The sequence below is a fragment of the Cololabis saira genome, chromosome 15, assembly GCF_033807715.1.
Source record: "Cololabis saira isolate AMF1-May2022 chromosome 15, fColSai1.1, whole genome shotgun sequence".
Classification (NCBI taxonomy): Eukaryota; Metazoa; Chordata; class Actinopteri; order Beloniformes; family Belonidae; genus Cololabis; species Cololabis saira.
The window spans coordinates 25,310,126-25,382,128 of NC_084601.1; the positions used below are offsets into that span (position 1 = coordinate 25,310,126).

General features: G+C 40.5%; 1 protein-coding gene across 1 annotated transcript; it reads right to left on the reverse strand.

The window, feature by feature from the left end:
• Nucleotides 1-2,539: 2,539 nt before the first annotated feature.
• col28a1a (collagen, type XXVIII, alpha 1a) lies at nucleotides 2,540-59,937 on the reverse strand. The gene is made up of 34 exons (XM_061742057.1): nucleotides 59,884-59,937; nucleotides 56,886-57,032; nucleotides 53,355-53,932; nucleotides 52,149-52,208; nucleotides 49,743-49,796; nucleotides 49,575-49,619; nucleotides 46,804-46,830; nucleotides 46,542-46,586; nucleotides 46,391-46,435; nucleotides 42,206-42,259; nucleotides 42,013-42,081; nucleotides 41,826-41,894; nucleotides 40,282-40,350; nucleotides 38,580-38,648; nucleotides 38,408-38,476; nucleotides 38,262-38,330; nucleotides 36,847-36,915; nucleotides 36,667-36,738; nucleotides 34,857-34,925; nucleotides 30,004-30,075; nucleotides 29,453-29,521; nucleotides 28,016-28,084; nucleotides 22,590-22,658; nucleotides 22,429-22,497; nucleotides 19,817-19,885; nucleotides 19,643-19,711; nucleotides 18,025-18,093; nucleotides 14,920-15,000; nucleotides 14,054-14,089; nucleotides 13,941-13,977; nucleotides 12,568-13,122; nucleotides 11,916-12,031; nucleotides 9,161-9,431; nucleotides 2,540-2,985 (listed from the first exon to the last, which is right to left on the reverse strand). Exons 2-34 carry the CDS (start codon nucleotides 57,010-57,012, stop codon nucleotides 2,813-2,815), a joined length of 3,483 nt encoding a protein of 1,160 aa, XP_061598041.1. The 5' UTR covers nucleotides 57,013-57,032; nucleotides 59,884-59,937; the 3' UTR covers nucleotides 2,540-2,812.
• Nucleotides 59,938-72,003: the final 12,066 nt, after the last annotated feature.

Genomic DNA, 72,003 nt, shown 5'->3' on the forward strand with positions numbered 1-72,003 from the left:
ATACAAGAACTTTTGGCTATTGAAACAATCAACTTGCATTCTTGAAGCAATGAATTAATCAATTGAATGAAAAGAGTGTGAAACAGAAAGTGATCATAACAGGGGACTGAGCCTCTTTCTGGTGAATGTTAACACATTTATTTAGAAATTTAAAAAAATCAGATTATACAACAATATGAAGTGAACAATGATAAACAGGTTAAAATACATGCTTACAGGTCAAGGCATAGTTTAAATCTAAAACTTTGGACACATCTCCACACACGCGCACGCACGCACGCACGCACGCACGCACGCACGCACGCACGCACGCACGCACGCACGCACGCACGCACGCACGCACGCACGCACGCACGCACGCACGCACGCACGCACGCACACACACACACACACACACACACACACACACACACACACACACACACACACACACACACACACACTCTCCACTCTACTTTCCTCTCTAGCTTCTTTCAAAATAAAAGCCACTAGCGCAACAAAAATCTTTAAAAAATACAAAAAAAATCACATGTTAGTTTTATATGTTAAATTAGTGCACAATCTACTAAATTAACAGCAATATCAACCATCTCCAAGACATATGCGCATATGCCCAAACACATTCAGAGGGGACAATACTGATATGTGCAGTTAAAAAAATATCTGCACTCAGGGGATACCATTTGCCAACATGTCAAAGCTCATTTCCATTTTTAGATAACTTGTCATCTAACTAGTGAAGATATAAAACATATAAAACATAAAACAAACCTATTTAAAGTAAAGCAAAAGTAAAAAAAAAATGCATTTAAATGTGCCTGGATTTTCCTGTAAGACAAATGTCTTAGCTGTGGACAGTGGAGGATGGTGTTGACATTCATTGATCACACAGACAGGGAAGAAAAACAACAATTGACACTTTTGTCAATTTTTTATCAGTTTCATGTGCGATAACATTAGGTCAAATAAAAGCTTAGAAAAATTAAAGTTTTTACAGTTCTCTTTCAAAATTATGCTTATTAGTTAGCACATTTTCCAACTACAGTATATAGTAATGTCACCCCTCATTCAAGTGAATAAAGTATTTTTCAAATGTTTGACGCTGTGAAAGTATCACTATGTTTTAGAAAATAACTTTCTCTATGTTTATCTATTTGTTTTTAAATTAGAATTAGGTAAACTTGCAAAAAGAAAACAAATACTACTTCCTTTCCAACATTTTGCCTTTTTGTTCAATTTGTGTCTATACAATATCTTGCTGTTTTTTAAGAAATTGTATCTTTTTAACATACCTTTTTCCATTTTGTCTGATGTTCAGTACGAAAGAGTATTAGGGCCATGGAGGAGAAAAAATATTTGAAAGGGGAAGATTTTATTTTATTGTGCACTTCGAGAAAAAAGCCGAAATGTCGAGAAAAAAGTCGAGATTAATGTTGAAATACAATTTCAAGAATAAAGTTGAAATTTCGTGAATAAAGTCGAAATATCGCCTTTTTTCTCAACATTTCAACATTATTCTCGACATTTTGACTTTTTTCTCGACATTTCGACTTTTTTCTTGAAGTATTTTGTATTTTTGTATTTTGTATCATTTTAGTCCTGCTCCATTTGACACGGATATACTGTTTGCATGGAAATATTATGATCTTGGGTAATTGAGTTGCAGAAATTTTAATTATTTAATTACTTTTACATACTACAAATAGATTACTAAAAATGTTGAGGATATCATCCACATTTTTAAACGTTTATGGCTTCATATTATACTTTTATATTTCATATTTTAATTTGGGCCTATTTTCTCTTTACTACTTTTCAGGCTTCACTCTTTTATTGTAGCCCTTTATTCAAAACCTTATAATAAAATCCCATATTAAAAGATATTTTCATTTTATGGCCCTGGAACCTGGGTTTTTTTGAGAACAATGGAGCCAGCCTTGAGGAGACTGAGGCCCCGTTTACACGTAGCAAAAAGGGTAGTGTTTTCATGGTTTCGACCGTTCGTTTACATGAAAACGAAGCTCAAAGTCACGAAAAACGATCATTTCTGAACACTCCGGCCAAAGTGGAGATTTGCAAAAACTCCGTCTTAATGTTTGCTTGTAAACAGAGGGAAACGGACATTTAGGCTTCAGAACGTCACATTATGCGACAGAAACGTCCCCAGCATCAGGTGTGTGACCTGTGTTTACAATTTGTTTGGCCCTCGTCAATATTTTCTTGTATTTTACTTGTTTTATATTCTAACATCACACTTAAAAGTAACTCCACTTCTCTGTCACTCCGAAAGAAAGACTCTCATTCCATATTGGAAGTAACTGGAAGTTACTCGTGTCATTTGTTGGCTGTTTTTCTCCAGGATTCCGATTGGCTAGCAAGACTTTATGCTTCTCGTTACACTGCCCCCTGTAGGTTTGGCTGCTCATAGCACCATAACAACCTATTTATGCAGATTTGTGTAAATTATGGTATTTTTCAAAACTTTGTCAGTTTCAGGAATCCAAAGAGGGATAGTTTACATTGTACAGACTGTTGCTATATGACTTTTTACAGAGGCATTTTTCCCCCCTCAAAATGATTACCCAGCTTTTACATGTGTAGCAGGAGAAAATGCAGTATGAATGTAGTCCCAGAACCAGCAAAAAGGTCCACATCGTCTTTCCATCATCTTCTTTACCTCCAGTAGTCTAGTTTATGCTGCTGAAGACACAGGCCAAGGCTCGGGTGAAGATCTTGAGTCCTTTTAGTTCATCGTGGTGTTTCTTGAACCTGTCAGCTTTGCGCACACACACACTTCTCTAAAAACAATCTGTTATCTGTAGATACAAGTATTCATGCAAATGGCTTCAGTCTTAAAGTTGTTTGCGCTTCCATCGCAGCCTCCATACCAGTACTGGGCGCAGGCATTGGCCTCAGGGTCGTAGTACCACCTGATGATGTACTGTCGACAGGGACCGGGGTCCAAAGGGTGACTGCACGCGTCACCTGAAAGGATGAAATGCGCAGGGAAAAACTGACATTACTTTTCGATTCCTTTAAAATTTGCATAAAATGCCTATCCAAGGCATACCCAAAGTAAATTGAAAGCTGTCCTTGAACCGATGGATGGGTTTGTCTCTTTTGAAAGGTAACACTCTGAGGTTTTTCCCCCAACTCTCAGAATCATTGTAAATGCTACTAGCATTGAGTAATCTAAGTCTGAACACACTGAAATAGAAGGTTTTTATTTCCGCCAGAAATTTATTTTGTAATTAGATGTTTGCAGATGAGTGAATCTGTGACTTATTAGCTGGAAAACACAATGGCACCACAGCATGAAGCCCTATCTAGTGCAAGTTCAAATTTGATAACAATACCACAAAAAATTAGTATTTTACACATGTTTTTGTAAGATTGTGTCTAGGCGTTTCCAAAAATGGCCATTTGGAGATGCCAAAAGGACACTTGGTCACATACCTAGGATAAAAGGGCATGACTCTTGAACCTTTCGACGTACAGTCATAATTTTGGCCTCTAATGAAAGCTCACACTTAGAGGTATCCTATCATATATCAGATTCACTATCAATATTGCTGAAAAAAGTTACTGAAACATTAAGCTAAACTTTGCATATAAAAGAGTCAAAACATGGATGCACCTTTCATTCACTGCAAGTAAATTCACTTACACATGTACTTCCTTGTTGGGGCTTTATTACCACCCCCTGAAGCGGCACATTGTTGTTTCCAGAATTTCATTGCCTATACAATACATAATATAAATTATCTTCTAGCAGTTGTCTGTACGACCTGGAATTCCAAATTACAGTTCTCAAATCTCAGCTCATTAAAATCTATTTAGGATTGTAAATAGTATTCAGAGATATTATAGCAGTAGCAGGAGAAAAAAAAGTTAAAGTTTGTAGTAAAAAAAAAAACATTTTAGTAAACTAAAATGTGATTTAGGCATCCATTTGTTGTCACACTAGTTAAAGTATATTGGAAAAATTGTCAACCAAAATTACATAGATTAGTATCTGACATGGATGTACAGTACCACCAGCAATGTGTCCCTGGATATCAGGAAAGCAAGAAAAAAGTAAGTATACTGAAAAATCGGACACTGACCTAATTAAACACCTAATTCAGTTGTGGCAAATATTTTAGATAATCACTTACTACAACAAGCCCTCCGTCTGCAAATATGCCAAAGGGACACAGCTCTACCCGAATGATTAGATACATTTTATGCACATATTAAAGCTCTCAGGCAGTATCTCCTCCATCCACTCCAGCATCAACTCACAGACGGCTCTAGGCGGGACAGACAACATTCCTGGGTATGTTCAAAAGGGCCATGCAGAACAACTGAAAAATGTTTCCGCAGACATTTTTTTTTATATCTTACTCTCTCAAGCAATAGTGCACTCAAGAATACCATTATCTTTCCTCTCTAAAAGATGCCAAATCCAACCTGCTCATTTCATTATCAATAATAATGAAATATGTTCAGCAACTAATCTGGTAGCACATTAAAAATTGCCTCCCTATAACCTTGGACCCACTAGGATTCGTTTATAAAGCCCATCAATCCATGGACGGTCCAAATCGACTGCACTATATCTCTCACTGTCCCACCTAGGGACATTGTACACATATGCCAGGATCCTCTTTGTTTGTCTACAGTTCAGCTTTTAATAATATCGTCCCACAGCAGACAGTGACTACGTTTACATGCAGTCAATAACCCTTTTCTAACCGGAATATTAGCAATAACCCGGTTGCACGCGGCCATGTAAACACCAATAACCCCTTTGAATAACTGGAATTTGCTCATATTCCGGTTTTTAAAAACCTGAATATGACCCCTGGGTTACTCCTTTTCTAACCCGAATATTTGGTCATGTAAACGCCTAACGGGATTTCCCCATCAAAAGGAACAGGAATTTGTTTTCTGCGCATGTTCTTTTCACAAGGAATCTTGGTCTTTTGAGTCCAGGAAGTTCTTATAAACATGGAGAAACGCAAGACCAGGAGGAGACTAATCACTTCATAAATGTAATGAAAGATATGAACATTTTGGCATTTGTAGACGGTAGAAAGTACCGGGATAGTGACATTTACAAAAAGGTGAGCAAAAAGTTGCCTGAAGCAGGATTTGTACGAACGCCAGACCAGATCAAGCACAGCTGGAAGACGCTGAAAAAGGCGAACTACAGGGCCAAGAAACAAAACGCTACCAGCGGGTCCGATTATCCGCCGTGCTGCTGTTATTGTTGTTGTTTTGGATTTGGATACAGGAAGAAGAAGCGGAAATTAGGGGAAATGCGTCATGACGTTCTCCGTGCGTTGCTGGTTTGATCCAGATATCCCAAATGATTAATTACCATGTATACAGGGATAGCCCTGTTTGCTCACGCATGTAAACAGATTATTCCCAATGTTTCAGTAACCGGAATATTGACCTTAACCCCAATTTTGACTGCATGTAAAAGTATGATGATATAGATAAGAGGTTGGTGTAGGTCCCATAATCATGCCTTCAATGTGGATAAAACAAGAGACATATTCGTTGACTTTAGGAGGATGTCAGTCATCCACACCCACCACTGATCACTGACACTGATGCTGTTACCACAAAGCTGTTAACATCACACTGTCAGGAGTAATATTGAAGAATTGATCGACAAGCAGACGGAACCATTGTTTTTTTTTTTTTAATTCGTAGGGAGACAGAATAATGGTCATATATATATATATATATATATATATATATATATATATATATATATATATATATATATATACATATATATATATATATATATATATATACATATATACACATATATACATGTGTCTGTGTTTCCATTGAAAAACGTTTTCTTTTTATGAGCCTAATGGCGCTTTTACACTAGTTCCTACTCAGCGCGACTTGACTTGCCTCCTCCCAGTTTTGCGCTTCTCCACTAGGGGTCGAGATACTTTTTCTGTAACTATTCTGCTGAGGTTCTAAGCGGCTGAGTCGGCTGTATCTGACATCATCACACTACAGGCCACCGATTGGTCGGGGGGGTTGGAGTCAGACGTCTGAGTCAGGATGTGGGAATCAGCGCAAGAGTGTCTCGCGGCTTCTTGTTAATTTTATTCGACCAACAATGGAAGCGCTAAAGTCTGTTTCATGATCCAACTCTGAGGTGCAGATGTTCATAAACCTGGTGGCTGAGGAGAGAATTAAAAAGGGATCTAGACGGGCGATAAGGAACGACCAGATCTACCAGGAGCTCTGTCACTTCATAGCTGCTCACGGCTCCAGCTGACTTTTCAGCAGCGCTAGAACAAACAAACAAAAAAAAAGCGTTGCCGCTTGAAGTTTCTCTCACTCTCATTTTTTAACTTGATATTGAACACAAGCCACAGACCCAGCAGCACATATATCATCTCCTCCAGGTTCTACATCTTTAGTGTTGTTGTCTTCTCCGTTTAGACACATAATCAAGTACGTCACAGCAGCTTCGCTCCAACCTCCTACTTCTCACCTGGGTGTCTAAAAACAAACTAAGGCAAGGCGAGTGGAGGCGAGTCGAGTCGAGTCGCATTGAGTAGGTACTAGTATAAAAGTGCCATAACTCTCCTAGTTCTGTCTTCGTATGTCTAACTCTCTGTATCTCCTGCTGCAAGACTTGTATTCAAATAAAGAAAAGAGGAAGGTCAAATTATAGTGACTGTTGTAACCACTGTTGTGAGAATAGTAAAAAGAAGAAGACAGCAGATGATCATTCAAATTATTATTCAAAAGGCAAAACCCTTATTTAATGCAGCAATTTGTAGTAATTAAGTAGCGTTATAGCACAAGTAGATCATATAAATGAGGCCAAAAACGACGTAGAAAGTAGATTCTGGTGACTTTACATTGACCAACTACTCCACATCCAGTGATGCTGGAGATGTACAAATATGCAACAAGTGTTTCTGTTACACTTTCGCAATAAACAAGATAATCAGCAGATCTGAAACACCACTTTGAGGAAGTGTTGACAGTCGCTTGTGAAATGACAGTTTTTCTCAATTCTAGGTGTTTCCATTAGTTTTTTTCTTTGCACTATTCAAGGTTTTGCACAAATCTAGTGGTAATGGAAAAGCAACTTATCCCCCGCCTTCTCTACAGTCACACACAAACAAACAAACATCCTCTCCTATTGACACACAATGCTGCAGCTAACTACCTCTTATTCAGCACTTGATACGGATACGTTTCGTACTTTAATAGTGATGATGCAAGAATACTGAGCCACTATGGCTACTGCTAAGAGTTTTAATACTTCTTTTGAGCATTTAAAAAGATATTTTTCAATCTATTCCCATTGTTATCCTCCATGGAGCAAACTGAAATTCAATGTTAGGCCTATTTCCAAGTTTCCTTTTCCGTCATAAAATTGTAGAAAATGTTTTGCAGCCAACTGAAAGTTGTTTGTTTCAGTTTAGCTGTACACCAAAAAAAAGCTATATAGCAAATAATCTACCCTGCTGAGGGTTTTTAATCAAATCAAACTTTATTTATATTCCACATTTTGTGCAATAAAATGCAGCACAAAGTGCTCAACAGTAAAACAAAGTTGATCCCACCCATCTACCCTCTTCCCGATCAACCTAATCATGTTAAAACTTTATCAAAGACATAAAGGAATAATAACATGGAAACCATTATTGGGCACATAACATTCAAATTATTAGTTAAGCAACATATTTTTGAATCAGTATAAGTAACAATTATAGAAGATTGAAATAGAGATCACTTAAACAAGCAGCTTGCTGAGACTGATTGTCTGACATGCTGGAAATTGAAACATAGTTGGTTATGACTTTTGTTGAATGTATTTTTTTCTTTCTTTTTTTCTGTATTAGATCAGTTGTGAAGTTCTAGACTACAGATAAAATGAAATTGTGGACTGCTTTTCAGATTTTTTGACGACCTCAGATGAACTCTTAACTGTGCACTGTTTTGGTTTTGTTTTGTGTTATGTTCTCATTTTGCTGTCTTCATTTTGTGGAATATCTCTGCTTTTTTTGAGTATATTTAATTTGATATTCTCTTTATCTAGTGGAAATTTATTTGGTTTGCTTTTATTATGTTATGAATATATATAAGGTTGTATATACTTATGGCAAGTAACTATTGTTGTCAGATAAAGGGAGATGCAGAATCCATCCAATTACCCAGCCATCCATTTTTTATACCCATTTCATCTTTTACAGGTGGCCAACTTCAAGTTCTTCTTGGACAGGTCACCAATCCATAAAAAGGACCAATATGGACACAAATGAGACCATGCATACTCACACCTACAGTCACTTTGGAATCAAAAATTTAGCTAACATAACTGTTTTTGGATTTTGAACGCCTGAGTATATAAGGATATCCCATGTGAAAAAAGGGACGGCATGCAAACTCCACAAAAACAGCCTGAGCTCAGATTTGAACCAGGAACTCTCTTGCTCTCTAGTGATAATTACAGCTAGGGTTGCCAACTGTCCCTTGAAATACGGAATTGTTACGTAATTGGGAATTAAAAGTTGCGTTACGTATTGAACCAATACAGACACATATTTTGCTCTTATTTATTGATGTCATAATATACAGGTGAAGGTTGGAAAATTAGAATATATTGCAAAACTTCATCCGTAGTAAATTCAACTAAAGGTGAAACAAATATATTATTTCCTACTATATTCAAAGTGAGATATTTCAAGCCTTTATTTGTTATAATTTTAGTGATTATGGCTCAGTTTATGAAGAAATTTGAATATTTTATGAAATAAACATTGATTTCAGTTGCTAGTATGCTTGGCCGTCTCTACAGTCATGCAAGTTCAAAACTATTAAAGCACTTTAAATCAAAGCATTTTGTTTTTTCATATAAAATAAATACATTTCTATGCATTAGAGAAGTTTTGGAGATGTCCATTTTTTTTTTGGCGCCTGCGCTGCTGAAATCGGGGTGTCCCTTATTTCTATTTCTGAAAGGTGGCAACCCTAATTACAGCACTGCTGTGCAGTACCAAACTCAAGAGGAAATATATATTGCCCATAAACATTAAATAAAAAGATATTCAAGTTATGTACAGTAATACAGTTGGGCAAACCACTTTGGATTTCACCCGTTGCTATTCTTCCAACTTACCTGTTACTGGGAACTCTGTCAGCGGTGGTGAAGGAGGGATGAAGGGAGAGGTTTTGATCTTCACCTGCTGTAGCCATTCAGCTGGACCTAGTGGGTCGACCACAGAGGTCAGCCCTTGCCTTGCCTCGCCATCAGGAGAGGAAAATGTGACATTCAATAGCTTGCTCCATGGCTCCACCAGCGATTCAACGTAAACCTGGATATCATCAGACCATCCTGACTCAGGCGACAGTGGAAGCTGGACGGCTGCTGTCTCCACTGGGAGTTCAAGCTAGGAAGTAGATGCGCATTGATCAGTTTAAAGATATTAACATTTCATTTTTTTAATAACTCTCATCCATCAGACATGGAGCTTGGTGGATTATTAAGTATAAAGGAAAAATCAACTTCTTTTTTCTTCCTTTTCTCGGTGAAGACAGACACTTTTATTCCCTCTCTATCTGCCCTGCTGCTCTCTGTCCTGTGCTGTCTTTGTCAATCTATTTTCGAGCCTTTCTCTGCATATCTTCAGAATTTTAAAACGATGGATCTGGTCAGCTGGGGCCTCATCTATAAAGCTTGCTTGCGCAGAAAAAGCGCCTGAAAGTTGCGGAAGCCACCTTCTACGCAAATCCTCGGATCTAAAAAGAAAAAACTAACTGAAAAATCTGCGTATCTTTACGGCAACCCTGACCCTCCCGTAAGAATTTACTTAAGACACGGGGAACTGGTGACGCAGGGATTGAGGTGGTGAAATGAAGCCAGATTCATGTCATACTCTTAATAATGTCATCACACATCACAATATCAGACTTAAAATAATAAGATAATAAAATAAAATAAAATAGCGCTGATCGTGTCCTCTGTGTGAAGCTCAGTCAGTCAGGACTCTGGTGCTGCTGGAGCTGCAGCCTCTTCTTCACCCGCTTTAGGACAGAACAAATGAGGGGCTGCGTTTAGGGAGCCCCACAGAGCCCCTAAAGGGACTCAGATTTTTTTTCATATGAGTTTTACGCGCGCGTGAAACCTTTACGTGCAGGTGTATGGTGCCTAAATTAGGGTCCCGCGTTAAAACGCCGCAGAGCCTACGGCGTAGGGTACGCTGCGACGCGCACCTACGCCGCGCACCTACGCCGTAGGCTCTGCGTTGGTGACGCAGAACCATAAACCCGCCCTGAGCAGCTCTGAGGGGAGGGAGGAGGAGGAGGGGGAGCGGGGGTGAAGCGGGGCTGCGGGGCCGTTTTCGTATCGCTTTCATACAGTGTCTTGATAATTTGCAATTTAAGGCTGAGCCTACCGTTAGTTTTTAAACTTTAAAAAGTAAGGGGAAAAAAAACATGATTTTGAAAAGACGGGGGGGACGTGTGTGTGTGTGTCCCCTGTGGCGCCGGGGAACTCACGTTGTTTAGCGCAGCAACGGCGTGCTGCCACTCACTCGCTTTATTTTATTGTATACTATTTATATACTTATTCTAACTTTTACTGTAACCACCAAATAATGTGGTTTTCCTGTCCTCCACATCATCTACAACATCTCTGTCTCCGTGAAAGTGTCACGGTGGCTGCTACTTCTAATTCATTCTGACGCCGAACAGGCTGGAGGAAGCCACTGCGCATGCTCAGTAGGCTCATCCATATGCATTTATGGGCGTGTAGAGGGCGGGATTAGAGGCGGATTCAGCTGCGCAGGTCTGTGATTCATAAAGGAACGTTGCGTGCAAATCTGCGTGCACATGGTTTTATTGATCCAGATTTTTTTTTGCGCCCGGCATTTTCGGCTTTTGAGCATACGCGCACTTTTAGTATGAATTCTACGCACTCCATTTTAAATGAGGCCCCTGTTCTCTCAATGAAATTGACCAAATTTTCTCAATGAGAAGATGGAACAAAGGAGAGCCTGCGTTTGCTACTGGATACATGATGGAGCCCTGGCAGAGGTGGACGGCCGTGCGTCCGTCCATACTGTCGGTCGAGGATGCTGAAGATGTCGATATAATTGGATTTTTGAGTACAGGATTTCTGCTTTTTGGAGCTGGCATATCGAGCTGGCATATATATATATATATATATATATATATATATATTGTAAAACGTTGGCAGCTATGTGAGAAAATATGTCGGCTACCAACACTCAGACTCAGGTGCTGATTCTTGAACAGAATCTCAGGCATCTGTGGTTCTCAAACTCGGGATGGAAAAGAACTTGGAGAAGTTGTAAGTTTGGCTTGGCAGATATTGACCACAAATTTGGCTTGATCCAAAACAATTACTGCGATCTGAATTTGACCCGCTGTTGCCCGCCAAACTCATAGCTGAGATGTAAACAGCTGCTGACCCAGTACCATCAACGTCTGCTGTAGCTTGTGTGTCTCTACATGTACATACAAGTACACTGTACACTGTAAATACTATATATCCAGATGCTCTTTGTCTTCTTGGTTTATGCTACATTCTGCTCCTGTTATCATATTTTTTATGACGTCTATTTTAACTATTATTAAATTATCTTGTGTATTTTTTTCTCTAAAGTATTTCTTGTTTTACTGTGTGAAGTGTATCATAGAGGGGAGGCCACTTGATAAGCCTTCTCAGGTTTCTGACCTCTCCAGCACATTTTCTTTTATGTTGTTGTTTTTTTTTTGTTTTTTTTTTTCTCTAACCATTCCATTGTATTTGTTTCGTTTCTTCTTTCAAAAATGTGCAAATAAATAAATCAAAGTCAAAGTCAATCGGTCATTTCTATTTGAAAAGGGCGTATCATTATTTGCGTGTTTACCTCTTCTGGGACCTCCGTGTCTGGATGGGTTTCCAAGGACGGGAAGTTTGAGTTTGGCAAGAAGTTCATCATGTCATCTTGATCACATATCCTCTTCAGTATTTGTCTTTCTAGACCTACACCAAAAACCAAGAGATAAAATAAATAGAAACGTTGTTGTAGGTTTTACTTAGTATATGAATGGAAGAGAAGAACTGGAATGAGTAGGAAGATAAATATAAACTAAAGATATCCTTTTGGGGGGAATTTCTTTATATAGTTTTCTGGAAGTGAAAGAGAACATTCATTGTCCAATACCAAAACACTTTTAGTGGATTTCATACTCATGGTATATGATTCCATAATCCAATAATCATGTTGATTCTACTACTAATGCATCGATGTTTCGTGTCACAAAACCTCTTATGTTCTGAGGTTTACCCTTTGCTTTACTAAGGGGTAAACCAAGTAAATTAGGGGACAATTATGGGGATTAACATCAATTTAACTGAATTTATGTCAGTCGATTCATTTCAACTCAATTCAATCTAGTTATACAGTCACAATTCAGAGTAAATGTTACCTCAGGGCAGAGAAAGTCAACAATTTCAATTTAAGTCCAATTAATTCCATGTATATATTCCTGTCACCCATTTATTCATTTATTACTCACTGTGTAGTGTCCTGAAGTCATTTATGAGGTAAACATGGTCTTCGTCAGGATCAGAAGCAATAGTCTTCATTTCAGCCTGGAAATCTTCATATAGAGGATCATTTTTATTCATTACGCCTATAACAAACACTTCAGTTCCTCTTGCATGAGCCTGCATGGCTGTTTGCTCAAACTGCATCACGTCGCGTGGGTCAGCCTGCCCGTCTGTTAAAACCACAGTCACTTTCCTGACACCAGGGCGAGAAGCCTGGAACAGCTGATTGGCTCGATGGATGGCGCTGCCTGTGAAGGTTCCTTCGCCCAAGTAAGGCATCTTTCTGACAGCGGCCTTTATTTCACCCCGACTGGACTGTTGCTGCAGACTGACCACTACCTTGTCCGTGTGGCTGAAGAGCACCACACCGATCCGACTGGTGTCCTGGCCCACCATCACTCTGTCAGTCACTGCGTTGACAAAGTCCTTCACCACCTCAAAGTTTTCTGGCCCCACACTCTCTGAGCTGTCAACCACAAACACTAGATCCAGTGGCCTCTCGGTGCATTTGAGACCACATCCTGCAACAGAAAGTAAAAGGCAAATTAAGCATTTAAAGCTTCATGGTTAAATATATACACATGAATATATATATATATATATATATATATATACATAAACTATATATACAAATCAACTGAAATATTGCAAGCCTTTTATTATTTTGATATTGCTTATTATGGCTTACAGTTTAAGATTCCCAGAATATTCAAATTTAGAAATTCACAATATTTTAATTTTCTGAGACAGTCCTGTATATTACAGAAGAGTATTAGGGCCAGGCAGGAGAAAAATAAAAATATTTTAAAGGAGGAAGGTTTTTCTTTCGTTATGCACTTTGAGAAAAAAGTCGAAATGTCGAGATTAATGTTGAAGTACAATTTCGGGAAAAAAGTTGAAATGTTCGGGAAAAAAGTCGAAATGTCAAGAATAATGTTGAAGTACAAAAAAAAAAAGTCAAAACTTCGTGAATGACGTCTTTATTCTTAAAATTGTATTTCAACATCAATCTCGACATTTCGACTTTTTTCTCTATTATTTCTCCTGCATGGCCCTAATACTTTTTTTTTTTTTAATTTCTGGTAAGAGAGGCCTTTATTCCAATTAGCTGGACAGGAAATGGGTATAGAGAGAGGGGAGAAAACACGCAGGAAAGAGCGACAGGCCGGAATTCAAACCTACACTCCCTGCACAAGGACAGTAGCCTCTCTAAATAGCTCAACCCACTGAGCTATCCATGTTTCTTTAGATATTTTTTTTTAGATATTGGCTGGTACAATCAAATTACAAATGGTTTTGGAATAAACTTTTTCAGAATGTAGTCAAACTTGTACTTTACCGCATATTTCCCTTATAACCCTGATGACCTCTTCTCTCTGTGTGCGAGGGAAATAAAAAGGTTAGAAAACTAGGACTTGAGAACATATTTCATTTTGTTAGTCAGTTACTTACCATCAGTCCTGGTTCCCCCTTTTCTCCAGGCCTCCCCTACAAGATTGAACACAGATTAGGTATTGAATTCACAGAATAAGTAAACAAGTTTACATAAAGGATGTAATGAATTATTTCCATATCCTCAAACCAGCCTTTCCAAAAATGTCAATAGGCATTTTAAAGAAGTGTTTACATCTAAAAATATAAAAACACATACTATAAAAGCAATTTGATTTTACATAACTTCAAATGAACCGGGCAAAATGATGGTGACCTAAGTTCATTATTTGATTCATGTCATGTTCTGGGTCTCTGGAAAGAGCCTATAGGCAACTTCTGTTGTAATAGAGGCTATATTAATAAAATGTAATTGAATTGAATTTGTGCAAGTATTGCTATTGAAATTTTGTCCCACTTGCAAAATTACATTTTCCTGCTGTAAAGTGTATATATCGATGGTAATTTAGTTTTTCTGTAGTGTTTTGCATTTAAAAAAACATCTAATGGAAACTAGCATTTTAGCAAGAAAAAAAATATTAACACATTGGCATGAGATAGAAGTCGCTCCTACCATGTTTTGAATTTCAAATATAAAGTTGTTAACATATTACTGTACAATACTAAAGAATACATGAAAAACAACCGGTTTAATTATTCCATTTAAGTAATTTTTCACAGAATGGCTATTAAAAGACACAATTCTCCTGGAACCTTCATTTGTTGATTCTATCACGAATAAAATTAGATATTAGTTTTTCTGAAAACAAAGAGATGAAAAAAATGTCATATGACAAAAAAATTGCTTTCTTAGAAAACTATCATGATGAAAATCTTTTAAAGAACCACTGTGGAAATTATTGGGTAAAATTGATCATGCAAGTTACCATCTGTCCAGGTGTTCCAGGCGTTCCATGGTCACCCATGTCCCCTTTTCTTCCTCTCTCTCCAGGACTTCCTTGATCACCCTACATGTAAAAGTCATTTTTATGACAACAGGTCGGTGGACTGTGCAAATTGTGATGTGTGTTAAACACCAGCTCATTTGGCTGCAACATAAAAGGGAGACTGAACACACAAGTTGGGAAAGTAAAGGTATTATTGAAAAGTAGCCTTTAAGAAAACCTCCATTACCAACAACCATACGGCATATAACAGTAAGAATGGGTGCCCTCTCTGTGAGTCACAATTTAAGTAAACTATATCTACACCTTGTTAGGTGCAGCCAATAAAGCAATTAGAACCATGCCTACTCAATAGGCGCAATTTCCTTCCTTCAGGAACCTTTACGGGGCCAAAAAATGGCCCTATTGTAGAAGAGGGACGTTTTTCGGCCAAGAGAGGCTACCTGGTGAGTGGTCTCTGCTGATTGGGTATTCTAAAAGCAGGAAATGACGTTCAGCCCTCCTACGTGAACTTAAATCACGTGACCACAAATCATTTAAGCATTTTGACCTTTAAGACATTGAGACATTGAGACATTTTGCGACGAGCACATTTGATGAAGTTTGAGATTACATGAAAACACAATTGATGGACCGATGAGTTGGTCCAGGTCTTGTGTCATATTACACCAAAATAGAGGTCCGGTGGGGGATTCTTTTAATCTCAATCACTAAGACTGCAGTGTATGTACACAGCTGTCTAATGAAGTCTGCTCTAACCTCCCTTCCCTCTCAGACTTTTCCACACTATCTGTTAATGAGGCTACAGAAACACTCTGCTCCTCACTCACCTCCTCTATGGATAAACTCTGTCCTCTAGTGTCCAAGCCAGCTGGACAGAAACCTCCCAGTCCATGGCTCACAGAGGTTCTGAGGGACCACAGAGCTGGTCTTAGGGCAGCAGAAAGAAAGTGGCGCAAATCCAAAGAGCACACTGACTTGTCTGAGTACCGACAAAAACTTCTTTCACATCCAGCTTAAAGGCTGCCAAGGTATCCTTTTACCAGAACAAAACCAGAAATGCTCCCAACTCCCGACAACTGTTCCTGGCATTAAACTCTCTTCTCTCTCCACCACCTGCTCAACCTCCTACTGGGTTGTCTGCAGAAAAGTTTGCGTCCACTTTATTGAAAAGCTTGCTACTATCAGTAACCGATTCTCTGAGCCTGCACACCTCAGCCCTCTCCAATCGGCTTTTGGTGCTTCTCTCTGCTCCTTCCGGCCTCTATATGAGGATGAAGTCTCTAAACTTCTAGTCGGCTAAAAACCAACAACCTGTCCTCTTGATCTGTACCTACCGACATCCTGCAGAGCATTTCACCTCCTTCAAACTGACAATAACCCAGATTACCAACTCCTCTCTTAAATCTGGCATCTTTCCCTTTGCCTTCAAACAAGCTTGGGTCACCCTGCTGCTGAAAAAAACCACAACCCTGCCCAGGTTGAAAACTACCAGCCGGTCTCACTGCTCACATTCATGTCTAAAATTCTACAACGTCCCAGTTTCTTCACGACAACTGCCTGTATGGCCACTCAACTGAAACTGCCCTTGTGTCAGTTACTGAGTCACTACGGTATGCCAGTTCTGCTGGTCTATCCTCAGTCCTCATTCTGCTTTACTTGTCTGCTGCCTTTGACACAGTCAACCACCACATCCTCCTCTCCTCACTGTCAACGCTTGGCATTTCAGGATCTGTCCTCTTGTGGTTCATGTCTTACCTCGCAGGAAGATCCTTCAGAGTATCATGGCAAGGACGAGTGTCCAGATCGCATGAGCTGGCAACAGGGGTGCCACAGGGATCAGTGCTTGGCCCTCTTCTCTGTTTACTATACACCACTTCATTAGGTGAAATCATCAGCTCTCATGGCTTCTCCTACCACTGCTATGCCGATGACACCCAGCTCTTCCTTTCCTTCCCACATGGTGACACTGCCATCTCAATGCGAATATCGGCCTGTCTTTCGGATATCTCTGCTAGGATGAAGGACCGTCACCTTCAGCTAAATCTGTCCCAGACTGAGCTCATTGTCTGTCCAGCCAATCATTCCTTACCTCCTCAGATAAGCGTGCAACTGTATTCCACCACACTTGTGCCCACATTTTCTACTAGGAATCTTGGTGTCACTCCTTCATCCAGAGCTACACTCCCTCCACCTTCACTCCTTCATCCAGAGTTACACTCCCTCTACCTTCACTCCTTCATCCAGAGCTGCACTCCCTCTACCTTCACTCCTTCATCCAGAGCTACTCTCATTCTACCTTCACTGCTTCATCCAGAGCTACTCTCCCTCTACCTTCACTCCTTCATCCAGAGCTACACTCCCTCTCCACAGCTCCGCTCAGCCAATGAAAGACGCCTGGTGCTTCCACCACAACGTGGTGTGAAATCGGTAGTTAGACTCTTCCCCTCCATTGTTCCCTGATGGTGGAACGACCTACTAGTAAACTTCTCTGCTTATCAGAATTAGTTAGAAGATACAGCTCCTTGCAGGACTCAACACTGAGTAAGCTGCATGCACTTATGACAAGATAGCTTTCTTGTATAAAGGGACTGTGTCCAACTGGACTCTCAGCAGTCTGACCAGCACTGATCCAGCTGAACCCTCCTATGTGATTTTGTGCTTGTGTTGTTCTCTCAGATGTAAGTCGCTTTGGATAAAAGTGTCTGCTAAATGACAGTAGTAGTAATAGTAGTAGTAGTAGTATGTTTAAAAAGAAAAGCAAGTAGCATCCATTACACTTTTCTTCTTCTTTTCATTTTTCTGTTGGCCGTTTGTAAACTGCAAAAAAATGAGCATCACCGCCACCTGGTGGCCGGCAGTGCTTTTTTCAGTCAAAGGTTCTTGTGTGGCGCTACAGTTTGGTGGAAAGGCGGCAGCTGAAGGGGCCAAAGAGACGGTCGGCCCTGTTAGGGTTTCTGTCTGGCGGGTTTACCCGGACCTCCCGCTAGTGGAAACGTGCCTAACGACTCCTGAACTGCTGTTTCAAAGCCAGCAAGCACGTAAAAACATTCAATCATTACAACATGATTGTTGTAAGTGTTGTACCTTCTCCCCTGGAAGACCTTCCCCTGGTATCCCTCGGGGCCCCATTGCTCCCTGAAACCCAGGCTCTCCCTAGAAAAAAAAAGATGAATCACTAAGGATATGATCTATTAAGACTGTATTAGTGATGCACCGAAATGAAAATTTGTGGCTGAAACCGAAACCGAAAATAATAATAAACACTTGGCCGAATACCGAATAATAACGAGCAATTCTTTGCAGTTTTTATTTATTTTGCCAGTTTTTTCACCATTGCATAAATCTAATTAATGTGCAGTGAAATACCTGCAAGTCACAATTTGTCTTACTGTACTTATTGTATTTTTTCTCATCATCCTTTTTCATTTTCTCCCATTCAAATCCAATTAGTCGGGTCGTGCTGGGGCGGGGCAGATCTCCGCAATTTGAAGCCTTGTATAATAATTGTAAAAATATGGGTTATTTTCTTGGAGGATCTCGTCATATCAGACAGTGAGGGGACGCCACTGCATCGGTAGTACACGCCCTTTTCTCTGCACTCTCTCCCCGATCTCCTGCGCGGTGCGTCCCGTGACCGTCTCCATCAACAAGCGGTTTCCCAAATCCAACTCAGCCTGGATCATTCCTCGTGTCCTCTGCTTTTTCCCCACATCAAAGTAAATCTGACATGCTGACATGTTTGCTGCATTTAAGACCTGTCGCCCCTCACTCCACGCTGTTTGATTGCGTCATCTCAACATGCCGTTATTAATTGTTCGTTTTTTTTCCCCACTTATTCCACCGAACACCGAAAGTGTTTTTTTGCTATTTTCGGCCGAACAATTTCGGTGCATCACTAGACCGTATATGTATCAAGATGTTGAGGTGAGGTACCTCTGCTTGCCAAACCTATGCCCATCCATTGAGCAACTTGGTATGTCAGTACTTTATCCTTTTGAGTCACTGTGGTATTTAATTAAATCACCTTTAGACTACAAAATCAGGAAAAGAATTGTAGAGCTTCATGAGTTTCGTTCATCCATGCATACAATTTCAAGATGCCTGAAGGTTACAGATCCATCTGTACAAACAATAATATGGAAGTATATACAGGAGAACATGGCAGTATACACCCATTATACCACCAAGGTAGCATGGTTTTTGTAACCAGCAGCAAACATTATTAGGTGTGAAGTATAAAAATGGACCCCTGAGAGTCACATTTCTGAAGTTTGTGGAATTCCCACAAAGGAGATCAGTTCTATCAATAAGAATATACCAAAAATCCAGTTCCACCAGTTCTGTTGAAAGGGATGGACCACAATTCAAGTTTCAACAGTTGTGTTGAAGGAAATCACAAAAATGCTCCTAAAAATGCTATCTATTTAACCAAAGTTAAACATAAATAAAACATTGGGGACTAACTGATCTAAAATAGGAAAACACCCCAAACTTTAATATCAGACATGTAGAGAAAGCTTGTGTCTTTTTCCAAACTGTATGTAAACATCTGGCTGTAACCATATGCTTTACAATAAGTCTAAATGGTCTGTCCATGGAGTTAAACACCACAATGACTCAGAAGGATAATAAATCATCAAGCTTGGCACAACATTCTCAGTCCTGATCGTTTTGTCTTGACTGATATATTTTTCTTGTCTACCTTCGGTCCAGGTAGACTCTCTCCTTGAGGGCCTTGTAGACCAGGTGGACCAGGCTGCCCTGCAGAGCCCTGGAAAAAAAAATTATTAAATTAAAGCAACATTGAAGTTATGGGGTTAATGCTCTTATAACATACAAATTACATGATTCATGAAATTCCCTACGATATATATACCTTTGGTCCATGAAGTCCAATTCCAGGTGGACCCGATGGTCCTGGAACACCTGGTGAGCCTCTGTCACCCTAACACAACAAAGAGACCAAACAAACCTTTATTCAGTTCTTCAAGGCTATATCTACCACCATACTCGGCAAAGAAGCAGATTTAAAATTCACAGCAGATGAATATACTTTCATTTACAAATCCCCTCTTGGTTTGGTACTGTCATACAGCATCATCATAGCCTCCTTTCCCAGGCTTTCATTACCTTCATTTTTCAAGCTGTGCATACTAAGCTTGGTAAGAAGGTTTTTTCCTATTCTGCCCCCTTCTCCTGACACTATTTCTATCCTGTCAAAAGAGATGGGGGGTGGTGGAAGAGTATAAATACATTGTACATAAAGGACAGTCTGCACATACAGGACAGCCTGTCAGTGGATTCCCCCCCCCCCCCTTTTCTGCATATATATTAATAGTTAATACCAAGTTTGGTAAAACCCAAAAGCCACATATACATGCATTTTCATTTTCCGACAAAGGTTTTTTTTTTTGGGTGCATAGGTGTGTGGGAATGTGTTTCCTTCACCAGCCCTCTTGACAGTCTCCCATATTTTATTAGTCCCTCACAAAAAGAAAAAAAACATACATAAGACAACCAGGTATTTATAAACAGAAGAGGAGAGAGAATTGGGGGAGTAGCATTCTATTACCTATTGATTAAATTTGGTGTGTGCCATGTGTGTGCTACGTGTAGTACGTGTACACACACACACACACGTCCCAGTAGAACAATGGAGTCACCAGTCGGAGCACTATCAAGTAACCCTCCCGGGGACTCCAAGAATATACCAATGCAGTTCCACATAAAAATCAATGTGTGGGTGTCTATTAGAGAATACATATTGTCCTACATTTGTAATTAATTAAGATATATATTTGGTGTTGTGTACTATATTACAATTCATGTTTAGCACACTAGCATTACGCCCCTGGTAGGGTCTCCCATGACAAGCAGGTCTTAGGTGACGGGCCAGACTAAAAGCGGTTCACAAGACAAACATGGACAAAAGAAAACCAAGGACCATTACGTAGCCCGGATTGGCGTCAGCGGGACCCTTCTGTGGAGCCGGGTTTGGGGTTGGGGCTTGAAGCATTTGTATATTCTTGGAGTCCCTTGGAGGGTTTCTTGATAGTGCTCCGACTGTGGACTCCATTGTTCTACTGTGGGACTTCAATGCTTATATGAGCAATGGCAGTGATACCTGGAGGGGCGTGATTGGGAGGAACAGCCTCCCCTTAACCCTGAGGGGTGCTCGGTTATTGGACTTCTGTGCCAGTCACAGTTTGTCCATAACGAACACCATGTTCGAACATAAGGGTGTCCATCAGTGCAGGTGACACCAGGTCAATACTTTGAGGATCTTCTCAATCCCAATCACATGCCTTCCATTGAGGAAGTAAAGATTACGGACTCTGAAGTGTACTCTTCACCCAAAGTCACTGAGGTAGTTCGTAAAATCCTCAGTGGCAAGGCACCGAGGGTTGATGAGATCAGCCCCTCAAGTCTCTGGATGTTGTAGGGTTGTCTTGGTTGACATGCCTCTGCGACATGCCCTCTCCGGGTAGATGGAGAGGTCCTGCCTCAAGTGGAGGAGTTTAAGTACCTCTGGGTTTTGTCCACGAGTGAGGGAAAGATGGAGCATGAGACTGACAGACAGATTGGTTCCAGTTATGGGGTTGTGTACCGGACTGTCGTGGTGAAGATGGAGCTGAGGTCAAAAGGTGAAGCTCTTGATTTACCAGTCAATCTATGGTCATGAACTTTGGGTAATGACCAAAAGGACAAGATCGCGGATACAAGCGGCCGAGATGAGTTTCCTCCCTTAGAGATAGGGGGAGAAGTTCAGTCCCTCGGAAGGAGCTCGGAGTCGAGCCGCTGCTCCTTCACATCGAAAGGAGTCAACTGAGGTAGCTTGGGGATATGTATCAGATGTCTCCTAGACGGCTCCCTAGAGAGGTGTTCCAAGCATGCCTCACCTGGAGGAAACCCTGGGGAAGACCCAGGACATGCTGGAGAAACTATGTCTCTCAGCTGGCCTGGGAACGCCTTGGAGTCCCCCCAGAAGAGTTGGGTTTTTGGGGTGTGTCAAAGACTGCTGCCCCGTGACCCAGTTCTGGATAAAAAGAAAGAAGATGGATCCATGGATCTATATGCGACCCGGTTCCGGATAATCAGTGGAGAATGGATGGATGGATGGATGGATGGATGGATGGATGGATGGATGGATGGCTATACATTACATACAGTACACATCACTATACGCATATATACGTAGTCAGTGGATTCTTAAAGTTTTTTGCAAACAAATTGATACAGGAGATCATTCCTCTTTACAGATATAATCTCTTACAATGGCATTTAAGAATAACTACTGTATATTACTCTCTAAAGTTATGCAGCAACATATAATTTCCATTCAGGGAATAATATAGTTGTATAGAATTAAAATTACATTAAACTAATTTAAAAAGCTATGAAACACAAGCAATTTCCGTTGAATACATCTTTCTGAATTATGAGGACTTAAGTGAAGTTTAGGAGTTTATACAGTGAAATAAAACTTACCTTAGCTCCGAGGAGTCCTTTTCCTTCAGTTCCCAAATCACCTTGCATTCCTGGTAAGCCAGGCACCCCCTAAAGATAAACTCAAAGATGTTCAGGTACAAATCCTTCTTGAATTTGCATTGAAAAAAAGGGTCATTGCATGCAGCTTCTCAACCTCTTACCTGGGGTCCTGGTAAATTTTCTCCCTTCATACCTAGTGGCCCCAAAGACCCTATATTTCCTTTTTTTCCCTGAAGAGATGAAAACAATCAAAATAATTTTCAACAAAAAGTTATTTATGTAATGTTTATTACAATGCAAATTGCCTCTTAGTACTTTCCATAGAGTCAGAGCATAACCCCCGATCAATTGTTAAATGAGCAATGGCATGTAAAACTCGGGGGATACAAATCTTAAAGCTAAACAAAGGCAAAATAATTCAGCTTTTAGATGGAAAAACCTTGAGCAGAACCTGGCTAAAAAGGTGGGGCACTTCTGCTGAATACCAGCTGGGGAGAGTAGGACAAGAGAGATAGGAAAGCGAGAATCAAGAACAGATGGTGGAGAGACAGATGTATTGTCAATGGTACACTAGGAATCATTATCCATTAGCTGGAAAACTGAGTTCTTTTTTTCTTCTCTTTTACAACTGTTTGAATATATATTAATGGTTAGCACCATGATTTGGTAAAATCTTTATCTATTTAGATCAATGCTGTCAAGCAATTAAAAAAATTGAGAGATGAATTAATTAAGATCTGTAATTGAGGAATATAATTAATCTCTTTTTTTTATCTCACCTAAAGATTGCTTAGAAAAGCCCTCAACTTGAAGTGTTTTCCTTTAAATGTATTGCATTATTGTGGCAGATAAAAAGATTTATATATAACATTAAAAAAGTGGCTTTATAAAGTAATTTATTTAGACTAGAACAGATGCAGTCCTAGCCATTTACATCCACTTGGCAAGAACATTTGCCAGCCTCTGTGTCGCAGATGTGCGCATGTGCGTGATCAACCCAGTCTCACATAAAAACGTACCCTGCCTACATTGGTCCAAAGTGCAAAAACGTAGAGGGGTTACAATATTAGCCCTTGAAATGTATAACTGTTACATTTTTCTGCCCATTCGTTTTGCGTCAAAGTCACGTAACGTTTAAGATTCTGGCCGTGACACCAACAAACACGGTGGATATTTTTCATTTTTGAGTGAAAAAAATCTATATTTTGAGTTAGTTTCTGCATAGAAATGCGTTTTGATTACATTTCTAGCAATACATACAGGGTGCGATTTGTGAAAAAACCAGAGGGGGGGATAATTTTGGGAAACATTTTTTTTTCAGAAAAATTACCACACAACAGTGGTCCAACAGTATAGGCTATATGAAAACTTGTTTCTTGCGTAAACCTTACACTTAAGCTACATAACGTAGGCGATAGGCCTATTTTGAACATGAACTGAACCACTGCATTTACAGAAATATTTTCTCCTAATATTGTTTTTAAATGTGCCAAAAGAAATGTATAAACAAAATTAATATTTTTTTAATTCTTTCTCGATATCAGTTTAACAGAAAACATGGGAGCTCTCCTCAGCCTCTCCCATTGGATAACGGAGGATCGGACACACGGAAGTATTCTAATTACTGTCCGTTTTGACGTTAACAGCGATTTTCACAATGATATCTGCAACATTTCTTAAGGCAGAAACACCACTGTATCCTTGTTAATTACACAACATTAGTGGGTTAATTTCCTGCACATCAATTTTCATGTTTTCCCCTTCGATTCTGAGAAAGAAAGAGTTGTTTTATCACTGTAGGCAATACACTACCCATAATCCTCAGCTACCATTGCTATAGAGACGACGCCAGTCCGCTTTGCTTGACAAAATCGTTTTAACTATTTATTATTATTATTATTATTATTATTATTATTATTATTATTATTTATATTTATATATAACTATTTATTATATAACAGGCAGGCGGAAGCAGCAACAGGATGATCGGGGGTTAGGGGGGGTCAGCAGCATTTCGTGTCTATTTTTGAACAGTTCACTAACGCTTTGAGCTAGGAAGCTGAAATTCTAGACTCTGTATCAGGAGGTGACTTTCATCCACTGTGCGGATTTTCAGATCTGTGTGACCTTCGGAAGTGTCAAAGGTCACCGCGTCTGTTGCTTTTCGGCCTGCAAAGGCTATTTCATGTCTTTTTTTGCATAGTTCACTAACGCTTTGAGCTAAGAGGCTGAAATTCTAGACTCTTAATCAGGAGGTGACTCTCATCCACTGTGCCGAGGTCCAGACCCATGCGACCTTCGGAAGTGCCAAAGGTCACCGTGTGTGGTGCCTTTTTCGGCCCTTTTTTGTGTGTTTTTTGAATAATTCACTAACGCTCTGAGCTGGGAGGCTGATTTTTGACTATGTTGCAATGCAGAAGGCCCTTTGCTAGGATCTTTTGGTCCCGTGGCTGTACGACTTCCACAGAGCTAGTTGGCATTGCAGAGGGTTCACAGAGTTGAGACTTGGCAAGCCCAATCTAGGCCCCATATGGAGGCCACAGGTCAAGTTTTACTTGGTTTGGTCAAATATTGTGGCAACGGTGTCACATTTCAAGGGCTAATATTGTAACCCCTCTACGTTTTTGCACTTTGGACCAATGTAGGCAGGGTACGTTTTTATGTGAGACTGGGTTGGCGTGATGTTCTCCTCGAGTCTAGTTTGGGAAAGAGAGTTGGTGTGGTAACATCGTTGCTGCTAACGTTAGCTGTGGCTGTGCTCGCGACCAGGTGCTTTGAGTTTATGTGGGTAAACTTGAGCTGCTTTGGTGGTGGACAAAGTCCTTTCTACAAAGACACATATCACTCTACCTTTATCAATGGTGCCTTTGGGGGCGTTTTAGAAATGTAAATTCCCCGTTCACTGGACTGACAACTTTCACCTGCTCCTCCACTTTCACCTCTCTTCTCCACTACTCACCCCCACCCAGGCCTGTCCAGCTACAATGGGAGTCTACTAGCGTATATTAAACACGTCCAAACACAGGGACAGCCAATCAATGTCCACTTCAACTCAAGTACAAGAAGCCTGCCGCACAGATCTCATAATAAAGGCAACTCGCAAACAGAAAAAGTAAAGTTAGAGATAATAAAATACATTAAACGATCAAAAAACATAATGCGCTGAATATGCCTGTAATTAATTAATTGCAATTAACGTGCTAATTTGACACCCGTAATTTAGACATACATGTGCATTTTAAAATTGCAGTAGCTGTTCCTGTTCTCAGATTTAACATGTTTTTCCCTGCTTTAACACCACTTCAACAGATGCTTCTGGGCTGATGCCAGCATTGGTACCGCAGAGAGCGGAGAGATGGATGGACTGGCTGTTGCTATTTCATGTAGACCAGTGGAAAAAGAAGCCTGTGCGTCTAGGGCTGAGAGTGCTGTTGCCTACCCGACCGCTGTGTGCAGTGGTGAGCCTGTGTCTGATGATTAACTTTTACCTATTGCATCATTTCCCTCGCTGTCTTCTCTGGCAAATACTGCTCAAGCTGTCAAGGCAGTGAGTCAAATACCTGTTATGGTTACTTGTGGAAAACTAAAGAAAAGAAGCATAAATCTGGCAAGGATGCTGTGTCTGTCACCACTTTCCCTCCCCTTGAGGTTGGAGGACTGGCGGGTCTGCAACTTGTACAGCTTTGCACTTACCCAATCCGAGAAATTCAGGTGAGTGTTTTGAAAAAAGTTTTCTGCATTTTGCTCAGAGTTCAGGTCTACGGTGGCTGAGAAATGCAAATTGCTGGCTCTTAAGCTGAAGCGGAGTGACTGGGCAAAGTTACATATTCATATTCCCGTTTCAGATGTGCTATGTCTGGATGTGGACTGGGATGCTGGAGAGAATGTGTTATACATTGCTGGGGTTTCCTGCCTCTGTGAATACCTGAAAACTTGAACAATGTACACATGGGAAAGACGAATCTGTTGCTGATTTCTATGCCATGATTTCTGATTTCTATGTCTATCGTCTGTTCTGGCCTCGAGAGGAGACCAGATGATTAACATAATACCACACTGTCACTCTGGGAGCAGTATTTGAGAAACAGGGGTAAAGAAACAAATCAGATGAGATCTCACGTAGTTGCAGCAGCTCAGTGCTCTCTCGGCTGGTGCTATATTTGGCTGTAACGTGAATGGCTTGATTTTTGTTCAGTACTCTTCATGTGAGACGAACAACACTACAGTCGTGATGATCTCCTGACAATCCGAGCCTGCTATGAATAAGGCGTTATAGCGAGCTTTCAACACTTGTTCTACATACTGGGGAATATAGCAAGAGGCCCCGGCTCGCCGTGGATCACCATGCCGGCAGGGAAGAGGTGTTGGTGGCGCAGAGACAGAAGGCAGAAGTGGGGATGCAGAGCCGGCATGTTAGCCAGGCTACGGAGGCAACCACACAAACCACCGCTCCCTAACCTGTTTCTCTGGAAAGCCAGATCCATTGCCAACAAGATGGATGAACTGAGGCTACAGACTGCATCTCACATCACGGTGAAGGACAGCTGTATTCTGCTGATCACGGAGACCTGGCTGCATTCATTCGTACCGGACTCCACCATCGAGCTAGCAGGCTACACATTATAGTGGAACGACAGAATGGAAGACTACTACTAGACCACTACTAAAACTACTAAACTCAAATAAAATAACAGCCTAGGAGAGCGATCACCTATGGATAACACATTATTATATTCAGTATATGATCATACAGAGTATATGATGGTACCAATGTTTCACAGTTGTGTTGTGAACGTATATAGGACTCTACAGTGTGTACAGATAAGTTGTGTAAGCAGTTATGGACAGATCAGGGTAGTGTTTTTCTCCCACTAGGGGAGTTTTTACCTGCCATTGTTTATTTAAAAATTTCTCAGGAGCCATGTTCTGGAGTCAGATTTAAAGGAAAGCATGTTGGGAAAAAGTAAAGAAATTAAAGAGAAACCCGAAAAAGGAGCAGGATCTTATTGCATTTCAACAATAATGTAAATTTCAGTTCAACGTTTGTAAAATATAAATATCCATCAGAACAGGATCACCAACAAACCAGATCAGTTGTTCATTCAAAGGTCGATTAAACAATAGTAAGAGGTGTAAAACCAGCCAGCACCGCCACTAGTAACCACAGTACTAAATTGGCAGATAAACTAATCTTAACTCTGTTTTCAGAGATCTGGTGTAATATGTTTCACATCAGGTGATGCTTGCTATGAACAGCAAACTTCAGTACCCAGAGTATGGGTCAAAAGCAGTTTCATTAAATTGACTTTAGATGTACACACTACACTATATTAGCTTTTTGTTAAAGTGATTAGTTATAGGTTTGGTTTATATTACCTCCTGCACTGTATATTTAATATGCTTGTTCAATGCAGGTAAAAAAAATTATAACTTATATATGGTATCTACTTAAACACATTGTGTTTGTCCGTCATTGTGACTGAGATTAGTAGCGGAACAATTCATATTTTATTGAGAATTGACATAGAAAATTAATTAATTCCAATTAATTAATTTCATGTCTTTGTCACTGTATTGAACGTGTTACCTTGGGCCCTGTAATTCCAACTCCTGGTTCCCCAACGGCCCCCGATGGTCCTATGGGTCCAGGGTTTCCCTGATCGTGGGAAACAGTGGGTCATTATTATTGTTATAGAATATTTATAGAAATTTGAATTAACAGGGGAACTCTACAATGCAGATTTGCTTGTGTAAGAAATATAAATGAGAAACACACTGTTTATTCCTCTGTAACAGTTTTAAGTAAAAGTGCAACCCCATTACCACATAATTTCAATAAAATAGTCATCTATCTACAGGGTGTGCTGATCACACAAACAGATCTCAAAAACATCTTATAGCATCCAATTATTTTGAACAAAAGCTCAATGAAAAAAAAAATACATAAAATACCTTGCAAATTAAAAAGCATGCAATTATGATAAAAACACTAATCTGTACACAAAGAAAAAATTACAAGAAGTGAGTCTGCGGGCCGCTCGGTGGCGCAGTGTGTTAAGCAGCGGCTCATATATACTGAGGCTACAGTCCTCCTGCAGCGGTCGCAGGTTTGAATCCCGGCCTGCGCACCTTTGCTGCGTGTCATCCCCGATCTCTCTCTCTCTACCCCTTTCATATCTGCAGCTTGAATAAAGGGCCACTAGAGCCCAAAAAAATCTTTAAAAAAAAAAAAAAAAAAAAAAGAAGTGAGTCTGCATTCTCACACCATTAATAAAAAAAAAATCTTGAGGGCTACCAAGTCGACCGGGTCTGTCGAGGGTCTGCTATGGTGTCCCGCAGGGTTCAGTGCTAGGGCCAATCTTGTTCAGTTTATACATGCAGTCCTTGGGAAGTATAATCCAGAATCACGGCATACACTTTCATTGCTATGCTGATGATACGCAGCTCTATTTGTCTATGAAGCCAGATGAAAAATAATTTTCTGCTATCAAGAACCATTACTATGGAACCAACTTCCAATTTGGTTTAAGGAGGCTGACACCAGCTCCACCTTTAAAACCAAACTTAAAACGTTTCTGTTTAGTAAAGCCTCTATTTTGTGTAAACTCTAGTGTGTTAGGGCCAGTAGTCTTAGCTGGTCGGAAACAGAGCTTCATCCTAGATATGCTTCTATTGACCTACGCTGCAGGGGGACACCAACATGATCCACTAAGCGGTGCCCATCAACCCTCCTTCTCTTTCCTTTCTCAATTATAAGTATTTAATAACCATCATTGATCTCCATTGTTATATAGTTTGTTGTGCTGGTCTGCCCCCTCCTTTTCTCATGTTTGAAGGCCAGAGCTTCAGGAGCTCCATGCTGCCCTGGGGTCTCACCCTCTGATCATCCCACTGCTTGCTTCCACCTGTCTGTATGGATGTCTGGTGGATGCCTACTGACAGCCTGGCCTGCGGCATCTACTATAGGCATCTGGGTGTATAAGAGTATGCATGTGAAAGCCACTGGGATACTAGGTGCCGTTACCTTTGGTCCAGGAAGTCCACGTCCTTCAGGTCCAGGTAGGCCAACCAGTCCTTTGCTTCCAGGTTCTCCCTAATTTAGTAATATGTTAGACCATTTTTTTGTACAAAGAATAAAAAAAGAAAAAGTGGGAAGGAGGAGGAGTTCCCACAACTTTGCTCTAAACATGGTGCACAGACAAACATGGTAAGCTTTTGGAGATGCAAATGAAGGCTTCCACCAGAAGTCATCATTGGTATTTTCAACCTAGATTTGACAAATAATAGAAATATTTTACATTTTATTGGAGAGGACAGGAAACTATTATGACCTATAATTACTACAACCTTTAGGATTTAGGGTATTAAGTGAAATTAGTTCCTCTTTCAGCTCATTGATTGGATGTCTTTATGGCCATAACTTGGAAAGTTACCACCTTTAAGAAACATTTTTCTGATTTTATAACTTCATTCTTATATTAAAGCTGTTTATCGTCATTATACATATCTACACAAAGCTATAATTAGCAGATATGTGAATCTAATACAACCTTCATATTAGCGTGTTTATCATACCTTGGCTCCTGAAGGTCCAACTGGGCCTGAAGATCCCAAAAATCCCCTTAAACCTCGTTCACCTCTGTCGCCCTGTAGCAGACCAAATAGATGTAATATCAAATGTCACAGAACTGCTCATTTTGTTTGCTTGTTTATTTAGTTTCCTTAATACTTGAGTTTGTTTTGTATCTGTGGCAGGGTGGAGGAGCAGCAGCCACTCAGGTTGATTGGGGACAGGTGTGTCCCATCAACCTCTCCACCCTGCCTGCCTTCAAAAGGCAGCTTACAACAGAGCTGCTGGAGCTGAAGCACGTGTGTTGGTGTCTGGTGGAATAAAGGAGTTCTGCACTGAAACCCCGTGTCTTCTCTGTCCTGTCGGTCGGGCCCCCGTAGCACTCGCCCTGCTACAGTATCATTTCATTTGGACAAAGATGTATGTAAATTGTCATTTTCATTCTTCAGTAACACTGCAGATTTACTGCACTCAGCTTAAGCTGAAGTTGCTCCTTTGAGAAAGAGGGTCTCCCACTATAGGAGCTTAGTTCCCTGGTATAATTTGCATATCCTGAAACAAAAAGTGCAAAAAATGGAAAGGAAGTGGTATTCTTGTAAGTCTGTAGATTCTTATCGTGCATGGAAAGATAGCCTAATAGTATATGAAAAAGACCTTCACAAAGCTAGAAAAAGCTTATTTATTGTTGATAGAAGATCATAACAATAATCCACATTTTCTATTCAGCGCTGTAGCCACAGTAGTGAGTGAGGGGGGCAGGGTAACAGCCCGGGCAGGCGGGGGAGAAGGTTTGTCCGTCAAGACTCCTCTCCTTGGCCCTGCCCCTTTTCAACCCTTCCCCGACCCTGCACCCCAACCTGGGACTTGATGATTGGGCCGGAGCTTCGGGAGCTGCGTGCTGGCCTGCGGTCCCCACCCCTGGTCATCCCGTTGCTGCTTCCACCTGCCTGCTGTGCTGTTGCCGTCCCTGACCCACCAGTCTGGCCCTCGGCAGGAGGGTCCCCCCTTATGATCCAGGTCCTGCTCAAGGTTTCTTCCCTCCTAAAGGGGAGTTTTTCCTTGCCACTGTTTGGCTTAAGGCTTTTCTCCCACTAGGGGAGTTTTTACCTGCCATTGTTTATGTAATAACTGCTCGGGGGTCATGTTCTGGGTCTCTGGAAAGCGTCTAGAGATAACTCTGTTGTATTAGACGCTATATAAATAAAATTGAATTGAATTGAATTGAGTCACAACTGTGTTGAGCAATGTATTCCTGCAGCTCTTAGTAGTGAAGATTTTATGAGCAGTAAAATCATCAGAATTAAAGAAGAACTCAAACAGGCCCACCTGGCAGCGGCAATGGGACTTCTTCAGGTCCTGACCTGACTTTAGACTTTTTCCTGTTCCCACTTTTACCCTGTTCCCACTGAGTGGTTCAGTACAGTATTTTGGGTGTTGCCATTATAAAATGGTCCCATTAAAGGAGCTTGAGGCTCCTTTTAAGAAATGAGACTCTTTAGCGCCACCCTTCACCACGACGGCCGTCGGGGGTACTGCAGCCAACAGTGAAGCCGGCACGGGAGAACGGGGAGAACGCACATGCAGCGTCATGTGACGTCACATCCGCAGCCCAGCGCGGGAAATTCGGGACCGAATTGCAGCACATTTTGCAGCACACAGCCTGTTCAAGGCAAAGGAGAGATACACTAGAGGGCTCATTCTTTTGGGTTTGGAACGCTTCATCTGACATTATTACTAGAAAACTTAAAATGTATACGGATTTTTTTCATAAATCCTGCCACAATCCGGCCTCAAGCTCCTTTAAATCATACCATACCCCAACCATACCCCGTTGTTTGTAGGTCCATAGAAAAATGGCACGGTACGGTCAGGGCAGAGCTACTGTAATGGTGTCACACAATACAATCCGTTGACTGGTGGACAGAAAATATCACTACCCACGACAAAAGCAAGCTTGGGGGCACGGTGGTGCAGCTGCCTCACAGCTAGAAGGTCCTGGGTTCAATTCTCGCCGGGGACACTGTGGGTGCTGAGGGCATGTTTATTCCCTCATGACTTTGGCACCCCCACCCTGGGTGGGGTTGTCGAAAGGGCCTTTCTGTGTGGAGTTTGCATGTTCTCCCCGTGTTCCCTTGGGTGGCTAATATGAGCCACCCTCACAAAAACATGCAGTAGTCCTGGGCTATACACTGCCCCCTCTGGCCAGCCGGGGCGCCTGATGGGGTGGAGAGGATCTGGCTCACACACATAGGGCCCGATTTACTAAGATCCTAAATAAAGAGTACTAAATTGCGTGTGCACTGAAAAAGTTTGCGCGTGCTGTTGTTACGTGGTTTGCGGGTGATCAACTAAGATTGCTTGCGCAATTGATAACAGGTGCAAACAGCAGTATTTAAATGAGGTGTTGCGAGGGCAAACTCTGCGCCATGGAGAGTCTGGATGGAAAGCAAAGCACAGTCACAAGTCACAAGCGCAAAATGAAATTTGACGAGTTGGAGTTAGAGATATTAGTGGAAGAGGCAAATAAACACATTCATGAACTACAAAGAAATTTAAACATTACCAAAAGAAACGCAATATCGGAGAAAACCTGCGATAGAATAAATGCAGTTGGTAAGACAAAAAACGGAAAAACGTCTGGTTTTTCACATTTCAATTTTAGGCACAGATCAAAAATACGAAATAGAAAAACGGGCCACAGGACTGAATTTGATTTTAATATTGAATTGGTCGGGTTTGCGTGACCCCGCGGTGCTCGGCATGATCTGAGGAGAAAAAGACATCAGACACAGAGCTGGAGAGCGCTTTGATTCATCTATTTATGAGTTAAGTTTTTATTCAGATGTCCACAGTATATTGCAAATATTATATATTATATAGCAAACACTGACAGTAAATGTGTGACAGACGGGACCAGCATATGGCAAGAAGAGAAGAGAAGTGTTCAGAACAGCGCACACTAAAGGCTGATTTATGGTTCCGCGTTTCACCAACGCAGAACCGACGCATACCGCACCGCGACCCTACGCGTCGGTTACGCCGTCGATTTAACGCAGAAGCATAATTCAGGCGAAGCTGCAGTCTCTGCGCTGATCACTGACAGCGGGTCGGAGCGGATTTGGTCATGATGTTTAACCTGTGTTTTGTGATTAATAAGCACGGGTTTTAATTAAATGTAATTTACGAAGGATGATTTCACGTTAAATAAGATAAGTAATCAATAAAATACAAAGTTTTGGCACAAAGGCTTGGCCTGCTTGTGGGCGAGTGGAGGGGGGCACAATAAGAGAAGGTGCAAGATATAAGGCGGAGAACTAAAGAAAAAGTGGCCTTTAATAAAACTTGTGCAACCATTTTTAAAATAGCATGCAGCAGAATAAAGACTCTCTCTCTGCGTATTCTTTGATTTTGGATGTCGCCTCCTTGCCACAATAACAGCAGCAGCAGATTAGCACCTTCCTTTGGAACGTATTAAATACAGACGCAATCACAATACGCGCAATTACTTTCAGGCTTGGTAAATCTCATTGCGCGTGGTAAATGGAGCAATTTGCATCTTCCCCTCCCAGTATTTAGCGCGTTCTGGCGGGTACGCCCCATATTGATTATTCATCAGGGCAAAAGTACTAACTGAATTGCGTGTGCAATTTTGCACATTTCAGAGACGCAGTCGTCTTTGCACGCTGTTAGTAGATCAGCTGGCACTTTGGTTTGCGGGTGCTGTCAAGTTTGCACACGTTTTAACACACGCAAACCTTTAGTAAATCGGGCCCATAGTGAGCTTAGCCTGTTAAAGGGACCACGTCATCTTATGACAAGGCAATGCTGATGCTGGAGGACAAAAATAATTTATTCTCATCTCAAAATAAACTCATCTCCAAAATAAACTGTGAGTTGGAGTAGGTAGCAGCACGGAGACATCGGGCATAGCAAGCAGCGCTCCAACTAAGTATGCGCCCTGTGCCATAATCCACATGGGGGACAACCAACTCCAACCAGGGTCGGCCTAAGATGAGAGGAATGCCACGGGATGGTAACACATGGAAACAAATCTCCTCAACATGGTTACCATACAAAGTCATCTTGAGGGTTTGGGTATGATGATAAGAAGGCTAAGCTTATGTCCATCAAGAGCAAAAGTGGGAATGGGTGCGACAAGTGAAATGTTAGCCTGAGTGGCCGACTGAGAGTGCCCCTCCCTGCCAGGAAAGATGGACCTTGAATTTAGTAGGGCCTATGGGTAATACATCAAAATGTGCGTCTCGATCCTGTGACGATGCGAAATAATTTTCTCTGTCAAAAGCGTTACCGTGGCGACGATAGACGCCAAAAAGCGCGCCCCCCCTTCATCTGATTGGTCGATATTTGTCCCTATTCTCTGCCATAACTTTTGAACGGGTTGTGATAAAGACATGTGGGTGGTGTCATCGGACTCGGTATTGAGTACTTGACCTTCATTGGCATGAATTAGCCCCGCCCCTTCTTCTGATTGGTCGATATCTGATAGTTCCTACTTTCTGCCATAACTTTTGAATGGTTTGATATAAAGAGTCGTGGCTGGTGTCATCCGCTAAATGTCCAGGCCTGAAGAATCTACATGCAAGTCATACAAGCGCTTCCACTGCAGCACGCCTGAACGTGCACAAGGGTGCGAGGGCCCGTTCATCGCTGCTTGCAGCTTTAATTTTTAACTTGTGTTTGTATCTTATGTCTGCTTTATGTAAAGCACTTTCAGTTGTCTTCTACATGAAATGTACTAAACAAATAAACATGCCTTGCCTTTCATCTTAGGCTGTTTTTACATACTGTACATGTAAGACCCCAGGACAGACCAGATGCACTGCAGATAAGTGATTACCTTTTCTCCAGATATGCCTCTCCCAAGTGCCCCGTCCAGGCCTTGCAGCCCAGGCAATCCTCTCTCTCCCTAGATTAAACAACAGTCACAAACAAATACAAAAATTATGCAAAAGTGAAAACAAGTATGATGATAGTATTTTTTTATGTATATCCATATCACAGTCAAAACAGCTGTATGCAGTTTAGAAAAATTCAGCAACAGAATTCAGACTGAAAGTAGAACAAAAATGCTCAACTAGAGTGGTTTTCACATACATGGTGGGGTAGATTAATAAAAGTGACAATCATCATATTAGTCTGAAAAGGCATCTATAGTATCCTTACATGTTGCCTCCTCATCCTCAATGCAGCATCTTCCTCCTTAGAATGAGGGTGCTACATTTTTAAACACCTTGACATAGTTTGATTCATTTGTTTAGTAAAAGTGGCCATTACGTGGTTGGCAGTTTCTAAACTAACAACATCATAGATGCAGTTGCACACCACAGCAGTTTTCTCACAGCACAAACCTGGAAAACACAGTATATGTATAAGACAAAGAATATGTAAGAATCTGATTTAGATAAGTAATACCTTAGAACCTATTCAGTTGCAACTTACTACAAATTCCACAGAGACAGGTTATAGTCACTCCGGCAGGGCTGCCCTTTATCACCGGTTCTGTTCATAATTTTTATGGACAAGATTTCTAGCCGTATCCAGGGTCCGGAGGGGATCCGGTTTGGGAAGCACGGGATTTCGTCTCTGCTTTTTGCGGATTATGTTATCCTGTTGGCTTCATCGGACCGGGACGAGCATGTGCTGGGGCGGTTTGAGGCCGAGTGCGACGCGGCAGGGATGAGAATCAGCACCTCCAAGACCGAGGCCATGGTTCTCCACCGGGAAAGGGTGGCGTGCCTTCTCCGGGTGGGTGGAGAAGTCCTGCCTCAGGTGGAGGAGTTCAAGTATCTCGGGATCTTGTTCACGAGTGAGGGAACGATGGAGCTCGACATTGACAGATGGATCGTTGCAGCGTCTGCAGTTATGCGGTCGGTGTACCGGACTGTCGTGATGAAGAAGGAGCTGAGTCGAAAGAAGAAGCTCTCAATTTACCGGTCAATCTACGCACCTACCCTCACCTATGGTCATGAACTTTGGGTAATGACCAAAAGGATAAGATCGCGGATACAAGCGGCCAAGATGAGTTTCCTCCGCAGGGTGGCTGGACGCTCCCTTAGAGATAGGGTGAGGAGTTCGGTCACCCGGGAGGAGCTCGGAGTCGAGCCACTGCTCCTTCACATTGAGAGGAGTCAGCTGAGGTGGCTTGGGCATCTGTACCGGATCCTCCTGGACGCCTCCCTAAGGAGGTGTTCCAGGCATGTCCCTCTGGGAGGAGACCCCGGGGAAGACCCAGGAAACGCTGGGATGGCCTGCGAACGCTTCGGACTTCCCTCGGAAGAGCTGGAGGAAGCGTCTGGGGTGAAGGAAGTCTGGGCATCTCTGTTGAGACTGCTTCCCCCGTGACCGGATAAGCGAAAGCGAAAATGGATGGATGGATGGAAGTTATAGTGACTTTATTGTACTGACTGACTGACTGTACTGCAACGATTATATTTCTCTTTGGGGATTTGTACAGCATTATTAGATTCAATTAAATGAATATAAATGGAACAGAATTGCATCTAACTGCAATAAATGTAACTTAACTGACTTAAATTGAAACCCAATGATTCTAATTTAAACTGCAATACACTAAAGAATCTATTTAAGCAAAATGTGAATCTCGACTTCAAGCCCAGCCCTGCTGAGTCGCTGGACCTCGAGCTCACCTTAGACCCGACAAGTCCATCTTCACCAGGAATACCAGGTATACCAGCAACCCCATCAGGTCCTGCCTCACCCTGGAAAATCACTTACATTTCAACACTAAACAACTCAAGCAACCTTTTTGATTCTGTTATTCATTATTATGAATGTGACATCATTCATGTGGGCTTTGGTTTTCTTACCTTTGTTCCTGGTTCACCTAGGCCTCTCTCTCCTTGAGGGCCTGGGTCTCCAGGGAAACCCTGGTCACCCTTGAAGAAAAACACAGATTAAAACCATATGAAATTTGTAACCAACTAGCTAAAAGACTTAAGAAAAAGGGTTTTTCATGGACCAAAAGACAGTTTGTTGAAATCACAATGACTTCTTTTCCAAGGGAGGCCTGGCCAAGACAACAGCATAAAAACATTGCAACAATTACAAAACACACAGAAACACAGATTAAATAATTTAAAGAATAAAAGCAATAGGACTACGTCTCTGGATTCACATTAAAACAACAACAAGTGTGGTATGAAGCTGCTCCAATTTCTCAGACAGGATTTTAGAGATACAAGGTTGATGAGCTCCTTCATAATAATAATAGAATAAAGAATAATCTGTTTCCATGCGTGAGCAAAGAGGATTATCTCTGTATACATGGTAATTGTAATCATTTGGGATATCTGGATCAAACCAGCGACGCACGGAGAACGTCATGACACAATTCCCGTCATTTCCGCTTCTTCTTCCTGTATCCGAATCCAAAACAACAACAATAACAGCAGCACGGCGGATAATGAACAGCCCATTAGAAGTCGCCTTCTTTTGGGCTTTGGTGCTGGTACTGACCCACCACCAGGACTCAACACTGTTCCTCGTCGCCTTCTTCATTAATGGAAGGCGAGAACGTGAAGAAATGGCAAATTGATCCGTATCCATGCTACCCGTTTCCACCAGAACACCCCAGACACTTTGGATGAAGGTGCGCAGTCAGGACTGGTGGGAACGGGGAGTAATGATGGAGTTCGCCGACGCTGATTCGTTTCTCCATGTTTATAAGAACTTCCTGGACTCAAAAGACCAAGATTCATTGCGAAAAGAACATGCGCAGAAAACAAATTCCTGTTCCTTTTGATGGGGATATCCCGTTAGGCGTTTACATGACCAAATATTCGGGTTAGAAAAGGAGTAACTCAGGGGTAATTTTCGGGTTTTTAAAAACTGGAATATGAGCAAATTCTGGTTATTCAAAGGGGTTATTAGTGTTTACATGGCCGTGTGCAACCGGGTAATTGCTTATATTCTGGTTAGAAAAGGGTTATTGACTGCATGGAAACGTAGTAAATGATGTTGAGTATATTTATTTTAAATCTTGAAATCATATTATGTTGGTCCACATAGCACTGAAAATCTTTTTATCAAAGGGTTCCTTGCATCTTTTAAATAAAAGTTCAAACAAATGATGAAGTTACAAATAAAAGATTTAGACACTTTCAGTATTATCTGTTACAGAGACATATAATATCACTTTTCTAGTTTGTAATCATGCAAAACTCTTTGTTCAGTTTGTTATGGTTGCCTGCCATGACAGCTTTCCAGTGAAACTGACACTGACCTTGGGTCCAACTGTGCCAAGACCTGGAGGTCCTCTGGGACCAGAAGGGCCAACGGGTCCTTGGTCACCCTAAAGACAGTGAGAAAGTGAATTTAAAACGTAAGCACACAAAATATGGAAAGTCCTAATATTTCTATTGCTCTTGCCTTTTCTCCTTGGATGCCTGCACCTGGAAACCCTATAAGGCCTGGCAACCCAGCGGCTCCTTCATTTCCCTTTGGATCAGATTTGGTCAGAAGAAAGGCAGATCAACCGTTACAGTATAACAGCTGTATTTTTTTTTTTTTTTTTCACAATTCCAGCCACAACTAACCATACCTTATCACCTTTGTACCCAAGCCCTGGAGGTCCACGACTTCCCTTGGGGCCCTCATATCCCCTGTCACCCTGTAACAAGCATACAGGAAGGCTGAAAGAAATACCATACCACAATGATTTCAGTAACTTTTTCAGATTACAGTAACTGCAGTGTTTTTTTTCTTCTATTTTGTATTTATTTTTTTCTTAATAGACCAATGAAATATGTCTGTTATGTAGAATGAAAAGGTATGCCAGATGTCATAGGTTTATGTATTAGCCAAGGCAAGTTTATTTCTATAGCACCTTTCATGTACAAGACGATTCAAAGTGCTTTACATAAAAGCATATATAAAAAAATCATTGAAAAGTAAAAGATTAATAACAGAATTAAAGACATACAGCGAAATGGAGTTTCCCATGGAGTTCTCTGTAAGCTATGAAGAACGCCACAGCTCATATTTTAGCATGAAGAGGTACTAGCTATGGGCTGGCCTTCTCCATTATCGTGACTGAAGAAGTGTCTGGTTGCCATGGAGTGGCAACCATAGTCTGGAGCGCTGCAACGAGTGACCCACACATGTTCCGAGCCCCAGAGGAGCTGAACAAGGGACCCTTGCATGCCACGACGTGAAAACCTTTGGACCGACCTGGAGCTGAAGGAGGCCTAGCTGCTGTGCCCATGCATTCCCCTCAAAGAAACATAGTTAACACATTTAACTGGCATAGTTTTGCGTTGTGAGACCGACGGCTGATCCCGTCACAACTGTGTTTATTAGTTTAAGGCCCTGTTTACACGTAGCAAAAACGGTGGTGTTTTCAGGCGTTTTGACCGTTCGTTTACACAAAAACGAAGCTCGAAGTCACCAAAAACAATCATTTCTGAAAACTCCGGCCAAAGTGGAGATTTGCAAAACCTCTGTTTTCACGTTTGCTTGTAAACAGAGGGAAACGGATATTTAGGCTTCAGAACGTCACATTATGTGACAGAAACGTCACCAGCGTCATGTATGCGTCCTGTGTTTACAATTTGTTTGGCCACCGTCAATATTTTCTTGTATTTTACCTGTTTTATATTCTAAAGTCGCACTTAAAAGTCACTCCAAACGAAAGAGTCTCGTTCCATCTTGGAAGTAACTGGAAGTTACACGTGTCATTTGTTGACGTTTTTTCCAGGATTCCGATTGGCTAGCATGACATTATGCTTCTCCTGGGCATTGCCATCCTCCAGGGCATGGTGGGTGTCCACCATGCCCTGGTGCAGCAGGGCTGATCTGATGCAGATGGCTCCATAAGGTGGCGTTTCCTCTCTGGTCCCTCTGTGCTACTCCTTTTTTTATTTTTTTTATTATTATTATATTAATGTTGTGTGTATGTGTGGGAGTGGGGTTTGTGTAAGGGGTGGGGGGGTTGGGCCCTGTTTTAACTTGAAATTGTACAATCTTTAAACACGTAAAGCACTTGGTGCTACATATAATGTATGAAAAGTGTTTTATAAATAAAGTTTGATTGATTGATTGATTGATTGATTGATTGATTGATTGATTGATTGATTGATTGATTGATTGATTGATTGATTGATTGATTGATTGACTTTGCACTGTGGGAAGACTGGAATGTGGACCAAAACTATACAGTATTTGGTAAAGCTATATGTATTCATCTTGCTTTTGAGTCCGTGTTTGGGTTCTCTTTAACTGTGAGCTATGGCTCTGGAACTTACCTTAGGCCCTGGGTCACCCACACCTGGAAACCCTAAAGGTCCTTGTATCCCCGGAGTTCCTGGTGGACCCTAAAGACATACAAACAAAACATTTTAAAAACATTATGAAAACATTTTTGGAGCTGGATTATTGAAGAAGCACCTCTGCTAAACAAATATGGGATTTTTTGTTGAATTGGAATTGCAATTAGGCACTATTGTAAATTTCCATAAAATGAATATTACCGTCTGGAGTCTTGGGTGTAATTGGCTGTTTTGGACTACTTTTTAATTACGGTATTTGCATGCCAGTGTCAGCACGTACTGCAATAGAGATAAAATCTCCCAAAGGGCCATTTTGCAAAAGGCCAAACGTACAAAAGACCTCGCAAGGGGTGTATAGCAAGATACCGCCCTGAAAAAAAAGAAAACTTAGCCTATGCAATTTGGAATTTCATGACACCGCTCTGATATGGAAGGAAAAACATCAAAATGTATGTCTCCAAGAAGGCCGGGTACTCCGCACTGCCGTTCGTTCACAAACAACAGTGAGAGACCGTTTCCCGACCCGAAGGCGCAGGGAAGCGCCCCTCTCATTCACCGGGGTGAACTCCAACACATGGCGGCTGAGCTGGGGGGCTAAAAACAAGCCCACACCAGCCCGCCGCCTCTCACCCTGGGCAACTCCAGAGTAGTGGAGGGTCCAGCCCCTTTCGAGGAGCTGGGTTCCAGAGCCCAAGCTATGTGTGGAGGTGAGCCCGACTATCTCTAGCCGGTATCTCTCAACCTCCCGCACAAGCTCCAGCTCCTTCCCCCCCAGCGAGGTGACATTCCATGTCCCCACTGAGAGGATTTTGGTCCAGGGATTGGGTCGTCAAGGCCCCCCGCCACGACTGCTACCCAGTCCACATTGCACCAGCCTATCAGGGACCTTCCTGCGGGTGGTGGGCCTACGGGAAGGCGTGCCCACGTCGTCATTTCGGGCTGAGCCCCGGCCGGGGCATGGGCAAGACCCGGCCACCAGGTGCTTACCTTCGAGCCCCAACCCCAGGCCTGGCTCCGGGGAGGGGCCCCGGTGACACCAATCCGGGCGACGTGACGGTCCATCGATTTCTTCCTCCTCATGATTGGCTTTGTGAACCGCTCTTAGTCTGGCCCGTCACCTAGGACCTGTTTGCCATGGGAGACCCTACCAGGGGCGTAATGTCCCAGACAACATAGCTCCTAGGATCACTTGGGCAACACAAACCCCTCCACCACAGTAAGGTGGCGGTTCAAGGAGGGGAGATTTTAACAATGAAATTAAAATTATTTTAGAGGTTTAGCAATCCAAAATATGTGCATTATTAAGAGATTAAGATAGGGAAATGAAATTGTTTTGCTTTAACTCAGCTCTTTGATGTGGCCGTAACTATTTACATATTTTCAGAGCCAGGTGGCCCTAAATTAAGTCAGGGGGTTTTGTTACATCAGAATCTTTGAGTGGGCAGTCATTTCAGTCTATATATGCTCTCAAGAAGAACTGAGGTTTTCATTAAATTTCCTCTTCAATAACATTAACTCACTGGCATCCCTGGCTCACCGGTACCCATTGGTCCAGGATGACCTCGTCTTCCTTGGTTCCCCTTATCACCCTAAGAAGAAAGTTATTTATAACAGATAAATTGAATAGAGCAGGAGTCATGCACTAGCTAGGCCAAGTAGAACAGCCTTAATTGAATTAAATAATAAATAAATAAAAGATAGATGTACCTTGGGACCAGATAATCCAACACCATTATTTCCTGGAGGTCCAGCCACACCTCTTTGTCCATGCTCACCCTTTAAGAAAAATGACATACACTTATAATCTGACAAACCCCTTAACCTGTGAACATAAACCCATAGTTGTGAACATAAACTCTGACACTCAATGTATAACACAGTCAATTCATAGTGTTAATACTTTAGGTCCAGATGTCCCCTCTGGACCATTGTCTCCTGGTGCCCCTCTGGCTCCCTGACAAAAAAGCAAAACAGGGAAATGGAAAAAGGTGAACAAGATTTAACAAATAATATATAGAGAACTTGATTTTCATTTATTTTGGAAAGTTAATTCTCCTTTTCGCTCCTTTGCAAGCTTGGTCTGTTGACATATGAAGTGTGCTTTCCACCAGTCATTACCAGGACGATACCGCAGTGAATATTCACCATCATTACTGTACATCCTTTTATTGGTACACATGTACCTATTTATGGTATAATGTGGGCGTGTAGAGGGCGGGATATGAAGCGAATTCACCTGCGCAACCTTCCAGCTGGACTGTGATTTATAAAGCGTACATTGCGTGCAAGTGTGCGTGCACACAGTTTTATAAATCCAGATTTTTTTTTGCGCCCGCCATTTTCGGCTTTTGGGTTTACGTGCACTTTTAGTATGAGCCCTACGCACTCTTTTATAAATGAGGCCCCTGGCTCTTAGCAATGCTGAACTCATGCATGGCACAGAAAACAACCCCAGTTGTTTGGAGAAGAGGCCAAGACTGTCGCAATTCCCAAACCTGGAAAGGACCCATCATCCCCAAAGAGCTACAGACCTATTTCCCTCCTCTGCATCGCCTACAAGCTCTACGAGAGACTATTACTCCAACGCCTCATGCCACTTATAGACTCCAAGCTTACTAAAAATCAAGCTGGCTTCCACCCCCGGCCGCTCCTGTGCTGGGCAGCTCACCCAACACATTGAGGACGGTTTTGAGTGCAAATTCATCACGGGAGCAACTTTCATAGCCTTACGGCTGCCTATGACACTGTCCAGCACCGCACCATGATCAGGAAACTTTTTGCCATGACTGGTGACCTTGACCTTGGGTAATTACTGAAAGGACAAGATTGTGGATACAAGCAGCCGACCTGAGTTTCCTCCATAGGGTGGCTGAACGCTCCCTTAGGGTGCTTTCACACCTGTCCCGTTTGGAGCAGTTGTTCCAAAACAGGGAGCATTTCCCCCTAAAGATCGGTTCGTTTGGTATTTGTGAACACAGCAATCGCGCTCGGATGCGGGACAAAACAAGCGAGCCGAGATCGCCTAGGAGAGGTGGTCTCGGCTCGCTTCCATTCCAGACCTGGAGCGGTTCGTTTGCAGTGAGAACATCATCCACACAGAAACCAATTAACCACAGAAACAAACTAGTCACACCCGCTTCCAATGCTCCATAGTTGTTGTTTTTCCCGGGGTACGGAAGAGGAAACTCCTTCCACGTTCATTTCTGACTAATGACAGAACAGTTGGTTCGTGCATGGCATTTGTTACCAGCTTTGAACCGCTACAGACGGTTGCCTTGTGAACACAAACGCCACAAACAAAAAACGAAACAACTGTATCGATTTAGCCCCTGAATCGGAACAAAACAAACGGGCCACAGGTCTGAAAGCACCCTTAGAGATAGGGGGAGAAGCTCAGTCACTTGGGAGGAGCCCCCGAGTCGAGCTGCATATTTCGATGAGAATTTTTTTTCCCTGGCTATCTACTTAAAAAATGTTTTAATCCATCCATTAGTTCAAAGTAGTAAAGAAACCCAGATGCTGTGGAAAGGTTTTAAAGGGCATGCCTCTACGCTGCAGAAAAGGGGGAAACTCTTCAACTGCCCATGAAATTGTTTCTGTAAAGACATGGCCTAACCTCAACCCAAGTTTACCACAATTGCTTCCAAAATAATTCAGGTTATCCACCAGTTGATGCTTAGTAGAAGAAGCAGAGATGATCCTAAGCAGGTAAATAAATCTACCACAAATTGTTTGGGAACCGGAAACTTCACCTTTTCCTAATAAGAACCCAAATCATAATCCCATGGAGATCCTGTGGATTAACCTCAAGAGTCACAATAGACAGGGCAACACTATGGCAGCTATTGGACCACTATGGTATCCCCACCAAGATCATAAACCTAATCAAGAACTCATGTGAGGGAACCTCATGCAAAGTTATGCATGCAGGCCAGCTTCTCAGAGCTTCGAGGTCAAGATGGGCATCAAGCAGGGACGCCTGCTTTCACCATTCCTGTTCCTCCTGGCAATCGACTGGATCATGAGGGAAACAACTGCAGGCAGGAGAAATGGAATCCAGTGGACAATGTGGGATCAGCTGGATGATCTTGATTTTGCGGATGACATAGCTCTCCTTTCACACACACACACACAGATGCAAGAGAAAACGGACAGACTCTCACAAACTGCAATAAAACTTGGTCTCAACCCCAATATAGCAAAAACACAGGTAATCAAGATCCATGCCAAAACCGCCAACCCTATCCTTATGAACAACCCTGCTCTAGAGGAGGTACAATCTTTCACCTTACCTAGGCAGTGTTGTGGACAACACCGGAGGGACAGGTGCTGACATCAAAAGCAGAACCAACAAGGCTAGAGGGGTGTTCAACATGCTCAGGAAGATCTGTGGCTCATATAACATCTTCTTAAACACCAAAATGTGCATCTTCAACTCCAGTGTGAAACAGATGCTGCCGTATGGAGCCGAGACCTGGAGGACAATAACAACTCACAACAAACAACACCTGCCTCAGGAGAATCCTCCACATCTGGTGGAGGGACAGTAAGCAATGTGGATCTGTGGAAAAGAACAAGCCAGGATCCCATTGACTTACAAATCCGGAAGAGAAAGTGGAATTGGATCGGCCACACCCTCAGAAAACCGGCGACAAACACCACCAGACAAGCCATAAAGTGGAACGCCCAAGGAAAGAGGAAAGGTGTTTACCCCAGGAAAAGCTGGAGAAGAATCACCGAGGCAGAAATGGAGAGCGCGCTAAACTGGGGAGATCTCCAAAGAACAACTACAAGCCGAGTGCAATGGAGGACATTTGTCAACGGCCTATGCACCCTATTGGAGCAAAGGGCTTAAGTCAAGTAAGTCAAGTCAAGTCACAATAGACAACTTTAAAAAAGTGTCTGAGTTGAAGCAGTTTTGGAAAGACATGAACATTGTACAGGTCTGAGCCAGAGCTACCAAAAGTGTTTCCTTCAAGTCTTTGCTTCCAAAGGAGGTTAATCCAGCCATAAATTCAGAGGATTCACTTACTTTTCTTACAGGACTTTCAATGTTCAATTGGTGTCTTCATTAATTACGCGATTAATTATGATTGTTGGTGTGGCTATTAGGCACAATCAAGAACTTGTATTACAGTTGTATTGTTTATTATCAAGTGCAACGTTTATGTAAATATCAAAATTATTGTAACACAGATGAAGATCATATCACACTTTATGGCAAATGAATGCAGAATACCAATTCCAAGGGGTCTGCTTGATGGTGACCATATGCAACAGAATATACATGGATAAACCTTCAACAGTATAAATATATAAATAGACTTCATGGGAAATGGGCACTCACTAGTTTCACACAAAACCTGGTGGCCCTCTGATTTGGCTTCTGTTGTAGTACCCATATTGAAAGGAGCAACTAGCATTTAAAAAGAAGGGGATAGGATAATATGTGCCCAAATCCTAATCCTTTGGAACAACATCTGCTCAAACACTACAACCAAACATTGAAAGCTTGGATTCCCTGCTTTAGAAAGAGAGAGGGATACAACTTAATCCACAGCTCACATTCCACAAGTGCAGGAGTAGGAGATGGACTAAGAGTGTGTAGTTTTCAATATGCACTGATTAACTGAGGAGAAAAAAATAAAAATAAAATCACCCTTTTGCATTCTTCTTCTTATAATTTTAGTTGTTTTATAATATTTGAATAAAAACCTACGTCTATTTTTGATTACTATCGTTTAATGTTGATCAATTCTATTTACTTTAAATAAAAAATAAAAAAAAACAATGACAAGACATACTTTAGGCTCTGTTGCCTTGTTTTTGTGAAACACTGAAAATGGTTATGTGTCCTCTGTCAAGACATTTTGACAAGTCAGATTGGAAAAAAAGGCACATTTTCATGAGTAATTACTGCTGCATTCAACCAAAGGCCGAGTCAGGGTACAAAGCACATTGGTCTGTTGCAGCCAGGTTTTACTTGCTGCGTTTAGGTAAAATGTTTGCAATGACAAAAGACGAGGTAACTCTCAACTAAATAATATATGTGTCAAATGTGTTAAAGATTACATAATTCACTTACCTGCTCTCCTTTTAAGCCATTAGGACCAGGAAGTCCATCTGCACCCTATGAAAAACAACAAAATATTATAGTATATGCACTCCACCAAGCCATAATCATAGCAAGTAAATAAATACAAGAAAAAAACAAACAAAAAACACATGAAACTTACTTGTTCCCCTTTTATACCAGCAACGCCACATTCTCCCTTTTCACCCTCAAAAATCCAGCCATAAAAAATATAGTGTCAGTCAGTGGAGCTCAGACTAAGCCTCTGTCTAATCACAGTTTTTCCATGGAGGAGATTGGATTTTCTTTACTATAGGATACTACTGTTTCAGGGTTAAGCAATAAAGATTTCTTTAGAGGTGAAAAGATAAATAAAGATAATAATATGATTAATTGACCATGTGAAAGTACATTTTAACACATACCTTTTTCCCATTGTTCCCAGGTTGTCCCTACAGAAGGAAAGATTTTAAACAATTGTTTTCCATCAGTTGTTCATATTTGTAACCATAACTGTAATGAAATTAATTCATCCATACAATTTTGAAAAATAATAAGGAAATCACAAGATGGGATTTCAGGATATTACAGTATTACAGTGGATGGTGGTTGAGGCAAGGTATAAAACACAAAACTGTGAATGTGGTTTAGGCATTCAGAATTATGCTGCTTCACAACATTTCCAAAAAAACTATTCATTCAAAATTCTGGTGAAAACGATTCATAGATTGATAGATATAATTAATATATTTAATGTAATATAATAGATATAATTCATAAATTGCATAACATAATCAATTACTTTCTGAATAACAAAAGGTAATTGATCTCTTAAATAATTACAGCTAAAAAAAACAAAATTGAAGACATGTCTCATTGTCATGTTCAATTCAATGGTATTTATATAGCGTCTATTACAAAACTAATTGTTTCTGGACGCTTTCCAGACACCCACAACATGACCCCTTCTGGTAGATCTGGTCGTTCCTTATCGCCCGTCTACATCCCTTTTTAATTCTCTCCTCAGCCACCAGGTTTATGAACATCTGCACCTCAGAGTTGGATCATGAAACACACTTTTGCGCTGCCATTGCTTGTCAAATGGAAAGAAGAAGCTGCCATCAGAGTCGTTCTTCAACTGATGTCACATCCTGACTCAGACGTCTGACTCCAACCCCCCGACCAATCGGTGGCCGGTAGTGTGATGACGTCAGACACAGCCCGACTCAGCCGCTTAGAACCTCAGCAGAGTAGTTACAGAAAAAGTATCTATTCGGCACGTTAGACCCCTAGTGGGAAAGGGCCATACGCCTTAAACGCATTCCTGTTAGCGCTCCCTGATTATTAGTCCTCTGTACTCACGCTGCAGGTCAACGTCTCCTCATTCCAAGGTCGTCAGCGTTTCCACCTGTTTGTATACAGGCATGTAATTCCTGTGTTTCTCTTTGAACTCTGTGTATGACCCCCTTCTGTGCCCGACTGCGATTCAGCCTTTTCCCTCTCGATATTAACCAGATTGGATTATTGCATTTCTTCTGGTCTTGGACTTGGACTGGTTTTTGATTTAAGGATTTTGGAATAACGGATTACATGTCTCTGGTGGAGATTCTCTGTTACATTGGATACCGGGACAAATCCTGCACGCACCTGTAATTCTCGGATTATGAGAGACTCATCTGTTGTTCTGCAGTCGGCAGTACGCGTCCGAATCGTCAAGAGGATTCCTAAAACAAATCTACAGACCTTCAGAGCTTTGTCTTGCCCCTCATTGTCATTAACCAAGGTCCTGGTCCAGGTTTCTTCCTCCTAAAGGGGAGTTTTTCTTGCCATTGTTTATGCTATGTTTATGTAATAATTGCTCGGGGGTCATGTTCTGGTCTCTGGAAAGATCCTAGAGACAACTTCTGTTGTAATAGATGCTTTATTTAAAAAAAAAAAGGAATTTAATTGATCCAACCTGATCCACAGCTCAACTTTTTCTATTACCTTATAAATAAATACTATATTATTTATTTACATATAAAAATGTGTTTATATTTACTAGGGCTGTCAGTTTAGCGCGTTAACTAGATTAATTAATTACACTGCTAATTAACGCGTTATGAAAATTAACGCAATTATGAGTGGCAAAATGCGTGAGTATTTGAAATTTTTTAAATAGGCCACTTGGCAGTGGCAGGTCACTTCCCACCTGCTGCTAGTCAAACAAACAAAGCAGAGTGACAGATGTGGACGCGATTCAGGGGAGCAACTCAGCAAATCTTTGCTAGGGCCTTTGAACGGCAAGTTTATGTATAAAAAGAAAGAAGACGGGACTATCAACAAAAACGCTGTGATTTGTACATTTTGTTAAAAAAGAAAGTTCCCATCACCGGAGCTGCTCCAGCCTGAATTATCATTTAAACGCTAAACATGTCCGGACAAGTTCCGCTGTAAACGTTACAGCTACTAGTACTCGAATCGCTGTATTGAGTCAGCTTTAGTTTTAATTTTGAATTGAGAGTCTGCTTAAGTGCCTATTTGAGACTCAGCCATATTTTATTTCTGAATTTTATTTATTTAACTGTATCTGTATTGCATTTTTGAATAATGCACCTGGCCTAATTGGTTTTCTGATGCGCTTGAGCTTTTTCTTTTGAATTTCATTTATGAAACACACTTCACCAATAAAAATGTGGATTTCAAATCTTCTCTTCTTAGTGTATTGAATGGATTAGTCATGCACTGCAATTTTGCAATGTCCTAGAATTCTAATGATTTATTTGGGGACCTTTAGCAGATATGAGATTAAAATGCGATTAATTAGATTAACTAATTATAAATCCTGTAATTAATTAGATTAATTGTTTTAATCGCCTGACAGCACTAATATTTACTTCTTCACCCATTCCCCTGTGGGCACTTGCTGTCTTCAAACCTCTACCAGAGGCCTGGGAGCTTCAGGGTTCTGTGCAGCTGAGGTCGTGTCTAGTGTGGTAGACTCTGACCTCTTGCTCTTGTGCTCAAGGCCTGTTCTTGTGCTAGTGTGTGTGTGTGTGTGTGTGTGTGTGTGTGTGTGTGTGTGTGTGTGTGTGTGTGTGTGTGTGTGTGTGTGTGTGTGTGTGTGTGTGTGTGTGTGTGTGTGTGTGTGTGTGTGTGTGTGTGTGTGTGTGTGTGTGTGTGTGTGTATTTGTATTGACAGATATTGGATGATTACCTGAAGGCCCTCCATTCCTGGTCGCCCATGAGTGCCACGTTCCCCCTAAAAGTGATCAAGCAAGGACAAAACTGCTTATAAAACAATACTTCATGTATACTCACTTTTTTTTTCTTTTTTACTAGCACTTTAGTTTATAAAAAAAACAAAAAAAAAATAGACCCTTACACGAGTTCCCTTTAGACCTGAAGCTCCATCCACTCCTGGTGTGCCTGGTTTCCCCTTAAAGAAAGTGAAGCAACAGAACAAACTTTTGAATTCATATTTAGTTGTAACAGGCACAGACAGCTGAGAAATGGGCATGAGAAAATGCATCTCCATTTACTGTATTAAATTGATCTTCTAATTTTACTCCAGTGGTTTTTTAAAAATCTTTTTAAGTAAATCAATCATCACACAATCTTAATATAGTTAATATTTAAGCAGTTGATAACAATGATCACCTGACATATTATCAATCTTTAAGGGAGACAACAAATAATAATAAACAAATGTTTACAACCATAAAATTTAACTTAACCATAAAATATATATATTGAACTATATCATTTCTGCTAAGTAATATTGAATTGAACTGAATGAACTTTTGGCATTTACAGTTTGACCTTTCAGCCACCTCTGTCCAACATAATGCTGTGGTCAGGATCATCACAACCCGACCTCTTTCTAATAGACGCTTGAACATTGACTACGTTTACATGCAGTCAAAATTCGGGTTATTGCTAATATTCCGGTTACTGAAACATTGGGAATAATCTGTTTCCATGCGTGAGCAAACAGGGTTATCCCTGTATACATGGTAATTAATCATTTGGGATATCTGGATCAAACCAGGGACGAACGGAGAACATCATGGCGCATTTCCCGTCATTTCCGCTTCTTCTTCCTGTATCCAAATTCAAAACAAATGCTGCTTTGCGCAAATTTTCGCTCACCTTCTTGTAAATCTCGCTATCTCTGTAGTTTCTACCGTCTACAAATGCCAAAATGTTCATATCCTTCATTACATTTATGAAGTGATTAGTCTCGTCCTGGTCTTGCGTTTCACCATGTTTATAAGAACTTCCTGGACTCAAAAGACCAAGATTCCTTGCGAAAAGAGCATGCGCAGAAAACAAATTTATGTTCCGTTTGATCAGGATATTCCGTTAGGCTATACATGACCGAATATTCAAGTTTTAAAAGGAGTAACCCAGTCATATTCGGGTTTTTAAATAATACCTGGAACAATCACTACCGTCCCATAAGGTCCTTATGCAATGGACACAGTGTTGACTTCTCCAGTAACCAGGACGGACCTGAGATACGACTTAGCAACGGGGGATATTCTAGTCTTTTCATTTACACAGAAAGATTATTTTTTGTTTAAAATAGTTATTCTACTCATAGTTATTTTTGTGGTAGAAGTATTGTATCGGTACTCGGTATCGGCAAGTACACAAATTAAAATACTCGTACTCGGTGTGAAAAAAATGGTATCGGGGCATCCCTACTTATTACTGTAATACCGTAACCCTGAACCAACATTACCCATTGCCCATCACCCAGAACACAACCAGAACCACCTCAGACAGAACCAGAACCACACTGAACCCAACCAGAACTTCCCCAAATACAATCAGAACCACCCAATCCAAAAGCAGAACCACCACGGACACAAGGTAACTACGATTAACTAAATTGGAAAGTTGAGTTCAGTGTCACTACCCACACCAAGGTCTGATTATTGCCAGATCTGTAGAATAAAGAAATAGCTTAAGCAGAACATGTCTGATAACAAAAGTATGCTAAAAGATGTCAAAAACAACACATTATTGAATTAAAGAGAGCCATAATAGATGAGAAAAAAAGTTATTGACATTTACCAGTCTGGAATGGATTACAAAACCATTTGTAAGCCTTTAGGACTCAAGCAAACCCCAGTGAGAGCAGTTATCCACAAATAGAGAAAACGGAGAGATTGGTGTGGGGTCTCCAAATTACATTTCGCTTAGGGCCCCAATTCGGTCGGGGACGGCTCTGCAACCACTTATAAGGTTTTGGAGTGATTCAGTAAAACTGCAGACTCACGGAAGCTTGGCTGCCATATCGCGCCAAACGGCGCCTCTTACCACCACCAACATTCATACACATTCACACGGGGCAAAGTGGGTAAGGTGTCTTGCCCAAGGACACAACGACAGCAAACTGGGACTGAGCGGGATTCGAACCGCGGACCTTCCGATCATTGGACGACCCGCTCTACCACCTGAGCTACTGCCGCCCCTTTAATAGTAACTTTAATCCAGTTGAGATGTTTCATTCGTCACAACGGTTTAGATAGCTTGTTTTCTCCATTATGAATTCCATTTAATGTTACTCAGGTCTGATATTAAAATGTGTTTAATGATCGGAAACATGTGAAAATTTGTAACAAAAAAAGGCAAAAACAGAAGAAATCTGTAAGGTACAAATGCGTTTTTCACAGCACTGTTTGTCATTTCAAAATTTCAATTCTGTTGGCATCTACTATCATTTTTTTGGGGGTATGGTGAAATCCCTATTACTGTAAGAAGCACACTAAAACATACTTACTGGGCTTCCAGGACGGCCTCTTTCCCCACTCTCACACATACAAGTCTTTGGCTGGGGGCACTGAAATAAAGAGATATAGAAATAAAATACATACAGTGTTTATTATGCACTTTTTTTGGACTGTGGTTCTTTATGTGCTTCCATAAATCTGTTCAAACTGTAGAAAAGGATAACCTACCTCTACATTAAAACATACTTTCATGCAAAATAGCTAAAGGAGTCATGCTACTTACCCCCGTCAATACCATTGTGTTCTGAAAAATAGTAAAAAAAAAAAAAAAAGTAAAGATTAAGAAGAAAAAACTTTTATTTAAAATGTTAACTTACACTGAGCATGAAAATCTTTGGAAATCTTTACATCACATTTTTCAGCTTTTAATCCAGCTTTCATCTGTGTCACTGTTTTAGTTATAAACTTTATTGTTCACCGTCCGTGTTTTACTTTATAAGGTGTGTTTATAGGCTTTTTTTTGCAAATCTTTGGTATTTTAATATGTATCATGTGATTTGTTCTCTACTTTCAGCCATTGATCACCAGTAATAAGAATAACAACAATAACAACAATACTGGTTAACAGATTTAGTGGTTACTGTCAATCTTGACACTAAAGTTGGTCAAAGTTGACCAAAGGTCGGTGTGTAGCCTGGTAACATTTTGTTTGTATCTGGAATATTGGTAAACCTATCAATTTGTCATCACATCTAAAACCCAGCAATACGCCTCTGGTGTTCACTTTCCTCTTCCTCTACCAAGAACCAACTCACTAAAGAGGCTACGATGTATAGAGCAGTAACATATTGGAATAAGCTTCCACCACATTTAACCATGATAAACAATAAAGCTAGATTCAAAAATAAATGAAGAAAAGCAGTACTTAGCAAGGAAGTCAGTTTTAGTTAGTTGCTTTATTCTGAAATTCTTGGTTTATTCTGAAATTCTGAGTGTGTAAAATGGAATATTTTTTGTTGTTTGGTTCTGGCTGGTTTCAACAATTTAAGGGTTGAATTCCATTACATCTCAGATCATTTTTGTTTAGATTAAGTTGTTTTAATTGTAAGGATTGTATTTTATTGTTTTATGTGTGCAATGTTGGACCCCAGGAAGAATAGTACTCACTGCAGTGAGGACTAATGGGGATCCGTAATAAATAAAAAAATAAAAAATAAATAAATCTGGAAAAATTTAGAGTTTAGCGATTGTATAACACCAAGAACAGTTACCAGTTCACTGAAGAGTCTGTCATCCAGCTGGCTGTCATTGAGGCTGAGAACATGCTGCTGTGGAGGCGCAGTGGCAATGGACCGCAGCTTTATTCCCACGTTACCCGGGTTGGGCAGTTTGGACAGCTTGATAGTGAACACCCTGATGTTGTGCTGCTTGGCCTCTGCAGCAGCGGACACAGCACTGGGGCTCCGTGGGTGATCAGTTCCATCCGTCATCAGCAGTACCACCCTCAAGCTGCTGGAGGACGTCTGTTCTCTGAACACCCTGGTGGCGTTGGAGATGGCGTAGGCGAGGAAGGTACCATGGCCGATATAAGTCATGGAGGCCACGCGACTCTGGAAGACATCCAAGTCTTGCCAGTCTCGGAAGTTGTGTTCCACTAAAACGGAGGTGCTGTACTGCAGAGCGGCCAGGCGCAGGCGGACACGCCAGCCGGGAGCGGACAGCTTCATGAGCCTGCTGCTGAAGCGCTGGATGAACTCTTTCTGTTCATCGTACAGCAGATAGGATTCTTCTGAACTGTCAACAACGAACATGATCTCCAGAGGACAGATCAGGGCTGGGGGGGAGAAAAAGAAATAGACAAATTAAAGCAGTGGCTCTGCTGGAGTAATATAGTATTATAGTAATATATATATACATGTATATAGCCGATATGCACACTTCAGAAAAGAGCCATAAGGACAATAAACAATGCAGGATACAGAGAACACACAAACCCACTGTTTATAAAACCACACACACACTGACATTTATGGATCTGGTTAAATACAAAACAGCACAAATAATGTTCAAAGCAAGGAATAATCTACTACCAAAAAATATCAGAGGAATGTTCACAGAGAGAGAAAGGGGTTATAATCTAAGGGGAGTAAATTTTAGAAAACCTAAAGTACGAACAACAATGAAAAGCATGTGCATATCGAACTGTGGAGTGACTCTGTGGAACAGTTTGGAGCAGGAAATGAAACAAAGTATTAACATACATCTGTTTAAAAAGAGATACAAAATGTTTTTCATAAACAGGTATATGGAAGAGGAAATGGGTTAACGAGGAGTGTGATAACAAATAAATTAGGGAAAAATGGTATGTTATACTTGCTAGATATGTTTAGATATTTATGTGGATATTTATGTAGTATGTATTGTATGTTGAGAGGGATAGTTGTAATTGTGTAGTGTATGTTATATGTTTTTTATGTGTGTAGCATATATATATTTGTAGGGATATTTATGTGGTTTGTGTAGTGTATATTTGTATAGATTTATATAATGTTTGTGTTTTCTGTATATTGATATAATATTTGTGTAGTGTTTGTATTTTCTGTATGCTTGTATGGATAGTTATGTAGTGGTAGACATGTTTGCGTGGTATTTATATAGACTATATATATATGGATATTGTGTAGATATAATAATAGCAATAATGTAAATTCATAAGAGTTATAAAGGGGTAGGAACTAGGAAAAAGTGTATACTATCCTTTTTCGAACCTATGTGCATATGAAGATGTTACTGTTTATTTTTATTTTTTATATACATGTTCGAAATAAATTCATTCATTCATTCATATACACACCTATACATTAGGGCTGTCAGTTTAGCGCGTTAATTAGATTAATTAATTACACTGCTAATTAACGCATTATGAAAATGAACGCAATTAATTATAAGTGGCAAAATGCGCAAGTATTTTTTTTTGTGTGAAGGGGAAGGAGGGGTCGGGGGAAGCGTCACATCTGCTGGTCTAAAACGCAAAAAACACAGGGAAACGCACAACGAGCACACAAGCCTTGGAGATCTGTAAAAAAAAAAAAAAACAGACACAAACAGCAACCATTTCAGGTCCCTGGGACTTGATCAAAGCTAGACTACTGCGATTATCTGTCCCGAATACCTTCTTAACGTGTCAGGTTTTACTGAAACTCCATGCTGGCCAGTTGAATCCCTGGTTCTTTCAAATAGCATTATCTCAAGGTTGAGACAATCAAGTTTCACCACCCAGTGAGTGGTCAGCAACATGCTTGACACCTCTACCAATATTTGCATTTGTGTCAGTAGCTTTAGTTCAATTAAATTAATTCATAAACAGCCAATTTACAATATGAGTAATCTCAGGAGATTGTACATTTAAAAAAACAGTAAGTAGTTGGTGACAGTAAGTGAAAATACTCTGATTACCACTCATGTATGGGAGGCTCCATTTTAACAGTAATATGTTTATCAAAGTTTATTAAGACGGGACAACGCATATTAATGAACACTACATGAAGCAGTGTAAATACACCGGATTTTAGCAGAAATCCTAGTTTCCACCCGCAATCCCCACAGAAAACATCAAAACAATTCAGTCAAACAATACAATTAAACAAGGGAACAAACATAAAACATACATAGTAGCAAAATAGATTTAGCAGCATTTAAAAGCAGTAGGCTATGGATTGTATCTAAAGTGACTTGAGTTTAAAGTGACTTGAGCAAAAAATGTATGTTACAATAATGACATACCAGCGGTGGTAATATTATGGTACTGAGAGTATCCAAGTTGCGTGACATACAAAGTGCGTGTTGCATTGCACATTACCCTAGTACGTACGAATTAAAACAGATAATTAAAGCTGCAAGCAGCGATGAACGGGGCCTCGCGCGTGTAATTTTCACCAATAAAGGTCAAGGAATCAAAACTAAGTCCAATGACACCACCCACGAGTCTTTATGTAAAACCATTCAAAAGTTATGGCAGAAAGTAGGAACTATCAAATATGTACCAATCAGATGAAGGGGGGGCGCGCTTTTTGGCATCTATCGTCGCCACGGTAACGCTTTTGACTGAGAAAAGTAATGCCCATCGTCGCAGGATCGAGACGCACATTTTGATGTATAACACACCTGAGTGAACGTTACGGTTCGGGCGAAGAAATGGCCGAAGAAAAGGCATAAATTGCGCCAAAATTACACGATTAATTCAAAATGGCCGACTTCCTGTTCAGTTTCGGCCATGGCGCCAAGAGACTTTTCTTTAAGTTGCGACATGATACACGTGTGTACCGATTTTCGTGCATGTACGTCAAATCATATTGTGGGGCTTGAGGCACAAAGCTTTCTAGGGGGCGCCGTTGAGCCATTAGGCCACGCCCATTAATGCAAACCATTAAATATAACATTTTTCGCCAGGCCTGGCTTGCGTGCAAAATTTGGGGCACATTTAGGGGGGGGAAAAGGCCCTCCTTTCGTCGGAAAAATAAAAATAACGTGAAAAAAAAAAACGAGAAAAAAAAAATTCCTACAGATACAATAGGGCCTTCGCACTGTCAGTGCTCGGGCCCTAATTAACATTAAGACAAACTACACAAGTTTAAGCCTGGTTGTGATAACAGTGTTGTTCCTCCAATAGCCATGATTTAAAATGTTTGGGAGGCTAGACCGGTCCCTCACCTGTGCAAGTAATCCTTGATATATGACAAAGAATGTTTTCAACAAGTTAAAGAAAAGTTGAATGTCACAACACTCACATTTGGTCTTATTTGTGAAGATTTGGTTATCATATTTCTGTCCTTTTTTCCTTCTGTTTTGGGATTGAGCTGGACTTGAAAACACCAGAGTAAGCATCAAAACCTTTGCGACCCACTGTATCGTCATTGTGAAGGCAGATGTCCAACCTGGAGAAATGAAGAAGTGAGAGAAGCATTAATCAATGCACGCAGTGTGCTTGTGTGAAACACACCGGAGAGTAGAAAGCTGTGGTTATTTCATATCAACACAAGGGGGACACATCACTGTAAAATTGAATAAACCAAATGAATTTCAATATGATGAAGTTACAGAAGAGTATTAGGGCCATGCAGGAGAAAAAATATTTGAGAGGGGAAAAAAAAATGTTATTGTGCACTTCGAGAAAAAAGTTGAAATGTCGAGATTAATGTTGAAATACAATTTTGAGAAAAAAGTGGAAATGTCGAGAAAAAAGTCGAAATGTCGAGATTAATGTTGAAATACAATTTTGAGAATAAAGTCGAAATTTCGCCTTTTTTCTCAACATTTGGACTTTATTCACGAAATTTTGACTTGCAACTGCAACAGATGTGGCTTTTAATACTACCAACATAACTACAATTACTTAAAGGAGCACGAGGCTTCTTTTAAGAAATGAGACTCATTAGCGCCATCCTTCACCACGACGGCCGTCGGGGGTACTGCAGCCAACAGCGAAGCCGGGACGGGAGAACGGGGAGAACGTGCATGCAGCGCCATTTGACGTCACATCCGCAGGACAGTGCGGGAAATTCGGGTCCAAATTGCAGCACATTTTGCAGCACACAGCCTGTTCAAGGCAACGGAGAGATACGGTAGGGGGCTCATTCTTTTTGGTTTGGAACGCTTCATCTGACATTATTACGAGAAAACTTAAAACGTATACGAATTCTTTTCATAAATCCTGCCTCAATCCTGCCTCATGCTCCTTTAACTTATTACCTTCCGCTTTCTACCAATGAACAGTTAATTCTGCTGGCAAATTAGTTCTGGGTAACACGATGGGGCGTAGTAGACTGGGATGGATTAGTAACAATACTCCTGTATAATGAGCTATATTTGCCAAAAACAAAAAGTGCTGTCAGCTCCGTTTATCATCATGACATTGGATTTATTCATCTGATTAACTGATTTTGTAGCATATGATAACCATATCAGCATAATAACCACAAAAATCACATCTATCAATACCAGAGGTGTATAGTAACAAAGTAGATAGTACTTCGTTACAGATCGTATTCAAAAACATTTATTGTTATACTGGGTGAAATGGTCCTTCCATCCTGAGAGCAGCCAGTGAATAATGTGTTCAGAAAAAGGAAAGAAAAAAATCCAACCTCTCTGAAAGCTTTAATCCTGTAAAAACTCAAACCAATCTGTTTTTTGCGCACCGAATGAAACGGATTGGTCCAGGACCAGAGGATAGGCAGGGGGGAAAGAACCAATCAGATGCCTTCATTTTAAGTCCCGCCCACGCCCCCCTCCGTCCCATGCGCGCTCTCGTCTCGTCTCTCTGCTTCCAGCCCCCGTGTCCGCTTCCCACCACGGGTCCTCCTCGGCTCAGATTGTCCCAGTGTAAACGCTGGGATGCACGTTTGGGCACCGGCCTTGCTTACAGGTGAATGAGACATGGGGTAGTTTTGTTGAAAATGTGCTGTCCAAAATGTCCTGGAAAACTCGACTCCTGCAAATGCGCGTTCCCCAAAGTTTGTGGGGGCGTGGCTTTGGACGGAGCGCTGACGGGAGGGGGAGGGGCTTAGAGGAGGTGCCACTTTCAAATCTTGCTAGCTCTCTAAAATCAGGGACCCTACCTTTAAGTAGTTTTTTTTGAGGATTTGTACTTTACTTGCGTTTTTTTTAATCAGGACTTTTACGTCACTACATTTAAAAGTTAAAAAATATATACTTTTACTTCGTTACTTTAACATTTGCCACCTCTTTACTCATTACAAATTAAAATAATCAAAGAATTATATCTTGCAAGAAAGACAGTTTATTTTTGGTGTTGTATTCTATGCCACATTTCATTCACCTGAAAGTGAAATAAAAAAAACAAGGGAAGGATCATTTTTGGTTGTGTTGATTCTTTTCATGCATACTATAAAATACTTGTACTTTTACTTGTGATACTTGAGTATATTTTTTCACAAGATACTTTTGATACTTAAGTAAATTTAATATGAGCTACTTTAAGACTTTTACTCAAGTAATTTTCTTCTGGGTGACTTTAAGTCTTTTTAAGTTATGGTATTTCTACTTTTACTTAGTTCTATCTATCTATCTATCTATCTAGTAGTGTTTCTACTTTACTTTCACAACAAATTCAACATTTTTTTCCCTGTTTGTAAATGAAACTTATTCTGTTCTATTGGCACTGGCTTCAAATGATCCGTGGAGCTGCAGTCATTCTGGAATCACCCGACATCTGGATTTAATTGCGTGCATTAGCGCTGGATAACTTGTTGGTTTTATCCTGATTTTCAGACATTGATCGCGGAATGGACATTGCATTTTATTCAATGTTTAAGTTTTATTTAACATTCAGTTTGAATATTGAGTTAAAAGCATTTGATCAGACGCTCTAAAGCAGATGTTGCTAAAGTAATTTTAATATTTAAAAAAAATCTACTGGATAAAGAATTATCTGTAATAAAGTAATTTTAATATTAAAAAGAAGAAAAGAAAAAGGACGTTGCTGACGTTGTAACACAATATCTATACAATTGCCAAAATTGCACAGGGAAAGAGGCAGAAAAGCCGACGAGAGGATTATTCATTTATTAATTTATTTTAAGATTCCAACTGCACGTTATTGAATCACTGACATGCGCATTATTAAAATCCCAAACCTCTTCTGTGATTGTTACAAATCAGCGCAGCGCAGGTCCCCAGATCATTTGAATCCCGTGAGAATGGGACCATTGATAGGCTACAGGTTATAGATCACATGCATGACACAAACAAATGTCACATACGTACCTGTGTGCACAAAAAAGAGGTGCAAAGTGAATCAATGAGCAGGATGAAGAAACCTGTCCCAGTGAACCCGCTGCTGCAGCAGAACAGCAGAGGAACCAGCTCTCCCACTGAATAAACCTGGGAAGGTAACGGGGACTGGTCCTGGTGAAAAACAACTTCCTGTTACCACCTTCACAATAAAAAGTTACCTAGCTATATATATATATATATATATATATATATATATATATATATATATATATATATATATATATATATATATATATATATACGTATGTATGTATATATATGTATATATATATATACAGGAGTGTGAACAAAGTCCTATATATACACATAATAAATATATATATATATATATATATATATATATATATATATATATATATATATATATATATATATACACACACATGGAAATATACACAACTTAACTTAACTTAACTTAATGTATATATATATACATATATATACATACATACATACGTATATATATATATATATATATATATATATATATATATATATATATATATATATATATATATATATATATATATATATATATATACACACACATGGAAATATACACAACTTAACATCCATACATGGTTGCTCTCAGCGCAGATCCACCTTCTGTTTTCATGATTAGACTGATTTGCTGAGTTCTTCTTTAGGTGAGGACGGTGAACAGGAACGGATGTTTAAGATTGATGGGTCCCGTCCTGTTTTTCTCTGGGTTTTGGTTGTCGTAGATCTTTGCTGGGTTGGCATGTCAGATTTGAGATAGACAACAGAAAATATATGGCTGAAAGTGTGAAATGTTTAAGTTTCTTTCACTGCAGTTGGCCTCCTAGAAAAGGTTCAACAGATAAGGTTCAACATCAGCTCCTATAACGTACAAAACACCTCCCTTTTTCAGTATAAATAGGACTGGATTGATGACCACAGTGTGCATTTCTCTCCTACCTATGTGGTTTGAGAAAAGTTTACCTCCGGAAAACTATATATATATATATGAAGCAGGCTGCAGCGTATCATCCGCTCTGCAGAGAAGGTGATTGGCTGCAATCTTCCATCTCTCCAGGACCTGCACGCCTCCAGGACCCTGAAGCGTGCAGGAAAGATTGCAGCAGATCCCTCCCACCCCGGACACAAACTGTTCCAGACTCTTCCCTCTGGCAGGAGGCTGCGCTCCATCAGGACCAAAACCTCACGCCACAAGAACAGTTTTTTCCCGTCTGCAGCCTTCCTCATCAACAAGGCCCCGGTCCCCCCTCCCCCCCCCCCCCCGACTACCAAGGACTGCCCCCCCATCCCACTCTACGTTACATTAACGTAAATATTCCAACCCCGTAACATTTGTACAGACTCATATCCGGCACTTTACAAACCTCATTGTACATTTCTGTTTATACTTTTTACCTATCCTAAGTTTCTAAGTCACTTTTGTACAGACTCACCCGGCACTTTAAAACCTCATTTTGTACATTTTATTTTATTATTTTACTGTTTATACTTTTTATTGTTTATACATTTCATTCTATTTTATTCTATCTCTTATATATTTGTTTTTATATTTGTATTGTGTTGCACCAATCCCCATAACATATTCCTCGTGTGAAAACTTGGCAATAAACCCCTTTCTGATTCTGATTCTGATTCTGATGAATTATATATACTGTATACACACAACTGCAGGACTTTGTTCGCACTCCTGCCATAACACCTTAAAGGTATTGTGACATGAAAAACACATTTTTCTTGATTTTTTGTGTTTTGTTGGGTGTCTTGACATCAATTACACCCAAAAAACAACGAACTTTTAACATTCAGTGTATTGTGTGCTTTCTGGGATTTTCCGCATAACTATGCAAAAACGGCGCATCTGGTTTGGTGGCGGGTCGTTACGACCCGCTAAATCACCGCCCCCTCCACCCAGCTCCCTGCCTCCTCTCCTCTCCAGCGCACCATAAAGGCTGATTTATGGTTCCGCGTTACACCGACGCAGAGCCTACGGCGTAGGGTTACGCGGCGACGTGCACTGTACGCTGAACGCTACGGCGTAGGCTCTGCGTCGATTTAACGCGGAACCATAAATGAGGCTTAACACGGAGCTGTTTAGAGCCTCTTTTGTTCTAATCACCGGAGGAAAACTGCTAAGAAGACCCGCGGCCACTGACTGGACTTAAGATAAGGGGACAGTGCTGCTTGCATGCCTTTATTTTTATGATTGTTTGCTGTGGTTCGCCCTCCTGCTTTTCCGTGCATGCTTCGCCTGTCGCTCCCGGCTTAACTCTCCGACGCCGCTGTGAGCGTATGGGTGGGCTGCAGGAGGTTGGGAGGAGGAGCTGGGCAATGATTGACAGGAAAGGGGGGAAAGGAAGCGTTTTTCACGGCGCAAAAAAACACTGTCATAAAAAGCCAGGAATGGAGTACTAGAGTGAAGTTTTTCTTGTTACACTCTTTTAGACACATTTGAGAGATGTTGGCCAAGACTTTTAATAGTGTTAAAAGCATGTTAAAAATGATGTCACAATACCTTTAACAGAACAGACCAGCCATACAATGGACCCAGTGGACATCACATTCGAGGAGCTATCTAATCTCAGCCGCGAATCTCAGCCGTATCTAGTTGTACCAACGTGGGCAGGAAACTTTATGTTTCTGGGTTCGTAGGGAAGACTCTTAGTTCTCCGAGTTTGCAAACCAAATGGAGACAATCCGTCGACTAAGTAGGTTAATAGGTTTGGGTCCCCCTAAGCCCGGTTTGACCGTTGTGGTCCTGGACACCCCTGACCTGTCTCTGTTCCCAAGCTGGTTCTGGGAAAAACCTCTCCATGTCTGTGCTCCAGAGGTGGTCCCAGATGCAGCCCACCCTGGCAGATTTCTAAATCTGCAGGCCCAGATCATTTGGAACAATATTTTCTAAAGCTAGCTGCTGATTTTATTGCAAAACCTCTCCAATATCTTTTTAATCTCTCTATTTCTACGAATCGTATTCTAAAATTTGGAAAGTTGCTTATGTCCTTCCCCTTTTGAAGGGAGGGGACCCTACTTGTTTCAATAATTATCGACCTATCTCCAAGTTTCCATCCTGCCGAAGGTCCTCGAAGGTCTATTAAATTACCAGTTAAATGATTTCCTTCATACTTACAACATTCTCTCCCCATATCAATCTGGCTTCCGGAAACGACATAGCACAACTACAGCCACTCTCAAACTCAAGCTCGATCATTCTATTCTGAAGCGACAATTGCTTGACATAGGTTTATCTGGGCAGGCCGTTGGTTGGGTTGAAAATTATTTGTCAAATAGAAAACAGTGTGTTTATTTTGAACGCAGCTCATCCACACTTTTAAATGTTTCTACCGGTGTGCCTCAGGGCTCAGTTCTGGGCCCCATTTTGTTTGTTATTTATGTAAATAAATTGGGCAGAAACTTCCCAAATGTTAAATTTGATTTTCATACTGATGGTTATATACTCTGGTGGCTCCACTCTTGCAGAGGCCCTTGGCAATTTACAGATTGCTTTTAAGCTTGTGGAAAGGCAGCTTATTGAATTAAAGTACGGTAAGACTTGTATTAAATACTGCCAAAACTAAACTGATGATATTTTCTAACGGCAGGGAGGTATCTGTGTCACCTCCCAGGATTTTGTCATTACAAAAGTGTTATATTGAACTTTTGACCTGTTACAAGTATCTCAGCATTTTAATTGACGATAGGCTTTCTTTTAAATCACCTGTATAAAACCTAGTAAAAAAACTAAGAATGAGAAACTGGGATTCTTTTTCCGTCACAGATCTTGCTTTTCTTTTTCTACCAGGAAAAAGTTGGTTGCTGCCACTTTCCTCCTTGTACTTGATTATGGCGACCTCCTATATATCTATGCCCCTGAAAATTGTCTGCGTTCTCTGGACACCATGTATCATGGTGCCTTAAGGTTGGTCACTGGTTGTAAAGCCCTCACTCACTAGGAGTGAGAGGCCGTCTCTGGCATCACGCCGCCTTATACTGTACATTGGCATATTTTTTATCTATAAAGCTATCTTGGGTCTGCTCCCCCACTATTTATGTAATTATTTCTCCAAATTACAAAGCAATTACCACTCGCATTCCAACTAGTTTTATTTATTAAACCTGCCCACGGTAAATTCTGAATTACGTAAGCACTGCTTTAAGTACGCTGCACCTACTGCTTGCAATGCATTGCAGAAAACTCTAAAGTTGAAGGAGCTCATCAACCTTGTATCTCTAAAAACCCGTGTGAGAGAAATTGGAGCAGCTTCATACCACACTTGTTCTTGTTTTAATGTAAATCCGGAGGTTTAGCCCTATTGCTTCCTGTGTGACTTGTAATTGTTGCAACTTTTTTATGCTGCTGTCTTGGCCAGGCTTCCCTTGTAAAAGAGGTCATTGTGTCTCAATTGGCCAACCTGGTTTAATAAAGACAATAATTATAATAAACAGGCAAGAAGCCCATAGAGCCAGTTTTGAAGCTCTTTTTTTTTTTACATTAAAAGCGGGACATAATCTAGGAGTTGCATTGAAATATGGTTAGTTCACAATGAGGATATAATGCAAATCCATTGGGAATTTTTAAACCTAATATTCATGAAGTTGTGTTCAGTGTCATTTTGAGAATCTGGAGCAGATGTAAGAAGCTGTACCTGCAGGGACATTGGAATGTAAAACATCCATTACTTGTTCCCATAATTCAAATAGACAGGCTCAATTAAGACTTCACGCCTGATTGCTGACATAAATCACTGATATGTCTTTCTGCTGCTACTGAAAAAAACTGCTCTTTAAACTGATCCATATGAACGGTAATAGCAAGGTTAGCATGCAGAGAGTTTGCTGTCCATGACATGCATTTTTTTGGCTTAATGTCTTTCATTAGTTCTACACTCACCGGCCACTTTATTAGGTACACCTTGCTAGTACCGGGTTGGACCCCTTTTACCTTCAGAACTTCCTTAATCCCTCGTGGGCTAGATTCAACAAGGTTCTGGAAAGTCTGATCCATTTTGACATGATAGCATCACGTAGTTGCTGCAGATTTGTCTGCTGCACATCCATGATGCCAATCTCCCGTTCCACCACATCCCAAAGGTGCTCTATTGGACTGAGATCTGGTGACTGTGGAGGCTGTTTGAGTAGTGAACTCATCGCATGTTCAAGAAACCAGTCTGAGATGATTCTTTATGACATGTTATCCTGCTGGAAGTAGTGTGGTCCTAGTTCTGGGGACTATGAATCTGCGTCCTGATGGCAGTAGCTGGAACTCACCCGCTAAGGCAGGGCTATTCAATTGGCGGCCCGCGGGCCACATGCGGCCCGCCAGGAGCTTTTATGTGGCCCCTGGTCATATTTAAAAAAAAAGGGGTTGTTTGTTGAAAAAAAAAAAAAAAATTATTTATTTTTTTTTTTTTTTCAGATTTTTTGCCAGTGTTGCACAGTGTTAATGTTTGTCACATTATTATTAACCTCCGTTGTACAGAGGACTTGTTGACATCATTAGGCTTCTAGGATTGGCCTGACATTTTTTTCATTTGAATAAGTGAGGACTTTGCATTTCAGATGAACTTCTAAGCCTCCTATAATTTCATGTGATTGTTTTGTTTTGCTGATATAATGCACAGATGTGTCATTAATAAAGGAGCTTATGGTTAATATTTTAGTTGCTTATTTATAACATCAAACTGGCTACTATGGACTGAAATGCTTGTGCCCAATGCTTAATATAATATTCAAATTAGGAAATCTTGGTGGAAAGTGGTGCTTTGTCATTATGCCGTGTTTTATTAAAAGTAGGTCAATATCAACTTCATTAAGTTTGCACAATGCATGGTTTCAAAATGAACTTGCATTTAAAATAATATTTCTTTATTTGAATATTATATTTAACATTCACAATGACTATATCTGGAGACAATTAATACATAATTCATATGTAAACTAGATATATTCAAATGTATAATACAAATGTATTATATATACATAAGTCTTCGTCTTTGAGTGCAAAATACCTTTTGAAAACCCCCAAATTTTCAAATTGTGCGGCCCTCTCCATACAGTCCTTTTGCAGATGTGGCCCCCGGCCGAATCTAGTTGAATACCCCTGCGCTAAGGGATGGGAGGCATCATTTGAGATGGAGCTGGAGCCGCTGCAACTGCTTGGCGTCCAGCGACTCCAGGCCCAGCTGTGTTTCCCCAATCAGCCGACCATCCAATGATCTGGTTTAGGGAGCTCCTTTCTTTTAGGGACAGGTTTCCCAACCATGATGCTAGTGAAAAAGTTCAAACAGATTCAATAAAAGCATGATGAAAAAGTGTCATCATGGTCCTATGTATGTGGAAACGGGACAACTTCCTCACAGCTTTGCAGTTCTCTTTAAATTTTAGGGTAGAGCCAATGATTGTCCCCAGATATTTATAGGACTGCACTTGTTCACTTAATCCTAACAAACAGGTTCAGGTGTCTTGGCATTCTTCCTGAAATCAATTGCCATGTCTTTGGTCTTTGTCAGATTGAGATGTAAGTGTGAGTCTTTGTTACGTCCCCATGGGCAAAAGGTAATGAGGAGAGTAACACAGGTGGGAACCGAAGGATAAAATAGGAGGAGACCAATGCTTCAAAAGAGCCGAGGCGCATTTATTAAGAAAAAACAACATAAAGCGGGCTCCCCCCCACTAGGAGAGCCGATAAGCTGGTCTGCCAGACTTCAACCACAGCAGCCTGGAGAAAACCTGCCACACACACGGCTTCGTCACACACAAAGGTCCACACAGAGGCCGAACTGCAGCTCCCCCCAGGTATTTGTAGCTGGCCACTCCCAATCATGGCTGCTTGGCTGCAGGTGCGATCAATGAGTGGGAAGGCAGGGAGCGGGACCTGGGAAGAGGCAGAGCAGAGCAACCACACACACACACACACAAAGGCCACAGGGCCGTAACAGTCTTCACACCACTTGACAAAGTTGGTCATTTTAATTTCCCTGCAGCAGGCTAACAATCACAGAGTCATCTGCATACTTTAAAATGAGGAGGTTGTTAAAGGTGCTCTGACACATATTAGTGTATAAGATGAATAACAAGGGTGAGAGCACACACCCTTGTGGTGAGCCTGTGGAGGAACACATTTTATCAGATAAACACCCATTTATTCTGACTTTCTGTGTCCTGTTTGTTAAGAAGTTTAAAATCCAGCCCACAAGATTTGTACTCAAGTTAAAATGTTCTAAAAGTGAATAAAAGCTGGGCATGACGCCCGCTTCCTTCGAGATGTTTAAAAAGCAAATGAAGAAGAGTGAGTGTGGCATCCTCCACTCCTCTTTTAGGCCTGTAGGCAAATTGCAATTGGTCCAATCCAATCTCTGATTTCCAGCAATACCAATTTTTCAAAGATTTTCATGATGATTGAAGTCAAGGCCACCGGTCTAAAATCATTCAGTGTTGTGGGGCGGCTGGATTTAGGGACTGGGACAACCACAGCGTCCTTCCAAATCCTGGATTTGGCTCAATTGGTACTAATGGGCCCAGTGCCAGGAAATTTCCCCAAACCATGACACCATCACCACCAGCCTGAACCGTTGATACAAGGCAGGATGGATCCATGCTTTCATGTTGCTGATGCCAAATTCTGACCCGACCACCGAATGTTGCAGCAGAAATGGAGACTCATCAGACCAGGCAGTGTTTTTCCAATCTTCTGTTGTCCAATCTTAGTGAGCCTGAATTGTACCCTCAGTTTCCTGTTCTTAGTTGACAGGAGTGACCTAATGACCCATCCGCCTCAAGGTTCCATGTGTTGTGCATTCAGAGATGCTCTTCTGCATACCTCAGGTTGTAACAAGTGGTTATTTGAGTTACTGTTGCCTTTCTATCAGCCCCAATCAGTCTGAGAGAGAGAGAGAGAGAGAGAGAGAGTCTGTAAGCATTGATGGTAAACTGAATAAATGAACACTGACATTATTAGTGTGTAAAGAAATTAAAAGAACAACAATCAAGTAATAATAGTGATAATAAATCAATGAGAGGAAGGTGTTAGAGGCAGGTCGATATAACCATACACTGGATCAATTAATAAAGTTAAAAAGTTTTTTATACCAAATGGAGTTAGTTACAGTATATCATATACAGGAATTACATGGTATGAGAGGAAGAATAATACAGAAGGCAGGAGAAAGAAGACTCAAAGAGAAGAAAAAAGGAGGGGCAAAATAACAATAACAATCATCATATTTCATAAAATGATTAATAGAAGTGTTGTCTTTGGTGCTTGTTTGATTTCCAACTACATTAGTGTTTGTGTCTGAATGGATAATTGATGGACATATTAGCTTAAAACACTTTGTAAAACACTTTCTGAAGTTCGGTCCATTTCAATGGTAAATTTGCCACATCCAATATGGTGGATGCGGTGACGTTGAGCGGGTTGGCAACAGGCCAACCCGCTCAATGGGGCATCTACGTTTATATGTCTATGCTTTGGACCACATGATCCCCGTTTACAGATTTTAAGAAATTGAAAGTTAAGACTTTAACTTTATGACAATTTTGATGACAACTTGTTGACAGGCTGAATTTGGAGGCCTGTTGGCTCGGCCATACTTATAGAGACATCATTAAAATGATGCTACAACATATTAAACCCTTGTTAGGCTGTGATTTACAGTTTTTGAGAAGTTAAGGAAGAACATAACAAGTTACACAGTGAAGATGGCCCAAAACTTCCCAGAATTTTCTGGGGGGGACGGATGAACTAACTAACTAAAAGTTTACCTTACTTGCAATTACCAACATGGCTGTGGCCTTTGTGCTTAAGGTGAATGAGGGAAGGAGTGAAGGAGTGAAGCTGGGCAATCACTTTTTCACACAGAGCTATGTAGGTTTGGATTTTTTTCCCCTTAATAATAAAAACCTTCATTTAAAAACTGCATTTTGTGTTTACTTGTGTTATCTTTGTCTAATATTTAAATTTGTTTGATGATCTGAAACATTTAAATGCGACAAACATGCACAAAAATAAGAAGTCAGGAAGGGGGCAAACACTTTTTCACACAACTGTATGTTCCCACCTGCAATGAAACATGGAGTTATTGTTTCAAACCCGAAACCTGGGACAGATCCCATTTCAAAAGTATATAGTTTTCCCGGTACACTTCTCTGTTTTGTCTTTGCTTGAATCATCCTTATGCAGATCAGAGAACACCTGTCAAGTTTAATAAACTAGTAAAGATTTTTAATTTTCTATCATACAAAAAATAAAAAGCCGATAATATATACATAAGAGTACTTAACTGTAACCAGTACTCAACTTCATATTAAAATCTTTCCATCCATCCGCCCATTGCAGTTCTCCATTCCCAGTAAGACATGAGGGACACCCTGGTATCCCTTCAACACAAGAGAAACATAAAGGAAGAATATTAAAAACTGAACAAGGGAGGTTCAAACTGTTCTTAATTTTTATTTTTATTTTCGTCACATCACAACAGTGCATATAACCATGCCCAACAGAAAAAATGACGAGTAAGTAAAGAATATTTGTTTTAATACTACATTATAAATCTGTTAACTACAACTGTCATTGTTGCTCCAAAGAGAAAATTATAATTTAGGTCAGGGTTCTTCAACCGGGGGTCCGCGAGGTACTGCAGGGGGTCCTCCAACTTAAAAAGAAATAAAGGCAATTTTTTTTATATATTTAACGCTAGTTAGACCTGATGGATAAATTTGTGACAATAACGAAGCCTAAAGCTGGAGATTGTAACATTACAGCTCGGCCTAACGTTACTCCTTCCACGTCTGACGAGGCCAAAGTTTCATCAACCATAAACACATGTAGGCTAATAACCCAGTCAGGAATTGGTTAATAGGGTGATGTATAAGCAGAATAAAACACATTCAAAAGTTATTCTAAGCCAGGCTTAAAACTTGACACATTAAAAAAAAAAGGGGGAAAATAAGAATTACAAGCGGGGGTCCCTGCTCTGTTTTTCTCTCATCCAAGCGGTCCCTGGGCTAAATAAGGTTGAAGACCCCTGATTTAGAATAATGCGGATATACAGTAGGAAGGTTTGTCAGATTCATTTTCTGGAAGAATTCCATTAACTAATATAACATTTTTCATGACCATAAAATTGTAAGTCTGTCAAGCCCTGCTGACATAAATCGTGATCAAACAGGAAATGACTGGTGTAAAATATAGCTTAACTGTAAACCCATGTATGGGCCTGTATATCATTGGGGTAATAATGTCCGCTGTTTCAGTGTAATGGGCGGGAGAAAAGTAGCCTGGAGGAAGACAGCTGCCGTGTTCCAGCAAGCTGAGACACTGCTGTTAATATTGCAGCCTCTGCTCCGATCGCCTCCATCCTGAGATGTTATCATCTCCAACCCCCAGTCTTTGTCATGGAAAACCTTTTTTTTTCTGTCTTGGATCTTTGTAATGCTGCACACTGATTCATTCATGCCTTTTTTTTGTCTGGGTTAAACTGAGCTTGGAAAATGTATTCATTCAAGACGTATTCATTAAAGACCTCACTTTTGTTTTGAAGAAATCATGGTGTTGACTGTTGAGTATGATTAGTTAATCAGCAAGAACGTAAAGGCCATTTAGTCATTTTAAACATATTATTATTATTATGTTATGAAGGTTACTTACTTTTTTGGTTGGAGTTATTATATAGATAAATAATCATAAATAAACTAGCCATAAGAATCCAGGTTATTTGTCTCACTTTGTGAAAATGGTGGGGGCCTTGAATAGGATGAACAAGATGATTTATAGGCACCTAAGCAATTACTTTATTTAAGTTGCAATTTCCTTTATGTGAAAAGAGAAAAAGCTTTGGACAGCCATGCTTCACAAAACACTTTCTGAAATAGGTTAAAGCTCTGTTTAACTTTGGTAGAAACATTTATATCACCTTAGATTTTATCATTATATATAAAAAAAAAAAAAAAAGAAATTCACTATTGAAGCACTTTTTAAGCAACTTTAGGTAGTTTTCAGTGGAGGTTTTACAGAATGATACTTCTGAAACTGCTCTAAGTGAAGAAATAGAAATAGGTTGTGAACATCAACAAGTTCATAACGATCATTCACAAAACTGAAAAAAAAGCAGTTCTCCATCCAAATGAACACAAAATACATCCACACATTACTGCTGTAATATAGTATAATTTATCAGTGACGATTAATGTCCAAATGTTTGTTTTTTACTTATTGAAGGGCTGGGTCTTGTAAACCTGAAAATGACCTGCTATATAAGTGCCATAAATCTCTCAGTCTTTAACCCACTCATGACTTTTCAAAGGCTATTACTTCATAGTATACATACCAAGGTGAAGCTATTTTTCAAAACGCTCTATTTATTTCTGAGTTGTTCTCTATTATATGCGAGCTAATATGTCTATAAATCTGCGTAATATCTATCATGTACATCAGCGCCCCTGAGCAGGATTATGGACAAATCTCATAAAACTGTCAGTGAATGTTAAAAGATGGTGGCATGATGAAGGATTCTTCACACCTGGAAGCCTTCATGCATCCAGAGACTAGGAAATGCTCTGCAACCTGTAACTGCAGAAGAAATGGTGGTTTATAGTCTATAGTTTTATTTGGATCCCCATTAGCTACAGCAAAAGTGCAGCTATTCTTCCTGGGGTCCGACACATTATACATAGTACATTACGACAAAAAATAAAAGCATATAAAAAAAGAAAGGAAAAATAGAAAATAAAGAAAAAAATAAATAGTCTTTCCATTTAACATTTAGATATAAATAAAATCAATACATATTCATACATTTTATAACATCAACAATACATACATACATACATACATACATACATACATACATACATACATACATACATACATACATACATACATACATACATACATACATACATACATACATACATACATACATACATACATACATACATACATACATACATACATACATACATACATACATACATACATACATACATACATACATACATACATACCCATATACTATCTACATTATTTATTTATTTAATAATAATTAAATAAGTTTTATATATATCTATTCAGAAGATGTTTCTTGAACTGTAACA

What these genes read in the sequence shown, in the direction of transcription:
- col28a1a (XM_061742057.1), bottom strand. Translation starts at nt 57,012, where the DNA reads ATGACGATACAGTGGGTCGCAAAGGTTTTGATGCTTACTCTGGTGTTT. An exon ending in AACTGGTAACTGTTCTTGGT is followed by an intron (nt 52,209 to 53,354) that starts GTTATACAATCG and finishes TCTTTATTTCAG; the next exon opens with TGCCCCCAGCCAAAGACTTG. An exon ending in ACACGGAGGTCCCAGAAGAG is followed by an intron (nt 9,432 to 11,915) that starts GTAAACACGCAA and finishes TCTACTTCCTAG; the next exon opens with CTTGAACTCCCAGTGGAGAC.